At 36.8% G+C, this 69,454-nt stretch overlaps 3 protein-coding genes across 5 annotated transcripts; 1 reads left to right on the forward strand and 2 right to left on the reverse strand.

Moving 5' to 3' along the window:
* Window positions 1-55: 55 nt before the first annotated feature.
* Window positions 56-640, reverse strand: LOC128985165 (apolipoprotein A-IV-like). The gene has a single exon (XM_054404546.1). The coding sequence runs from the start codon at window positions 638-640 to the stop codon at window positions 56-58; it is 585 nt and encodes a 194-aa protein (XP_054260521.1).
* An 18,664-nt stretch (window positions 641-19,304) lies between these two features.
* Window positions 19,305-51,323, forward strand: LOC128985166 (uncharacterized). Its single transcript, XM_054404547.1, has 17 exons — window positions 19,305-19,377; window positions 26,391-26,578; window positions 30,746-30,883; window positions 31,674-31,733; window positions 32,059-32,126; window positions 33,346-33,510; window positions 33,966-34,128; window positions 38,851-38,975; window positions 39,635-39,764; window positions 39,916-40,429; window positions 41,382-41,571; window positions 42,251-42,396; window positions 47,923-48,062; window positions 48,283-48,465; window positions 48,694-48,798; window positions 49,409-49,615; window positions 50,262-51,323. Exons 1-17 carry the CDS (start codon window positions 19,305-19,307, stop codon window positions 50,427-50,429), a joined length of 2,763 nt encoding a protein of 920 aa, XP_054260522.1. The 3' UTR covers window positions 50,430-51,323.
* LOC128986189 (MD-2-related lipid-recognition protein-like) lies at window positions 51,315-58,549 on the reverse strand. Of its 3 annotated transcripts, XR_008490105.1 has the most exons (5): window positions 58,398-58,549; window positions 56,600-56,725; window positions 54,469-54,638; window positions 52,917-53,057; window positions 51,315-51,475 (listed from the first exon to the last, which is right to left on the reverse strand). XR_008490105.1 is itself a non-coding variant. In XM_054406389.1 (4 exons), the coding sequence occupies exons 1-4, from the start codon at window positions 58,483-58,485 to the stop codon at window positions 51,386-51,388; spliced, it is 474 nt and encodes a 157-aa protein (XP_054262364.1). In that variant the 5' UTR covers window positions 58,486-58,549; the 3' UTR covers window positions 51,315-51,385. The 3 variants fall into 3 exon arrangements, 2 of the variants coding, with proteins under 2 accessions (XP_054262364.1, XP_054262363.1); XM_054406389.1 differs by lacking the exon at window positions 52,917-53,057; XM_054406388.1 differs by lacking the exon at window positions 51,315-51,475 and having other exon boundaries at window positions 52,825-53,057.
* Window positions 58,550-69,454: the final 10,905 nt, after the last annotated feature.

The raw sequence follows: 69,454 nt of genomic DNA on the forward strand, positions 1-69,454 counted from the left end.
TTCGTCGAAGTTGATGAACATTTTCACTCAGCATTTGTCGAAGTTGTTGAACACTTTAATTCAGCATTCGTCTAAGTTGTTGAACATTTTCATTCAGCATTCGTCTAAGTTGATGGACATTTTCATTCAGCATTCGTCGAAGTTGATGAACATTTTCATTCAGCATTCGTCTAAGTTGTTGAACATTTTCATTCAGCATTCGTCTAAGTTGATGAACCTTTTCATTCAGCATTCGTCTAAGTTGATGGACATTTTCATTCAGCATTCGTCTAAGTTGATGGACATTTTCATTCAGCATTCGTCTAAGTTGATGGACATTTTCATTCAGCATTCGTCGAAGTTGATGAAGATTTTCATTCAGCATTCGTCTAAGTTGATGGACATTTTCATTCAGCATTCGTCGAAGTTTATGAACATTTTCATTCAGCATTCGTCTAAGTTGTTGAACATTTTCATTCAGCATTCGTCTAAGTTGATGGACATTTTCATTCAGCATTCGTCGAAGTTGATGAACATTTTCATTCAGCATTCGCCTCTTGACGGAATGCAGTGTTGAAGGCGTGAAAGGTCTATAGCTGTATTGTATTGCACCGTCCTTGGACACAAATGGTTGTGCTAGAGCTACAGTTCGTTTCGTCATATTTTAAACTCATTTACATACTAAGGTATAATTACGGGTTGAATTAAGTACTGTAAACGGGTTTTGCGTCGCATTCACTTAGGCGGAGTGCATTTCGAGTGCTGCATTATACATTGCCCTCGTGTAAAACTTGTTATAAATCTTTTAAAATGTTCAACTTACCTGTGATAGTGGTGCAAACTTTCGACCATTTGATATTGTTCCCAGAACATAGTGACCGTACACCGCCTACTTTTAGATGAAGACGGTTTTTATAAAGTAGCTCGAAGATTAATTAATTAAATTAATAGTTAACGTAGCGCAGCGGATCTTCACAGAATGGAGATTTTAATTAATTATTGGCTTCGTTATAAGTAAAGACGCTCCACTTTATGTATCGGTTTTGAAGAGCTAAGAGGAAATGTATTACAAATATGTGTAGGCCTACCGGTAATGTTATTGTGACTATTTTTTGTAAAGGCCAAGGTATTGAAGTTAAATATTCTAGTACACTCACGACTTCCAACCTTTTGTAAATCTGTGTAGTTACCAATTTCATGTTAGTAACGTTTATGTTTGCTGTTGACTATGTTTCTTCATTATTTTATGGTAGATTATTGCTTCTTACACCCTCACAGACTAATATCGTAGCATTTTTGTAAGTATATAAACTGTAGGGCGTGGTCCTATATTTTCTTACATATTTCTTAAAACAATACTCCCCAGTCCTTATCATGATTTCTAATATTACACGATACGTTTCTGTTATCTCGCTAATTGTTTGGTTATGGATTAGGCAATGTAAAATGTAGCTTAATGTTGTTGAATCACATGTGTAGAAGTATCTGAAAGTGTGAAAAGTATCTGTATATTTTACACGATATGAAACCAAAGATAAAACATGTTAGTACAAAGATGTGTTGTGTTGGAGTCTATGATGAAACTACCGAACGTGCTTAAGAAATAGTGTTGTCTAGATAACAGAAAAGTACTTAGGCCAATCATATTATTCGTTGTGCTTAATTTAGGACTTAGGATTTAGGATTTGTGCTTGAATGTAATTTTGTCGGAGATGTAAACGAACTCTGATCTCGATCTGTAAAAAAAGACACTCGATCCAGCGAAAGCGGATCAACGATCAAACCGGTATTTTACTACTGTTACTGTTACTGTTACTGTTGTTGTTACACTATCTAGCTACATTACCCGCGGGGAGGATAGCGGTGGTCGTTTGTAAAGAATCGCCTACTTTTGGCGACCCACTTTGTATAGGTACACTCTGCTCTAAAACCTCTCTTTTTACCTCTCACCGACCTGCAACTCGGCGGATCTTCTATAGAGATTACGTTGTTGGATACATTTGAATTTTGTTCAGCGATATTTTGAAGAATTTTTACGATCAAATAGTAATTGTAAAGTGAGGTAGGCTTAGTAAAAACTATTGTGAGTCTGTTGGACATTGGGTTTTCTTGTCGATGTAATTTTACAAATTTTGAAACCGAAGTGACAATTTATCGTACAATATTCGTACTAATAGGACGGTAAACGTACAATATTCGGGCTTAATATGACGTAAATGCAGAAGTACCGAATATGTAGGTTACTGTGAATTAAAATTATTGAAGGCTAAAAATATTTTCGATTTAGCTAATGTCAAGGTGTGCTGCTTTTGAATGCCGGTTTCAACCTTTTTGTGGAAGGACGATTACTTTGTAATCCAGAGCGTCTCTTGTGCTTCATAAACTACCGCAGAGTAAAAAACTTTAGGTAACAATAATTTAAATTGTAGCAGACTCAAAGACAAGCTCACCAGCTCACCCAAAAATGAATTATCAGGGTAGGTACTAAACTGACTAAGAGATCGTTACTGTAATATTCAATGACAAGGATTTCAGTTTTAACACAAATCCATTGTAGTTGTTAGCCTCCGGATTGCCAAATAATATTAGAAAAGGTTTAAATACCTGCTATAAAGCAATCCAATTTTGTTGTTAGCACAACTAGTTTCGGTGTCTGTGTGACACCATCATCAGGCTGCACAAGGACAGTTTTCTTTCTTCATACGAAGAGCGTCATATTTACACGAAAATATGAAGTCTGGACTCATATTTTCGTGTAAATATGACGCTCTTCGTATGAAGAAAGAAAACTGTCCTTATGCAGCCTGATGATGGTGTCACACAGACACCGAAACTAGTTGTGCTAACAACAAAATTGGATTGCTTTATAGCGGGTATTTAAACCTTTTCTAATAACACAAATCGTTTATTTATTATTATGAATCACCAAAACAGATTAACTCTAGCGATGTAATGTTTGATATGTTGAACCAACATCTCCAATACATCCATATTACAGAAGGTACAGCACCTCCCACGACAGCCGATCTTCACTTTCGCTGGTGAAAGTTTCGTGACCCGCCCTTTCTTTTGCCTTTTACTTTGCGCATTCCATAAAACCCCTTCCTCTTAAAAATGTACCAATTAGTTGAAATTGTGTAGTCTCGTTGAGTCGTGCTTGCATGAAAATTGGTTCTCGTATATCCTTGAGTTCTTACACGAGCAGCGCTGTTGATAATATTGTCTTTGTCATAAACTCAAAAGAACTACAATATTGATGTAATGAAGTAACAATCCATTTTGGACGGGCATTAATTGCGCCAACTGACCTGAGTAGGTAGTCGGGTATTCCTGAATTGCGCCAACTACTCCAGGGGAGCCACCCGATAGGTCCATTCACTGTGCCTAATGGTGACCCTCTTTGACTGTATAATTTAGTAGGTTGGAAATGTTATGTTAGGTTAAGATGACACGTACAAGGATATTCCTTCTGCCGGTAATTAACCCCTACCTGGTTTGGGCTTGGCGCAACTAAGAAACATTTTTTGGGACCCTTTGAGGGCTTGACGCAATTAAGAAACTCTTTGGCGCAATAAATGTACGACCTTCATTTCACGACACATCCTAGATTAATTGAAACATTTCTTACCCCGTAGTTAGTTTCAAAACTTTTTCTTTTACGCATTTTGTATGCTTCTTATACCATGGAGTATTTATTGTCCATTCCCTCTGCTAGTATAACAATACTACCTCTCGGGCAATTGGACAAAACTCTAAAATGTATTAACAGAACTCCGATATGATTATATCGCCTACCTATATACCTCATCGGAAATATGAGCTTAGTTAGTCCAGTTGTTTTGTGTGATGGAATTGTGGAAATACAGAAAAACAGACAAGAAATTATCAATTGATAAGTTAACGGTAAAAGTATACATATAAATTTCTCTAGGAAGTCAAAACAATTCAAAGCCTAGTTACTTGCATTACCTACTTAGACACACGTTGTTGCACTGTTATCCGTCGTCTTCCTACCATATAATTGCGTCATCATCATTACTAAGTTTCCCTTCCGACCACAGAAATATCGCGAATGCGGTCTTCTCCTCTCGTACACACTGTGAGACTCCTTTCTTTTGTCCGAATTTCTCTTTCGTTTGTGTAATTAATGTGTTTTTCTTTATAGGTAGCAACGCAATGCGGTATTTTTGGTTAGTTCTGTTTTGCACACTGGCGTAGACACCCATCCAATATCTGTAAGTAAGGGTGATGTAGAGAAATTTTCTTTGTCTAAAAGAACATACTAGTTGAATTGGCTTCTTATTATTTGCTACTATTGCAGCTATATTTACTCCAAACGCAAAATTAACGATCTAGAACCCGCAGAACGTCGTGTGAACGTTATGAATCTACAGCACTGCAACGCGATCGCAAGGAGATGCAGTTCCACCTTGGGTCGTCTTTTTGCCGCGAAACTAGTTGTTCTAATTGTGACTGACGCACGGTAACGGTCGTCAGGTGGCTTGCAATCTGCGTTCCATCGTTCATCGTCTGCCATGATGCCCCAGCCAGCTTCCAACTCTTCTCGTCTAGGAATTATCAGATCTTAGAGCTCTCGAGGGTCAATGCCTTGCCATGTGTACTAAAGAGAGTGTAAGGAAAGGTAATATGAAGATGCAGTTTGAAGATAGTCGTTTCGATTTTCCATTATCGTGGACTTTTATTGGGTTGTACTGAATTTGGTCCCCTCTTCAACCTTCACTTTTCGTTTTTGCTGTAATAACCTCATTCCGTTTTTCAAGGAATTTCACTCTTCCAGATATTGACATCAAGGAGCTTATAATGATCATAAGAAAGAGGAACCGAGGTAAACTGCGTCAATAGACTACAATATACATTGGACATCTCGCTAGTAGAATTAGTAACCATATGTCATGACATACGTGAATCAATGTGAATGCAGAAAGGAAACGTGTAGTAGGTTGGTTGGAGGTTGGGGTGAGATGACCCGTGTAGATTTGTTACCTTCTAATTTCTGATATTTCAGCTGTTGTCCTAAAGATGAAGAACAGCTGTACTGGTGTTTATCGATGTGACATTCAGTTTGAATTGAATTATTTTGTACAGTCTGTTATATATTACTCAGTTGAAAACATCCTCATCAGGACCATCGAGAACTGATTGAGTCCTGGCCAAATTAATTAGACAGTACAGTAGAATTGGTAGAATACACACGAGACTTGATTTAATTATTTTACAGTAGGGCTAACTTGTATTTAAAATTATCATCATAGCTGTAAAGCGGATTATCAGCAACATAAACATTAAACATCTCGATTTGTAAAGAATTTGGGTGTAACTGGGTGCTGCTGGAAGACCTGAAGGGCGTCATGGCTCCGTGTGACAGTCAGCAGACGCCACAATGGTAGCTTGACAGCTAAAACAATTGTACAACATTCACACAATAACCATTGTAGACGCGGACGTCCGCTTTAGCTCTTGTGATTCTATAGAGGTGCTAGGTGCTGAGAATTGTTGGCTCAACTCCACTGACTTTGATCTCAGGATTACACTGACCGACTCGAAATCGCCAAGATGCTACTGTAATATCTTATGTGTTGCAGTTTTTGTTCGTGTTAATACTTTCAGAACCCTAACAGGGCTTTATGATTTCCTGGGTCGTTCAGTAAAATATGTCAACCACGACGTAAAAATAAATACTACGGAAACAACCGGATCTCCACGGACAGAGGCTGTTTTATTTTTTTCTTGACGTTCATCTGTGGTTTTTGATGGCGCCAAAAATTTACGATTGGATTACGATCTACTGTACTAGCTTTCTCTTGCAACTTCTAGACGGACCGCGGCGACGGTAACCAAAACCGTTGCTGAAGCACCTGTTGCAGTTTCCGGTGGCTGATTTCCGGCGGAAGTCAGCTGAGGGGTGAGTTGCCGTCAAAAGCCACTTGTTTCCGAACAAGGTCATGTGCCCTCCAAGCTTTGAACCAGAAAGAAAGACAGTCTGTTTCTCTTTTCCTCCCAAGTCCATCTGTGCAGGAGAGAGCTTTTAGTTTTTCCCTCCGAACATTTCTTGTGTACTATGAATAACAGTACGTACTGCATTGTGTGTTCTTCTCCCTTCTCCGACAGTTATTGTAGACTGTAAAATTCTTCAGGAGAGCAAAAAAACGGCCGAAATACACCAAGTTAAACATCGTTGACAATTTTCTTCGTGTATAGTTCTGCACTATTTATCCTAAGGTGTACCTAATTGGCGCTAACAATCCGGAAAAAGCATGAACAGTATTTATACCTCCAAACGTTTGAAAATAAATGCTATATTTACTGTGTTCATGATTAGTAACTTTTGTTTGAGTTTCCTAATTCCATAAATGAAATCACGCCTTCATTTATAAGGACGTTTAGAGTCCATGTTTACTCTTATTCCTAGACAATCAAAATTTGGTTGATTTTCAGGAAAACGTCACCTCTGAGCGTCTAACACAAAATAAATGTTAATTGTTCGAAAAATTAAGAAAATATACACAATTGACGTAAATAATTCTGTACAAAGACTTCTTGTTCGTTTCTTGAGCAATGAATAACGAGTAGACGCTACTCAATCTACTATTTTCCAATTCTTAAAGATTCCGTGCCTTGAGTAACCCTCCTCAGAGTGTTTCATAGTAACTTTCGGCATTTTTCCTATCATCCTTAATAGGACAAATATTGAAACGTAAGCAGACCAAGAGGCGGCTGGAGAGCAGAGGATGACAGAAGGTAACGGTCTACGGGTGACAACAGTGTCTTGTGTATCAGCATGCCTCATCAGTCATGCCTCATGCCGTCATGCCGTCATGCTGTCATGATGGATGCAGCCTAACACTGAGCCCTGTTTGTCATTGTAAGTGACTCTATTACCAAGGTTGTGGTTGGTGATACTTGAGCAAATAATTGTTTACTTAGTTGATATTCATTCGATGTTTCTATGTAACCGAATTCAATAATTTTATCAAGTAGTTACTGCTAGAATGTGACAAAATTGAACATTTATTATTTAATGATAAATTAGTATGATACATTCAATTCTACATATAATCACACCTAATTTTCATCTGCGTAGACATAATTGATTTGCGTATTTAATTTTTTGTATTTCTCCTCGGTGTCGAAGGACTCGTCTCTGGTCTCTTATATCAGAGTTGAACCGAGTTGAACCTATAGTTAACAATAAATCCGAAATTTAATGTTCTCTGTTCATATAACATAGAATATGACACACGATTTTAGTTCAAATACTTATTTCCCATTGGCTGTATGGGCTATATTAATTAACAGTCCTGTCTAAAGAACATGTCGGCCTTAGTAACAAGATTACTAGATAACTACTCGTCCTACACCTACCTCCATTCATACTTGGCTTGAAATACGTATTTCGTATGGTCGTAGTTGAAAGTATTAAAGTATTAAAGAATGCAATGCGCCTACAGTACATATTTTATCGTTTTTGGTGGCTATCAAAGTTAATGTAGTTTTCTACCTAACGACATGCATTGGATTTGTAGCAAACCTGCTAGAAAGAAGATTCGTCAGAAGTCATTTCATAGAGAAAAGTTAGTAGTGTTTTGATATCTGGAAACTGGATCCAGATGTTGGCCATTAACCCTTTCCTGTTGTTTGGCAATAACAATTTATTCTTGAATTGAACCCTGATATAATATTTCTGCGATATGATAGAGCTATCATTGAATCTTCGGATACTTCACATCAGCCTGTAACAGTCAGCTCCAGAATGATTATATAATTTAGAACAATTCAGCAACATCAAAATGAAAGGAATAAACTATCTTTTGGCGATACAGCCCTTATCATCAGACACATCGGACTGTAACACTGTCAAACAGCCATTATTCAGAGTGAGTTCTAGTTCAATCTTCTTGACTTGACCACGGTCGACTGCTCGCTGACTCGCTGCTCATCTCCAGTCCGGAGGCCTCAAACTCGTTCCTCGATGACATCATCAACCGATAATCACCGAGAGGCGGCCAAGCGTTCAATCCACTCTGGTCTACTTGCTCGTAGGCTCTTGCTCGTGACGTATGGTGGAGGTAATAATAGTACTGGAAACTGGACTGAACTGGTCGTTTAGAAGGTTTAGTTAGAATCTCGGTTGATAGGTTGAGAGCGATGGACTTTCAATGGTAATGTATCTGGGGAAATTTTAAGGTTTTAACAGGATGTATAGGGTCCTAAACATTTTAAAAGGATCCTTATCCTTATCCTTATCCTATACTCTAATACGAGCAATGTTTGCTTGTATGTATGTATGTATGTATGTATGCTTGCTTGCACAAAGATCTCAAAAACGGTTCCGACGATTTTCTTCAAATGTTGTAAATAGTTTAATTATGGCCTAAAAACGAGTTTACTGCAGTTAGAACTGCCAACAAAAATCTAATTACGTAGAAAAATGAAACTGAAAATCACATTTTTTTAACATTAGTCTTATGGGTTGCTAGGTAACCTTGTTGGCTGAATTAAATAACAAGGAAAAAGTAAACAAAAAACTTGAAGTTGTAGCATGTGTTCATAATAAGCCAACTACCCACAGTATACTAGCAAATTACAACCTACAGTACAAAAGGAAAAACATCATTTAGCAAAGATTATACTGAAGATTACTCGATACATTGTAGTCAAGGGTAGCAGTGAGAAGTCTGGGATCTGTTTATGACGATTAGATAAGGGTATGGGCAATCCTAAAATGCTATGGGAAGGGAGGGAAACAGGTCCGTGACGTAGGAAGTGGTGAAGGAAGTAGTCAAGGCGAGCTGTCCGGAGTGTGGGAACTGTTTATGACGATTAGATAAGGGTATGGGAAATCCTAAAATGCTATGGGAAGGGAGGGAAACAGGTCCGTGACGTAGGAAGTGGTGAAGGAAGTAGTCAAGGCGAGCTGTCCGGAGTGTGGGAACTGTTTATGACGATTAGATTAAGGTTTCTACAATCCTAAAATGCTATGGAAGGGAGGAAAACAGGTCCGCGATGTAGGAAGTGGTGAAGGAAGTAGTCAAGGCGAGTAGTCCGGAGCGTGGGAACTGTTTATGACGATTAGATAAGGGTATGGGCAATCCTAAAATGCTATGGGAAGGGAGGGAAACAGGTCCGTGACGAAGGAAGTGGTGAAGGAAGTAGTCAAGGTGAGCTGTCTGGAGCGTGGGAACTGTTTATGATGATTGGATTAAGGTATTTGCAATCCAAAAATGCTATGGAAAGGGAGGAAAACAGGTCCGCGACGTAGGAAGTGGTGAAGGAAGTAGTCAAGGCGAGTAGTCCGGAGTGTGGGAACTGTTTATGACGATTAGATTAAGGTTTCTACAATCCTAAAATGCTATGGGAAGGGAGGAAAACAGGTCCGCGACGTAGGAAGTGGTGAAGGATGTTAGTCAAAGGCGAGCTGTCCGGAGTGTGGGAACTGTTTAGGACGATTAGATTAAGGTATCTATAATCCTAAAATGCTATGGGAAGGGAGGAAAACAGGTCCGCGACGTAGGAAGTGGCGAAGGAAGTAGTCAAGGCGAGCTGTCCATAGTGTGGGAACTGTTTATGACGATTAGATTAAGGTATCTGCAATTCTGAAATGCTATGGGAAGGGAGGGAAACAGGTCAATGACGTAGGAAATGGTGTAGGACGTAGTAAAGACGAGCTGTCCGGAGTGTGGGAACTGTTAATAACGATTAGATTAAGGTATCTACAATCCTTAAGTGCTATGGAAATGGAGGGAAACAGGTACATGACGTAGGAAATGGTGTAGGACGTAGTAAAGGCGAGCCGTGTGGAGTTTGGGAATGGATCTATGTGTCTCCAATACAGTACTTAGACTGCTTTCAGAGTGGACTAATGATTTTCCCCGAGCAAAGCTCGGTCCCCAGGTACTATATATAATACGTGAAGGCGATTTATACGAAACACTACTCCCCCATTAATAATGGACAGATTGTTACAAACGATGTGTCAAAATAAAGTATTTTTTGTGTAGACGCCCCCTTTCACAAATTCTTGTAATAAAAGATGGCTTTGCCCCACAGGCCATCGAAATCCCAATATATATGTCTCATGAAGAAAAGATTTTGTTTACTTAAACAGACGAATAATTTGTATTAATTGCAGCTGTTTATAGTAAACACATGATACACACAGAGCGTTCGTTTTCAGAGTGAGTTAGTTTTCAGTTTCGATAACTGGAGTGGAGTGATTTATTACATGATCTTTGAGTTGACTCTTTTACATAGGAAATTATGACTGTTAGGGTTATTCGTTTTGAAATAACACCTATAATACTTTGCAATTGCTCGAATTCGAGCAACAGGTGCACTAGTATTAGAATATTAGTTGACTGGGTGAATCCCCTGTATCATTAAATTTTATACAAGCATGGGGAAGAATAATGTTTTCGATCTCAAGGATCCGTTTTATTTATCATAATAAGTCCAAACAGAAATTATGGAAGCTTGTCAGAACCCCGCAAGCTAAATGGAGCCCTTACATGTTTATGGCGTTGTTTCAATGAACAAATCATTAAATCAACGGCAGTGCCGTTACGAAACTTAGGTAACAACTTGAAATGTAAACACTGTTTCTTTTTACTTGTATACAAGAACTCAGCAACGCTATTGTTTACAGCAGACACCGAAACAAAAACCAATGACTCTGACCACTTCATGATTGGTCCCGGCGTAGTTGTCTCTTGTAGAAAATCGCGGCATAGAATAGGAACACCGCATCCAAACCCTGCATTTACAACGAATTTTAGACAGTCATCTTCCCAAACGTACATAACATTCTAGGAAATGGCATGAGTTTTTAAAGTAAATTACAGCAAATTCCTCTAATACGGGTTCGTGAGGAGGCTTCAGGCGGTCTGCGTGTCATTCTTGATCAGATATCTTATTTGTACGTTCTTGTAAGAAAAACGCCATGGAAATTCCAAATATTTTCCTACGTTAACATTTGTCCCCACTTTATTACTTCTCGGCTCTTCAAATGCAATCCCATAATCAATGTTTGCTGAATATGGTGACGTTGAGTTGTAACATTCTCAGCAGACATTTATGATTTCTTAGGATTTTCAGTCAATAAATCAGAGTTTACACTAGAACGTTTCATCTTGGGCGTTTGAAGCCAATACACATTTGCTGGATGTGTGTGGAATTACTGACAAGAACATGCAAAGTGAGTTGCTCTCGTCAAAATGGATTTTAAAATTTTTCGAGAAAATATTTAAATGTTTGTTGTAACTAACAATATATACGCTTGATGATAGAGAATTTACTGATTTGGCTCAAAAATAGGACCAGAATAACGTTTTAAAATGACTACAATTACAGTATATTGACGGATCTGCCAGCCTAGACAACACATTGCATTGTTGAATATAAACTGTCCTCTTTTCACCTCACATACCCTTAACTCATGATAACTCCACAGCGAGATACTCCCACATTATATAACGCCTACATCGCGTGATACAAGGTCTCCGGACAGAAGGTAGGAATGTGGTTGGTAGTTGCAGTTGCGTGTTGAAGGAGTGCGTGTATTGCGCCTGGTCCAGGCCGTCCAGCATGGCGCTACTCCAGTACTCCAGGTACAGTAGTGTAACAGGCCTTTGTGTTAGTAAAAACAGAAAATACAGCACTGAAATTAGTTGCGGAAGTGTATAATTACGTAAGTAAAAGACGAAAGGCCAAAGCGTATGACGTTCTGGATTTTTTTTAAGTTATAAGGATTTGAAGGCTGCAAGTCCAGTTCGGTAACAGTTAAATATATTAAAGGTAAATTTATACCGGTATCGAGCGGTTATTTTCATTCATCAATGTTAGTGGAGCTCTATGGATTTGTGAACAATTAAATACGTAATTAATTGTACGAGTATCCGAGTGTACTGTAAACAATTATAGTTTTTTTTTTTTTTACTATAATCATATCGTGGTGTCAAATATACTAGAACGTAACTAGACTGATGGCTATCGTTTTCAAATCATACGGATTTATCCGAAAACGGATCCTAAATCTAGTTTTAAACAAAGTTAGGCAACTATTTGAGCGGTTTTCAGTTCATACACGAATCATCGTCGTCGTAAAAACCTAATCTAATCTGTAGTCAAAAGCTGGAGTCGTAAATAGCAAAACAAGTTTAATAAAACAGAAAGATTCGCCCAGTGTCAAGTCAGTGGCAGCTCTAATCTATTCTGGAACCTTGCCACAGCCACTAGGACAGCAGTGCTGTGTGTAAGGTGCCGCTAAGGTCAACGACCGTCCTTGTGTGTCATGTTATCAGCCACTGGGACAGCAGTGCTGTGTGTAAGGTGCCGCTAAGGTCAACAACCGTCATTGTGTATCATGTTATCAGCCACTGGGACAGCAGTGCTGTGTGTAAGGTGCCGCTAAGGTCAACGACCGTCCTTGTGTGTCATGTTATCAGCCACTGGTATAGCAGTGTTGTGTTAGGTACCGCTAAGGTCAACAACCGTCATTGTGTATCATGTTATCAGCCACTGGGACAGCATTTTGTGTGTAAGGTGCCGCTAAGGTCAACGACCGTCCTTGTGTGTCATGTTATCAGCCACTGGTATAGCAGTGTTGTGTTAGGTGCCGCTAAGGTCAACAACCGTCATTGTGTATCATGTTATCAGCCACTGGGACAGCAGTGTTGTGTGTGAGGTGCCGCTAAGGTCAACAACCGTCATTGTGTATCATGTTATCAGCCACTGGGACAGCAGTGCTGTGTGTAAGGTGCCGCTAAGGTCAACAACCGTCATTGTGTATCATGTTATCAGCCACTGGGACAGCAGTGTTGTGTGTGAGGTGCCGCTAAGGTCACCAACCGTCATTGTGTATCATGTTATCAGCCACTGGGACAGCATTGTTGTGTGTAAGGTGCCGCTAAGGTCAACAACCGTCATTGTGTATCATGTTATCAGCCACTGGGACAGCAGTGTTGTGTGTGAGGTGCCGCTAAGGTCAACAACCGTCATTGTGTATCATGTTATCAGCCACTGGGACAGCATTGTTGTGTGTAAGGTGCCGCTAAGGTCAACGACCGTCCTTGTGTATCATGTTATCAGCCACTGGTATAGCAGTGTTGTGTGTGAGGTGCCGCTAAGGTCAACAACCGTCCTTGTGTATCATGTTATCAGCCACTGGGACAGCAGTGTTGTGTGTGAGGTGCCGCTAAGGTCAACGACCGTCCTTGTGTATCATGTTATCAGCCACTGGTACAGCAGTGTTGTGTGTAAGGTGCCGCTAAGGTCAACGACCGTCCTTGTGTATCATGTTATCAGCCACTGGTACAGCAGTGTTGTGTGTGAGGTGCCGCTAAGGTCAACAACCGTCCTTGTGTATCATGTTATCAGCCACTGGTATAGCAGTGTTGTGTGTGAGGTGCCGCTAAGGTCAACAACCGTCCTTGTGTATCATGTTATCAGCCACTGGGACAGCAGTGTTGTGTGTGAGGTGCCGCTAAGGTCAACGACCGTCCTTGTGTATCATGTTATCAGCCACTGGTACAGCAGTGTTGTGTGTAAGGTGCCGTTAAGGTCAACGACCGTCCTTGTGTATCATGTTATGAGTTACGACTTAAAATAATCTTCATTATGTTCTTCTGCTCTTCCATAATCCTCTAAGTTAACATTGCTAATGCATTTTACTGGAAACATGCAGAAATCGACGTAGTTCAGTGGTTCTCCGCCTAGCAGTGCTGCTAGTGTGTGGCGGCGCCACTGATTGCAGCGCTCCACTGATCGTAGCGGCCGTTAGCGCAATTAACTGCAATAAAACAACAATAATTGGATTCTATTAGAGCGGAAAGGGGGCGTGGACGTTTAATGGATTCATGTTATTAAAACTTAATTGTGTATCAACCAATTTTGATAGTAGTCTCTCAAATCCATGATCAACTGTTTTAGAGAATATGCTGATAATTTTGTATTATTTCTTCTTGGCGTCGAATTATATGTGTGTAAAAAATGTGTGATTGTATGTGTGGGTAAATTGGGTGTTACTTAAGTTCATGGGTTTCTATGTCTGGTTATCTGAGAATGCTACAGGTTGGCCAACAATTTCTCAGCGTCCTGTGTGATGATCAGGCATTTAGGTATGTTTTAGTTTCTTCTTGTGTACTCATCTTGGCGTATTTAGTGTTTTGGGCCTTTTGGCGAGTGTTTCTTCGCTTCCCTGTGTGATTACACAAGATAAAACACAGACAATCTGTGAGATAAAACCTATATAATCAGGTTTTTGGGCAATATTTTCAAGAGTTGCTTTTGTCTGTACTTGTTAGTGCGTCTGTTTTCTAAGTTGAGTGTCTTCCTGTATATTTAGGTGAGGTTTATTCCTGCGTAGCTGTCTGGGCTCGAGTATTTAGATTTAGTTATCTGTATTCAGATGTCAGAATCGGGGTTGTTTTTTTGTTCATGTGTGTAAAACTACACGTTCAGTTTTTATATGATTATGAGTCTACTTATCTAAGTACATGGGTGTTTCCGGGTGTTCCTGGGTGCGTGTGTAGGTGTTTCTGGGTGTCTCACAGAAGTAGTTCTGTTTCCAGGCCTCTCGTTCACCGCCACTCACTAGTCACTTCTCATAATCACTCTGTATTCTCCCACCATTGTTCATTCTGCGCTCTTCCCTCCCTTATCTGTCCAACATCTTGTTAGTTTTTCCCAACCTGTCATCGACTCGGACTACTTATTAACACGTGATCAAGGCTTTCTCTATTGTAATTTCTCTATTGGCATTTTTTGCCCAAATTTTTAGTTAAAGTCATTGTAAAACATAAATAATTACCTAATCAATTAAAATTGTAAAAAAAATTAACTGATTCCGTCTGTGATCCAAATGTTGTTGTTGTGTTCAGCTACCGGTTTCGAGGTTATAACCTCTTCTTCAGGCTCTTGATGTCACTCTTGCGAGATCGTCGAGTTTTATAAACACCATGGACACTAACATTTAAATAAATAAACACGACACATACTGACGGACGGTCAACATTAATTCGTGAACTACTGTAGTTCCACACACGACGCGGCATGGCAGACGTTTTATCATTACAGACGGAATCAGGTAATTTATATCATTTTTATATTCAAGAAGTGATCCTGGGCCAATGAATATCAATATAAACCTAATCAATCACAGAGACACTATTAAACATATACTTTATTTATACAAACTTTAACACTAAAAAACAACTTAGAACTCCAAATATACAGAAAATAGCATTGTAAGCATATTTGTACAAGTACAAAACAATCGTTTAAAAAATTTAACATGCACTTGACCCACTTGACCTATCTCGACGTTCCATATTCGGAAGGCCTCGCCAAGTGGAGGGTGGCGGGTAACGGGCCCAGCGGCGGCGAAGCGGCGATGTGGCTGTAGTCAATACATCATAGTCAGTATACACAATAAACATGTCCAACTGTCCAACGGCCACTCTAATTATCCAACTCGTGATCTATGGATCCTCTCCTCCATCTTCCGTAGTCTATCCGGCGAAACAGAACTGCCAGCACCCTCATCCTGGCTGGAAACAGCTGATCGTAGTCAGTTACAAAGCTACACAAGGTATCTCAACATTCTACACTCACACTGAAATATTATTCTGTTAGAATTGGTCCTCTCTAAATGTTGGGGTTCTGTCTAAAAAATTAATAATGAGAATGATTTGGGAGCAAATTTCATGTGGGTACGCGAGCATGGGACTTTATTAGACTTAGCTTGGGGGGGGGGGGGGGCTGTATAATCATGTAGGGTAGTAAAAGTGACAGATTTTTGGTTGAAGATATGTAGAAACCTAACATAGCAAAATAAATCTGACCTAGGATAATCTAGCCTAACTTAGCCTAGCCTAACCCATAGAACTACAACAATGGCCTAACCTCAATCAATAGAATTTTTTGACTATACCATACAGTAACATCAAACGATAAGCAATAATTTAATATACTTGTGTTTCCTTAAAATAGTTTGTGAGTGGATGGAATGACAGTAAATAAATTCTGAACAGCAAAACGCACTCAAAAGGCGAGGTAGAAAAACCAAACCAAAAACCACCTAGGTTTCCAATGGCCACAGGAGTAAAGAGTAAAGTAAAAAAACGCACTCAAAATAAACATCGGGCAAAAACATTCTTTTAAATTGCCTTGAGGTAGTGTTTATAATGTTATATGGCATGTTTAATCTAGATGGTTGTAGCCGTAGACTATTCAGTTTTTTAACATATTCATCAACAACATGGCATCTAAGAAATTTGTTTAAGTAATCACGACATGAAAACGACAATGCTATAACAATAAAAAAAGCTAAATTAGTGGAACATTTTACTTTATATAGGGGACGTTTTCACGAAACGTTCTGTGTAGACTAACCATAGTGTTTGAAAGTAGCCAAGAAACAGTAATTTACTGTTACTCTCGCCAGTAAAACGATTATATCAACAATTTCTTTTTCCAATTGTACATTTTGACCACAATTGTGTCCTGTGGGCAAAGTAGTGGTTTAATGCAATAACAGAAAATTAACTGGTTTGCGTAGGAGATTGTTTTCAAAGATTTTGGGTTTCACCGTATTATTTTGGAGTTTTATTTAACCAAACTATGATTCCTATGGGTATTTATAGATTTTCACAGTGCATGTAGAGAGGGTATGATCACATTTAGTGTCGAAATTGAATACCATTTATAACCGCATAAAATGGATGCGAGAACCACATAAGACATTTGAATCAACGTTTGAACTGGTTTGAACCCATTAAACTGATTGGTTTCGAGAGGGATTGGAATGAGGAAATTGGATTGGAAAAGGTGATTAGAATCCCAAAACATTTGGGAGAAGATGTTTTGATCCTAACACTACATTTCGCAACAAAATATAATAAGTTTTCCCAATTATTTTACTTTTGTTTTATCTGTCCATTTAAACAGCTTTTTTAACACATGTTTGCCCAACAACCCTTTTTTTATGAGTGGTTTGTATGTAACTGTGTTATTTATCAATAGTATCCTAGCAGAAGATTGTCATTATTTGAGGCTAATTTGACAATTTTATCTATTTGTTTGATATCATTCTTAGTTTATTGTATACTCGAGAGCTTATTCAACTACTGTTGCCACGATTAACTGAATAAAGACCGTGTCATATTGTTATTGTTATACATACCTTTGACTATGGATACAACTACTAGACCTTAAATTCCCATGTAAATATTAGTAAAAGTTTTTTTTTTATAAAAATGAACTCATTTGATTGAGTGGGGCAGAGTGAGACCTGATGATTACCGTACTTCTGTATGCGATAACTTTTATCGATGTAGCATTTTTTATGTTACTCCAACCATTAAAGTAAAAAACCAAGTGTGAAAACAAGCTTTTTTAGTTTGGCTCTCCAAACTACTCGTTCAGTATATTATGTTTGAATAGATTCAGCTGGTCCATACAAATAGGATGTCTACTTCAGTACTGAAAAGTCCATACAAATAGTAAAATGGTAATAATACCGAAAAGCTGAACATTAAATAAACTTTCCGCTCTATTAATTTGTTTAATAAACATTGATTGACACGCTGCTACTCATCAGAACCTGATGAATTATTAACACCAGCTCACTTCATTGTCACAATTATTTGGCGCACGTGCATCAGCACTCCGTAGGCGACTCGTGGATCAGCATTCCTCAGAACGAAGGAATGGAGGAATCCCAGTTGGGAATGGACCAATGGACTTACAGATGTTGCTAAACATGGCATAATGACTGGCTGTGAAAATCTAGACTGAACATTAGAGCCATGTGTGCTCGTAGAATCTGGTACGCGGCATTCAGGTGAGAGTGTCTTTCCACTGAAGATTGGGTTGCTTGAGGCTGAAGAGGAAGTCTTACAGCTTCAGTAGCTCTCCTATTAAGTCACACCTTATAAATTCGTTCACATTGGCGTTTATTTAGGTCGTGCATTAATAGCGCCAAGCCCTCAACGGGTCCCAAAAACGTTCCTTAGTTGCGCCAAATCCAAGAAAGGTAGGGGTGAGTTACAGACAAAAGGAATGTAATTGTTTATGTGTCATCCTAACCTAACCTAACATAACTTCCTAACTAAACCTAACTTAACCTAACTCAATCTAACCTAACTTAGCCTAACCTACTCAATTATACAGTCAAAGAGAGTCGCTACGTGAACGTATCGGGTGGCTCCCTGGAGTAGTTGGCGCAATTCAGGAATATCCGACTACCTGACTCAGGTCATTTGGCGCAATTAATGCCCACCCTATTTACTACGTGTATTCAATGGACTAAAGAACGGGTTGGTGTTGGACTACCTCTGACTTCTGATAACTAGAGTTGATGTTTCCATCAACAAAGTACAAAAACGCCAACACCCAGCACGGGTAGACCTGCAGGTGAATTGATCGGTTCCGTTCAGTCCGTGAAATCGACTACACAGAAAAGAAACAAAGCCTCAGGTGCAGTGACGTCAGAGTTACCACCTGCGGGGTTGGAATACTGAAACGGGATATTTAGCTGATGGAACGGGACAAAATTGTTCTTAGGTTTAGGAAACTATTTAATTATCTCCGTGTTTTACCAAGACAGGTAGGTAGCATGAAGAAAAGATGCAGCCAAGTGAGGTAGTTTCCTCATCCAAAGGAGGTTAAAATTTCTCTGGCACGTGTTAGGGTATAGGCGAGGTTAGACAAATTTAGCTTCCCGTTTCAATTGAGAAAAGTATAAATCAGATGGAGATAGAATTTAAAATATGTTCAAAACATTAAGAAAAAAGCTTGATTGTCACTAAGAATATAAAAAAAACGTTAAAAAATTAAATATTTCCAGGGTTTTTCAATAAGATTGGCTATTTAGTCGACCACCTTCCTCCACTTTGAGAGCTTTACGTCAGATATCATTTAAAACCACAATGCAACACAACTCGTGGTTTATTTTTTTATACTTGTATAAGAATGAAACACCAACTTTTACATAAAATAATTTGGAAGCTATGCCATGTCGGAGTTATGAAACGTCGCGTGCGCGCTGCAGGGAGGGGGCTGGAGTATTGCTGGAGCGTGTAGTGTAGAACTGGAGGCACTTCAGCATCGCGTCGCGCGCGTGCTAACAAGTGAACAAGTGCCAGTCATCCACGCGCTGTCTTCGGTGCTTTACTGTGCTACACGTTGTTCTAAGTTTTCAAAAAACATGTTCGAAGTGATGTGGTGTTTTTCTGAGTGCTCAGCGTGTCTTGGTGCAGTGTGAAATCTTCGAGTCTTGGCTTCTTGTACCTTTGAGGATGTTGTTGACTATGGCGACTACAGTGAGGCAAGTCAAGAGGCACAGCAAATCTGTGAAGAACTCCAACCAGTTTGTGACAACAGGTGAAATCAATTTCCTTTATCACAGTATTTACACAATATTTGATGAAAATTGTAACTCACCACGTGGCATTGTGTAACTTTTGACTGAATTCAGCCTCAGCATTTCACAGTAAAATAATATTACGTGTCAGCTAATTTGTTAGTAATGTTTCTGTGGGGATGCAGTATAGAAACAACAATCAACCTTCAAAGGTCGCGTGTTTTCGTGATCTTTTATTGGACGCGAGTTTATAATCGTGATCCCATCACGTTTTACAATTAATTCTAACTTCAAATTATATTGTGTTCGTCTTGATTATAACGTGTTTCATCACATTAAGTGTCACAGTTGATTTTCGTAGTTTTTAAATAATTCTGTGTTTATCTGTGTAGTATCGATTGTATTAATATTTTTCGTATTTTACTACTACCGTTTTCCACCCGTTAAAGTCTTTTGCATTTCTGGATCTAATCCATTTTCATCTTACTACTTTGTCGTTATTTCTTTTTGTTTTATCAAATCGATATTTGTGAATATCGTATCTTATTCTTTGTTCTATGTTGACTGCAATAAATTACTGCAATTTATATAATTTGGTAACATCCATGTTTTTGCGATTTTTTTATGAGATGTCTTTTTATTTGAAGTGACTCTTGTTATTTGGAGAGCTGTCTTATTTAAAGGGATGTCTTTTTATATGAAGTCATGCCTTGTTATTTGGAGGAATGTCTTGTTATTCGGTGGGATGTCTTGTTATTTAGAGGGATGTCTTGATATTTGGAGGGATGTCTTGTTATTTAGAGGGAAGTCTTGTTATTTAGAGGGATGTCTTGTTATTTAGAGGGGTGATGTTATTTGGAGGGATGTCTTGTTATTTAAAGGGATGTATTTTTATTTGGAGGGATGTCTTGTTATTTAGAGGGATGACGTTATTTAGATGTCAACGTTATTTAGTATTTCGATCTAGTTTTAATTTGTGATATGCTGTTTATAGATCTTGTACGAAGGTTTTACTTATTTTCTAACATTTCCTCTGGATTCTTCTTTCGTGGTTATATAGGCTATCTATTTATTTTTTTCTATCCAATACCGAGCAGTCTATTGTGTGTCTATTTCCGTGTTCGATTTTATCTTTACCCATTGTTCTTGCGTTCAATTATATCTTTGCAGCCCTATTAGCATATGTGATCGTTGTAGCATGTCCGCCGTTCGATCGAGGCCTCATATCTACCGTTCATATATTCGACCGTAACCGCATTATCCCCGTTTTGATGTTTGATCGTAACTGAATTTTCACCGTTTTGATGTTTTTATCGTAACTGAATTTTCACCGTTTTGATGTTTGATCGTAACCGCATTTTCACCATTTTGATGCTTTATCGTAACCGCATTTTCACCATTTTGATGTTTCATCTTAACCGCATTTTCACCATTTTGATGTTTGATCGTAACCGCATTTTCACCATTTTGATGTTTGATCGTAACCGCATTTTCACCATTTTGATGTTTGATCGTAACTGAATTTTCACCGTTTTGATGTTTGATCGTTTTGATGTTTGTTCGTAGGCTATCATCCTTATTTTCATCGTTTTATCGGTCGATCGTGGCCACGTAGCCCTATCCCCTAGTTCGGTCGTAGTCGCCTTTTCATAGTTTTGACGATTTAATATAATCACTTTTCATGTTCGATTTTAGCCCCCACATATTCAGTCTTAACTTATATGTGTGACCATAGTCCCATTTTCACCATTTTATGTTTTATAAGTCCAGTGTTTTAATTCTAGCCTACATTTAAATTTCATTCCCAGCATCCATATTTTGTTAGCGGAATTTTCACAATTTTAACTTTTTATCACCTTTGTATATCTACTGTTTTAAGTGGCCGATCGCTTTACCATATCCATCCTTCTTATCACATCACACGAATATACTATACTTAGGCCTCTCGTAGTCCAATGGCAGCTCTTTTTCACAATTCCCCTATTGCAACAGGACAACGGGACGGGAAAGCTAAGTGACGTACCATTTCCCAGGACCGTGAGAAACACTGCACAATTAGCGATACAATGGACTAGAGACTAGAAACTTGTTACAACTTGCTTACAGCTCAAATGGGCCGAGAAATGGCGTCTAGAGGCGAAATGGCAATCAATTCTATTGGCTATAAATATACAGTTTGTCTTCGTCTGACCGGTAGCTACCTTTGTGAACATGACGATTGTGAGAGTGGTATAGTAACGATTTATTGATACTTCCACGATTCTAAATACTATACAGCCGCATATGTATCTTAGCTAGAGACTTGAAATTTTCGGCGTTTTGTAGGTCTAGTGCCCAAACCCCCGGGAAAAATCCGAAAAGTCGCATTTTCAAATGTTAACCCCCCCGAAATTTCGAATTTCCCCCCCCCCATGTTATTCTTATGGGAAATAACATTGAAAAATACCGAATTTGGTACTCTCATATGAACCGCTTAGAAACGTGCTAGAGACTTCTAATTTGCGTAGTATTGTAGTATGAGATCTTATACTACCGGTGGAATTTGCAAAAGTCCCATTTTCAAATTTTAACCCCCTCAAAAATCCAAAATGGCGGACCTCTGAAAACGACAAAAACACTTTTTTTTCAACCGGATGTAGCTCGAAAACGGTAAGAGCTAGAAAAGATTTGAAAGTATATTCAGGAACAGGAATTAAATTTTCTACAAAACCCTCTTAGGCGTTTTCCGAAAATCGCACTCCTTCAGCTTCAAAAAACGCCCTACTTTCAAAATTTGGTAAATTTTTATTACAATTTTACCGGTTTTCGCCATGTTTTCATACTTAAATAATTTTTTTTTTCAAAACTAGTATTGCTTTGTATTCTCCTTACTTTACTTTAAATTTTACTCATCACATGTTTTTTCGTAACTTTACTCCTTGACCCCCAAAACTTAATTTTAATCTCAAAATTTGAAGGTTTTTTGCCACTTTTACGAGCCCCGTGTTATTCTTATGGAGAATAAGATTGAAATACAATGACTTTGGTATGGTCATATGAATCGTTTAGAAATGTGCTAGAGACTTGTAATTTGGTAGTATTGTAGTAAGGGATCATAAGCTAATGGTGAAATTTTCAAAAGTCCCATTTTCAAATTTTAACCCCCCCAAAAATCCAAAATGGCGGACCTCTGAAAACGATAAAACACGTTTTTTTCAAACGGATTTAGCTCGAAAACAGTAAGAGCTAGAAAAGATTTGAAAGTATATCCAGGAACAGGAATTAAATTTTCTACAAAACCCTTTGAGATGTTTTCCGAAAATCACACTCTTTCGGGTTCAAAAAACTCCCTACTTTCAAAATTTGGTAAATTTCTTTCAACTTTTTACCGGTTTTCGCTATTTTTTCATACTTAAATCATTCCTTTTTGCAAATATTATTATTGCTTTGTATTCTCCTTACTTTAGTTTAAATTTTACACAGTACGTCTTTTTTCGTAACTTTACTCCTTAACCCCCAAAACTTAGGTTTAATGTCAACATTTGAAGGTTTTTTACCACTTTTACGAGCCCCATGTTATTCTTATGGAGAATAACATTGAAAAATGCCGACTTTAGTATGCTCATCTGAACCAATTAGAAACGTGCTAGAGACTTGAAACTTGGTAGTACTGTAGTATGGGATCTTACATTACCGGTGAAATTCCCAAAAGTCCCATTTTATATTTTTAACCCCCCCATACATCCAAAATGGCGGACCTCTGAAAACGAAAAAACAAGTTTTTTTAATCGGATGTAGCTCGAAAACAGTAAGAGATAGAAAGGATTTGAAAGAATCTTAGCGAAAGGAAATTAAATTTTCTACAAAACCCTATCCTGCGTTTTCCAAAAATCGCACTCCTTCAGCTTCAAAAAACGCCATACTTTTAAAATTTGATAAATTTCTTTCAAATTTTTACCGGTTTTCGCTATTTTTTCATACTTAAATAATTACTTTTCGCGAATATTATTATTGCTTTGTATTCTCCTTGGTTCTTGTATTCTCCTTACTTTAAATTCTACTCCTTTAATAATTTTTCGTATCTTTACTCCTTAACCCCCAAAACTTAGGTTTAATTTCAAAATTTGAAGGTTTTTTTACCACTTTTACGAGCCCCATGTTATTCTTATGGAGAATAAGATTAAAATATAATGACTTTGGTATGGTCATATGAATCGTTTAGAAACGTGCTAGAGACTAGGAATTTGGTACTATTGTAGTAAGGGATCATAAGTTTATGGCAAATTTTGCAAAAGTCCCATTTTTAAATTTTCCCCACCTTAAAAATCCAAACTGGCGGACCTCTAAAAACGACAAAACACATTTTTTTTCAATCGCCTATAGCTCGAAAACAGTAAGAGATAGAAAATATTTGAAAGGATTTTCATGAACGGGAATCAAATTTTCTACAAACCGTTATTAGGTGTTTCCCGAAAATCGCACTCCTTAACCTTCAAAAAACGCCCTACTTTCAAAATTTGGTAAATTTCTTTAAATTTTTACCGGTTTTCGCCATTTTTCATACTTAAATAATTTGTTTTTGCAAAAATTAATATTGCTTTGTATTCTCCTTACTTAACTTTAAATTTTAAACACTACGTGTTTTTTCGTAACTTTACTCCTTGACCCCCAAAACTTAGGTTTAATGTCAAAATTTGGGGCCCCCCAATATTATTCCTACAGGTGCATCGGTCTAAATCAATTTTAACCAATTCTAGATTAGCTAAAGATGTGAAATTTGGCTCAATTGTAGGTCTTGCGCCATGGCCCATTTGTATTTACCCCCAACCAAAAAAGGGGACCTGGGGGCGTCGTATTTTCAACCCCCCACCCAAATATTGAATCCTCCCCCCCCCCTAATGTTATTCTTACAGGTGCATAAGTCTAAATCACGTTTACCCATTTCTAGATTAACTGGATATCTGAAATTTGGCATGATTGTTGATCTTGCGCCCTTTTCAAAATTGACATTTTACAAATATAACTCCCCCCCCCCCACGAAAATTAGAATCCCCCCAATGTTATTCCTACAGGTGCATCGGTCTAAATCAATTTTACCCACTTCTAGATTAGCTAAAGATCTGAAATTTGGCTCAATTGCAGGTCTTGCGCCATGGCCCATTTCTTTTTATCCCCAACCAAAAAAGGGGGCCTGGGGCGGAGCCCCCAGCGAGCCAAAGGCGAGTATTAACAATACAATCGCTGATGTTGTTTTATAGTAATCGTAAATGTGTTGACAATAATATTATGAGTATCAAGTGACTCCACGCCAAGATTATAATGTTGATGGACAAGAAAAATACGCATACTTTTTAAAAAGAACTTAACAAGTTTATTTCAGTAGATTTTTAAAACATATTGAAATATCTATAAGTGAACATGTTATTTAAAATAGATAATACTAGGCTCAGGCTTCAACTCTGTATTCGAGATCGTAGTGAGTTGGTAGTGAACAAATTGATTTTAGCCCAGAATATAAGTTATTTTATCTACTTATATTATTAGCTTGATTCGCTTTTTTATCTTTTTAAAATTTTTTTGTTTGACGTATTAATTAAGCTAAAGTTATTCAACAGAAAAAGATAATTACCTTCATATACTATGGATGAACTTGAAAACCAATAGGGAAAAGTAGTAACAGTGGATATTTTCCAACCACTTCTCACGCCTTTGGAAAATATTTTTTGACACATTTGCTTAGGTATGCTTGGGTATTTACTGCAATTTATTTACAAACTGTTAACCAATCTATTCATTGTATAACTTTTTTTAACTGGGACAAACAACTTATTCAGTTTTTTTGTGTGAAATTTATGACTCTATTTTTTACTTAATGATCTTTCCTATCCATTGTGCTACAACTCTGTTCAGTCTTTTCATATTCCATGAGTGACATATTGCGTGTTTATAATTTCACTACTAATTGGCATTATTCTTACATCCTGTCCGTGACCTTTCTTTTCATCCGTTTTCTTGCTTAGATAATTGGAAAGAAGCAAATTAAAGTAGAGCGCAGATGTGTTAGTTGACTTTTTTCTTCTGAAAATGTTTATGAATGTTGTTGATACCCTGATGTATAATTAAGTTCAGGAAATAAATAAACCACATAAATAGAAGTAGTTATTCCACTTTCCTTCTTTGACCGCTAAATAGTTGTACAAAATTACTAAATAACTTCTTGATCAGCATTGTACGTGTTATAAAATTTACAGAAAGTAAATAAAAGAAACGTCTTATAACACTTAAAACATATATTTACGCTTATACTGTTACTCACAAGACGGGAAATATACAAAAAATATTCGCCTATTGGGTCTGATGATGATTGGAGTGTCCAATCGAAATTGATCACCACCTACCATCTTGTTTGTATATTTGCCGTCTTGTGAGTAAGAGTATAAGCGTAAATATATGTTTTAGATGTTATAAGAAGTTTCTTTTATTTACTTTCTGTAAACTTACTAAGGTATCAAAAGAAACTAAATGCAGATTGGTACTGATTTGTTCTGAAATGGAAGTGCACTACTATTTACATTACCGTTACCTATCTTAATGTGTGTCTAACTAATTAATTATTTAAGTTTATAATATAATACTTATTTTGAGACCAAATTACCTTATTATTGAATTAAATTTTACTAAAACATAATTAAGATGACATATATATACCACCGATTATCAAAATTAAATATTATTTAAATAGGGAATAAATCTGATATAGGGAATAAAAAATGTTTTTCTTAAATTTGCTATTCTTCTAGAAAAACATTCCTAGTACATTGGATGAAGATATAATTGAATAAAAAAAATCTTTTTACGAATGATTAATGATGTTTTAGACAACCAACTATAACAATAACTGTTGTAATAATCGGCGGATATATCCACCTACCGTCCGTGGAGCCCAAAATGTTAGCGGATATATCCGCCTATAGTCCCGGAAGGGTTAATAACTCATTTTATGGTAAGTTTCAAGTTTTTTTTATTTATAGACTAATTTTGTTGTTTGTTACAGCCGAGGTGGAGGGCTATGGACCATACAAGCCAGTGCCCCCACCCAAGCCACTGACTGCTGGCCCCGCTGCATCTCCCCCGCCATATAGGATGCCCCCGTATCCCCTGTATAGCGAGCCGTCCATCCCTGGGTCTGCTGGTGGTGATCCTACTCACTCCAACCTACACACACACTCCAGCAAGTTTCCGGTACATAACAAATACAACTTTTCAATGTACGATATTTAGTATTGAATAAGTTTGTTTATAGGCAAATGTGTACAAGCACTTTGTACGGATTTTAATGCTGCCTTTTTTATGATGGAAATAATAGTCTTACTACTTTCAGTTCCTTAAAGTCAGGAATAGGCAGGATTTATATTTTGGTGTTATATGACATTGATATTTTTCACTTTTGTAAGGAATCCTTTTGTTAGATAGCATTTTTAATTGACACCCCAATGATAAACGGCATCAGGGTCTGGTAAAAATCTTGTTTGGATTGAATTAAACCACCTCCCTTTTGATTTAATGGCAAACACAAAAACCACTCGGCTACCCATATACAACCTAGCCTTTAGACCTACAACTAACTAAAGTTAGTGTTTTAACCACCTCATCAAATAATGATTATGCCTTGAGTATACTGTAGTTGCGTCAGGTAAAAACAAAACCTCTCATCTGAGGTTTAATTCTGTCCATTACTTCCAAAGGTATTTATTTTAAAACACAAGAGGCTTCTATGGAAGTTAAACCATGCAAACTGATGCTTGGATTACCTCTTCTGGTCTGATGCATTTTTTCATAACCTTTAGACATTTTCATGCCCTTGGCTTCTTTCACCTCCACTGCTTCTTCGGATATTCAGGGGCCCCCTTTTAGAGAATCTTAAGAAATTCGCCTAGTCAGCAGGTTTGCTATCATTGACTGGGACGGGTGGCGTCGTCCTGTAATCCAGCTACTAGGAGGACACGAATTGTGGATATTTATAGGCATGCACTGTGGATGCGATACTCTCTGGTGTGGATTAACGTCTGCACGAGTGAGTACTACGACTATCCGCAGTGCTATCCTATCCTGTTAATTAGACTAATTCGTATATACCAAGGCGGCAATGTGGTTCGGATTACACTATAAACTGTAGGTCCCCTTGATTAACAGCTGTGTCTAAGGAATATGTCGGCCTTAGTCACTAACAAGACTACAAGATCGGGCCACTCATCCTACACTCATCTCAATTCATACTTGGCTTAAAATACCTACTTTGCATGGTCGCCATTTCATCAACAAGTAAAGTACAGTAAAGTAAAGTATTTTACTTCATCTTCCCTTATCTTTAATGTCCTCTTCATATGTGTGGTTTCGGTAACGGATAAAGGAAGTAGACTTGGTGTGTGACTTCAATTTTTGCTCTGATTTTTAGGAAAATGAATACTGGAAGCTCTGATGTTTTAAAACTGGACCCTGCTTGATCATTGAACTTCAACTGGTCTTAGTCAGTGACAAAACTACTCAGTTCATCTTTCCATTTTATATTCTTCCTGTACATGTTGTTTACCTAACACTCAATCAAGAATTACAGTACACAATTACATCCCGAACTGTGTCATGCCCTCTTTTCTCGATTCTCTCCCCAACTCTTAAGTTTGATGAAATCTGAGGACCCCAGGACCCTGTATCAGCTTTGGGTCGTAGTAGAATCACTACTTCCCCCCTTCCTTTTCCTTCTCATTTAGGCACATTTATATCACAAGAATTCAATCTCTCATTGAACAAGTCATAGATTCACATTTCTTTAATGTAAATCACAGAGTTGAATTATCTGCTCAGTTGGTACCGGTATCACAAGAGATGCTAGGTTGGTAGCCATGCAGTACACAGGATGTGAGGACTCGGGAGTTGTGTAGCGTGAAGCTTGTGTCTGTATGGTTCATGGCCCAGCGAGGCCTTCAAACTCCACTGCTTGTGTTAATTTGAATATCTTAAACCCCTCCACTGGTGCCTTTTGAGGTCTACGAACTAATGTTCGGATGTGAATATAACTAGACAATTTGTGATAGCTTTTACCATGTTGTTTTAGACTGAGATGATATCTTAAACAATGAACAACTTGAATGTTTGGCGAAATTCTTGTGGATAATGTCTTTTATATTGTTTTAGGTGCATAATTTTGGTTCAATATACTTAGGCCATGCTTCAGTGGTAATCTGTGGCTAGGAGGGTTAATTTATTTACTATGATTAGTGTGGTTGTTCTGTTTGTATAGAACTAGAACTGGAACTAAACACTCTCATTTAAAAATTGAAACTAGTTTTAGAATACGAATGAGTCTTGATTGTACCACAGACAAATTGCGCTGATTTAAATTATAACTGTTTTCTATCAACTACGCCAAATTTTCAAGCAAGTTAAACTCATATACATCTTATTTTAAATTGATATTAGCATCTTTCATTTAAAAAATCTAATTAGCGAGAAAATAGAATTGTGGACCTTCTGTGATTGGCTCATTCGACGTTATTTTTGAAAATAAAGTTACAGCTTGTCCATAAAAGATTTGTCTACTTTACTATCCAAGAGTGAATGGAGAGCTTAGCTAACTTTGGTAGTTTTGCTGATCTAAAATAATAACCAACTCATGGTAAATTAAACATAAAATTTAAGTTTGAAAGTTAAAATGACATAGATACAGTTTACTGTATGGTTTTAAAAATAAATACTGTAGTTTATACAACAGAATGGACTAGATAAAATACGCCTCTTTAAGAAATAGTGTTATAAATAAATAAAACATTTTGATAACATTTTGGCTGAGAACAAAACAAATTGTATATTAAATCATTATACTGTATCTACAAAAAACTAGTTTACACTAAAAAAGGCTGTCGAGCAAAGAAGTTAAACCTGATATTATAATTTCCTACTCATGTCTCCAACTCATTATGACTCATAACCCAGCAGACATCCACTTAATAACAGCAATGATGCGAGACGAACATGGACCATGGTCTAGGACAAGCTAGTTAATTAACTATAATGACAATGGAGTTGTCGGGTAGGTTTGGTGATGCCTCGGTGTTTGATTAAAGCAAGGATGACGCTCCTAGTTAGTCGCTACCAATTACTTTTTGTTTCTGGTAATTGTGGGAACTTTTTGTCCGTGAGAACGTTCACAAGTGTCCGAGACTTGACACCAAACGCTTCTTCGGCTCTTGCGGACGTATAATTTAGTTCCATATTGTAATCGGTTCTGTGAAACGGTGAAGTTAAATGGAACTGCAGTTTGTGTCATTTTAGTTGTAGTGGAAAAGTGTTGGTAGTGTTGGGATGTTTTCAGCCTTCTTCAGATATTTATCTAGTGAAAGAAGTGGAAGTTATTCAGTATAACTCTTTTAGAATGAGATTTAAGAGACATATGTTATTACTCAGGTATTTTGTTGTTATTTATCATTTAGTTGTGGCTGTTTGATATTTCATTACATCAAAAAGAATTTTAAATCATGTAAGCTACAGATAAGTTTAACTTAAGTTAAAAAAATACTACTTGATGATGTATTTATTTTTCAATAAATAAGGCAGCACGTGGAAGAACAATTATTAACAGGACATAACTTTTGTTTTAGAGAACATAACAACCAACAGCATAACTTACATGTCAATATGAACATAATTATGATTACAATTAATTAAAGGAAGTCATATAAAATACAGACAAAGAGGAAAATTTAAATAATTGTATGTTACATATAATTTTTGCTGATGTATAATCTCATCTTTTTAAAATACATTAGCCTGTACTGAAAAACCTTGTAAGATATTACAAAAGTACATTGTAGAGTTCTATAATGTTGTAAAATTGCATTGAGAAATAAAGATTTGTTTAAAAGTTTATTTTTGGTTTTCCATAATCTTGCTAAGTATTGGAGGAAATAGCAAAATTGTTTCAAATACCTACAGTTTACATAATGAATGCTTTGAAAATAAATTGATGAATTTTAAATTAGGTAGAAAAGAAATTGTATACAGGCCCCCATGAACTCTTGCTGATGGCCTCGTTAAGAAAATGTGGACATAACCTTCTGAAAACTCCTTTAGCCATTTGTGCTCATTTTTATGCCCAAACTTTTTTTGGCATGCACATCCATCAATGGATTTCACGTTCAACGGATTTCAATAGGGTTTGACCTCTTAGAAATCTGAAAACAAAACATAACATGATTCATAATAGGCGAGGCTATCAATACTTTTCTTAAATTGTTATCGGCTGAATTTGTTATCAAGGAAACAAATTTGTTGACTCTAACAGAAACTTCAAGGGACCTTGAAGGACAACAGTCTCGTACCTTTTTTCCTAATAAACATTCTTATCACTTGTAGATTGAGCGAGAGGTTATTCTCAGCAGCACAGACAAGAACTCCAAGATCCCTATACTGAACGAGTACCGCAAGAGGCCCAAGGGAGCAATTGCACCTGACGCTCCTCATATACAACTTGCCTGGACGGAGGACCGCAGGGTACGTAAATACAATTATACATTATATCTTAGAATAAGGTAAAACAATCAAATCTTTTACTTTTAGATCCCAAGATGAACCTCCCATCTATGTACTGGCTGTGCAGCTATTTTTGTATTGTAATATATACTGTACTATAAAACCACAGAATAAGCCACTTACAGAGAATGTTCTATTTTCAACTTCAACAATTTTCTCCTTTAGTTAACTGATAAACACATTCTCTCACAAGCCACAACTCGGAACCCAAAAGCTCTGGGCCTAGGCCAATACCAATATGAAAATAGCCCATTATGATTCCTTTGTAATGATTTCTTTGTGCCAAATATCAGAAAATTGAGTCTTGTGACTTCTGTCTAGAAGGATTTAATATTGCATTTTAGACTGAGTAGTAACTGGGATACACAATCTGGGAAGAGAATGCGATCAGAGGCCATGAAAGTAATCATAAAAAATAAAACATAAGTTTCTTATTTTTATTAATCGAGATTTGGAAACTTAGAGAGCACAATTTAGAGGGAGCATAATTATTTTGTGAGAAAAGAAATGAAGTTTTAAATTCTGACATTGATGTTTTAATATAATAATTTAAAAAATAACAATAACTTCATCATAATCCCTTATTCTCAATGTATGTTTATTCTCTCCTCTCTTCCACAAAATCTTCTATAAAAATACATTATGAACAATTCAGATTGAACTTGAAAAATTTAATTTATAAGTGAAAAAGTGTTAGGTTGAAAATGTTTATTACTAGTCAAAATGATGTATCATTTTGATAATATTTTAGGACATGGACCAGATTCACTCTCACCCTCAAGATAATGTCGGAGCTCATCAACTTTACAAGGTAAAACTACATTTTTACTTCTTTCTAGAGTTCATATGCAGTATCACAGACGATGTATTTGATAGGATGAATTGTTGTTTTTAGTAGTGAAATCAACAAACCTGTTTCTTTTAAATTAAGTTATTTATTTATGAATATGTTATAATATATCTTTACCTAACCTTACAAACATCTATTTATGTCTTAATGTCATAAATCAACTGATTTAAAGGTTTTATGAAGTAATTAATGGAATTCATTTTAAATTAGTAACAATGTGCGAATATTTTTTTATCTTTGAATAAATATTTGTTAAATAACAAACTCATATTTCAATCTGTTACAGGCCCAACCCATGACGTTACTTGACTCTAGTCGTGTTTCAGAACCTTCTCCTATAAATGGCTTCCACAGGTTAGACAGCAACTTACAATACTTTGTTACTGGTACTAATACTTGCACAATTTGTGTTAGCAATGTTTGTTATATTGTTGAAGCTTATAAACTGAAAACTGTCCTTGATAATTGGGCTATAACTATACAAGGCATCTCATTCCATGCTTTACACATGCTGTATTCATAGTTCAGTTAAAATACATATTCTTTGGCCCTGTCTTGGACCTCAATAACTCGAACCTTGATACTTTGAATTTGTTTATAATCCCCATAAATCACAATGTTAAAAGTACCTTAGCTATAAGTCAAACTTTTAATGTGTTTAACCCCAATAAGTTGAATTAAACAATTTTTGATCAGTAATACTCAACCTCTATAACTCAAATTTTCCTGTTATCGAGCTTTAATAACCAAATTTTACCTCTATGTTGAAGTTCACTATAAGTCCACCAAGTCTGAAGTCTATAAGTTTGATGTGTCTTGATAACTCAAAGATTTTCCATACAGTGCAATGGCTAGTGCTGTGGAAGTTTAAAACGTAGACGCACAACGAAAAAAGAAGAGTGATTAAGGTAGTTGACTATGGATTAAAGAAAAAATGTCAAATCACCAGGGAATTTGGAATTCTCCCTAACACTATCGATAATTAAAAAAAAACTGGGTTAAGTATGAAACTGAAGAGAGATCAATGATCAATCAATAAGAAAAAATGTAGGAACAATCAGTTTAAAGACTTGGATGACTGTATTTAAATGTGTTTAAAACAGTGTCAAGAAAAAAACATTCCTATATCAGGATCAATTTTATGGACCATTCGAACGCATGATAATTTTTTTTGCTTCCATAGTTACCTTTCAGTACGTATGCCAATGAGCTTGATTTATAAAGGTTTTCCACGTAAAAGTCGAGTTATAATGTTCGTGCCATAACATTATTGTCAGAATCCAACACCTCAGTATCTTGAATTTTTGGTACACAGCACCTTCATTACGTAAACCTCGCTTATTCAAAAAACTCGATAACTCAAATTTTGATCATACCCCCATCAGTTTCGAGATATCAAGGTCCTACTATAAAAATACTGGAGATAAAATAAATTTGCTTAGGATTGTTTGAACTAAAAACGTATCAAAACATTAAAAATATAGAACAAAAAAAGTTCAAAATATATTTAATTTGAGCTAACTTAAAAATAATGCTTCAAGGTTTTCCAACCTAACACAACTGCTCTTTACAGTGGCCAAGGTAGTTCTACAGGGGCAGTGCCTCGCACCCCTGCAGCACACTCCACGCCCGAGGGGGAGGGTAACTCTAAGCCCTTCCCCTCCCGAACATACCATACCATCAAGGACATCATCAGCAGCAAATTCAATAAACGCAATGATAAAGTTGAGGAACTCAGGTACGTTATGCTAAAATGTTAAAATTTTTTAATTTTACATAAGATAATTAATTGATTTTCTGGTTTACATTTAAGATTTGGCTCTGCAGAAGGAAGTCTTTATTTATTTTGGTGTTATTTAAATTCATAGTGAAGGTGACCTCAATTCAATTATCAAAGTACAATTAATGCTCTTTATTCAACACACAATTAAAACAAAGTAAACATTACAACCAGATGATTTATGATTGTAAAATAAACAGGCAATAACTATAAACATTAGGGATGTAACATATTTACTTGTTAAACTCTACGTGAACACCTTGTTTGCAAAGGGTAAAGCCATAAGTACTAAATAATTTTCACCCAATATTTCCACATTAACTTATGGACCACGTAAGTTATCATCCTGTACAACGATGTTTTTCTTTTTACACCCAAAGTTGCATGTCAAATAACATAGTTGTCTGTTGCAGCCCTCAGAGTCAGTTAAGACAACACGGGGTGTATCTGGGCACCCCTAGTAACTCTGGTCCCACTCAACCTCCTCCTAGCAGTGCTGAGATCATGCGACGAAACCAGGAGATACAAAGACAAATCAAAGAAATGAAGGAGGCACAGGATGATGGTGGCTTTCAGGTAGGGAAACTTGTGAAAAGTATGAGGACCGTCTGTATATTCAGGTCATGGAGCACGTTGCAGCCAAACAAGCTGGTACAAAACTGAGACCAATGTTGTGTTCTCTACTTTATCCGCTACTGTTCTTGCCAAATCCCACAACCAAGGAAGAAGTAGTTTTGTGATAATATTCAAAAACGTTGTTAAAGAAAATTGATTCTCCCGCCAACTACAAATCACGTTCTTTGATTAGATTTCCGTAGTCTCAGTCATCAACCTTTATTGAAGTCTTTCACCAGTTGACAGGTGCCTAATAGTGCAGTAGAAATAGTGTTGGAGGTGGAACTAATTGCAACATAAATTATTTCAGTTATAAATGATAGGTAATACACTTATAAAAAACATACTAAAAATATACATTTGTACTGTTACGCAAAATACGGTTTTTTGGTCGCCATTTAAAAAAAGTGTTTAATTTTAAATTATTGTTAAAAAATCTGGTTTGGTATCAAATTATAGAAAATATCATGCTGGAAAAGAATATAATGGTTGAATTTAAGATATACTGTTAACAGTGATGCACTATGGGTGAAAAAAGTTGCGTTTAAAAACGTGCCATTTAAACGGTTTTTTATTTATAAGTTAATTTATACTTTAATTTTTTTTTCATTTTTGACCCTTAAAACATAAAATTTCCCAATTTCTCTCTAGACCTTTTTAAGAGCTTAAAAAACCAATAGTTAAGTTTATCAAAGTGTTTTTGTACGGTTATTGGTAACGGAGAAAATTCAAAAAATTGGAAATTTTAAATCCCCATGTTATTCTTATGGAGAATATTGTAAAATGTTGTAGTTTGCTTCTTTATGGATATATTTTGATAAAACTTTGCAGATTTATTTATTTTATACTAAACAAAAATATTTTACTAAAACACACTTAATTAGTTCCATTGTAGCAGCAAACCTAGGTACTCGTTTCGTTAAACCTAATGTTATTTATTTAATAGACTAGCAACAGAGCCCATTGTGGGTTAAATACAACAGTCTCTAGTAAAATAATGGGGTTGAAATCCGTACACCACTTTACTCACTAATATTTTGGTACAGATTAAGCTCATAACATTAGAATCACACACTTAACATAAGGAACACACTTTAAACACAAATGCAAATTGTTAACAACAATATTTAATCAAAGAAAAATCTAATAAATAACAATATAACGATAAGCTGTTAAATTATTAACTCATTTTTCGTATGATTAGATTATACATACTGGTAAATCAATTATTGCCATCTATAAAAACAATTGGTTTTTCTTTTCCAAGTCGGGTTAGCTCTTCTAGACCGGTTTTCATAATTTTGGCCTTAAGCCGGGTTTACACTACTGTATGTAGCTAAACCTGCTATATAGCAGATTTGTGTAACATCTAGCAATGTTGTATAAAATTTGCAAGAAGAAAAAGTAACTTTTCAAAAGTGCTATATAACACTGCTATATGTAGCTAAAATTGTGCTATCCATCGGGAGTCGGTAAATAGCAAAAGAAATACGTGCTACATCTAACATTGCCATATTTAGCAATGATAAACATATTTTTTTTTGCCTAGCATCTGCTATCATTTAGTGCCAACAGTTCACAGTTGTAGCCTCCTGGGTGCGGACGGTTTTGCTCAGCGATCTTTGTTTACAATGGACGGACTGGAAACGGAAAGTGACGGAAAGTGCGCAGGATCGGGATGCAATTATAAACTTAATTGAACTGTTCTGTGGACAACCGGTGTTGTGGTTATACGTAAAACGTTTTTGAAGTCGTATTTCCCGTTTTAATCATGGACTGTCAGCGTATTCGTCATCATTTAGGTCCCGTAATAAATCTGCTATACTGTACTTATTTCTCGAAGCAAGAAGCAGTCGAACCTAAAACTTGCTAGAATCTTCGCTTCAGCCTCTCTATCTGACTTCCAAGATCCCCGCGATAGCTGCCACGAACCATGTCTCTTCAACGCACATTTCGATACGGAATGCGAAAGAGGTTGTGCTACATATAGCATATAGCACGAGCACCATAGAATCACAAAAATTGTCCGTAAATTGTTCATACAGCAAAAGTTATATAGCAATAGTATATAGCAAAAGTTATATAGCAGGTTTTGCTACATAGTGTAAATCCGGCTTTAAACTAAACCTATGGACGCACCATAGATTTGCTATCAAGCATCAGCACTCATTTTGACGTATATTTCGAGTCATGCACAAACTGCCTCCCTGTACATTACTTACGGGAGATATTTTTTTTTTTAGTTCGTTTGGCTCTTCTACCCGATCGATTTTCATAATTTTGGTCTCAAAGCTATGCAAGGACATATTTGTCATCAAGCATCATCATTAATCCATCAAATGTATTACTCTACGAAAAAAATTAACTTGGAATTTTTCATTTTTTACTTCAATTAAAAATGTATTCCAGCAGTTAAAATATCCTATATGTTTTGTTTTATCTTAAAACCTTCAGTGAAATACCAGCTTCCATTAGAATTATTGATTATTAAGATTGGATCTACCTAAAGCACACTGCTAAATCACAAACAACCTGTATTGTTTAAAAATGGAGTTATTTATCATCGATTTATAGTCAAAAGATCATGCTTGCAACCTCAACAAATCTTGGTTTCACCTAGCAAATCTTTAAAAAAATTAAACTTTCATAATTATTTGAAAATCTACACAAATTAAGCTTTCCAACGACCCATTAGGCAATACAATCGGTCTAGTAGAAGTCTAGATTTAGTTGTATTAAGATTTTTAAAACTGAATTACTAGATTTATTTGAAAATCAATTAAGACAAATGGTAATTCGTTTAGTCTGCAGCTTTGCTGCGGCAGGGGTATTTTTTACTACGATTGCTAAATAGTGCTTATAACCACTATTATAACATTTTTCAGCATTAAATTTCCTATAATTTGATACCCAAAAAGTTATTTTTACGAATATTAAAATTTTGACATTTTTTTCAAGATGGCGGCCAAAAAAACGTATTTTGCGCCACAGTACGGATGTATACTTTTAGTATGTTGATTAGAAGCATACTACCTACCATTCACAGCAAGAATCATTTCTGTTGCAATTAGTTCCACCTTAAGCTATATTTTCAGTTATTTCTACTGCACTATAAAGGATATGGGGTTTTAGAGGTAAAATGAAACAGTTTTCCATGGTGAGGGCAGACTACTGTTGTTCACCAGTCTCTGTTGTGTATGCCTAAGAAGGCTTTTTAAAGCAATAAAGTGGACTGTATTTGAGAGGGATATTGAATTTAATTTTGGTTAAAAATATAATGGACTTTTGTTTAGTTTTGACACTTTGACTAGTCCCGGTGAGAACTTATTTTCAATGTCCAAATGTTCACGCAATTTAGTACACACGATTTACAATCAAATTAAAAGGGTTAAATGGGCGCACAAAAGAAAGAGTAATAAAACAAGAAAATAGGAGGAGAAAAGATAGAATGAACGATGCTACACAAATAACATTATTACGAGGAAGCATTGCACTTGGAAATACAAATGTTTACAATTAAATTTGTAATGCTGCATTGTTGGCCATATGAGGATTAATGCAATTGACTCTCTCCTCTGTCACACTGATCAGCAGTGAAGGGAATTTCGCATGCGAATCTATTATGACTGAACGTTTAGAGGAAATTGCTGAATTGATACGTGACTTTATAAGACCATCAAAGAAAATTATACTAATGCCTAAAAGTCTTAAACTCACTGATCAGCGAGCAAAATTTCCTTAAATTCAATCTTTGTCTTCTGGAAGATGATGAACGCCCAATGCCGGCCTTGTGCAAATGTGTAAGGCTTTCAGTGCACTTCCCTAACCTAGCACTTGCACCTTTTCTATGTCAAATCCCTTTTCTTCATACATATCTGTTGATTGGCAACAGTAAGTAAAAGGGATTGCTTACCGAAACCTAATCACACAGAACAAGATTCATGCTTGGCGCGAACGTCACATTTCCTTCATATAGTTTTTGGCTATTATGAGGAGATTAATTATCTCTTAGAGGTGGGAACCAGCTGAAATAGTGGATGAAGGACAAATAAAATTCACAAATTTTATTTTACAGACAGACCTTATAAATTTAGTGTTTTATTTGTAAACAAAAGCTTTAGAGTATACAGTTGCAGATTAAAGGAAACACATTACAAGGTGATTTACTGAATTGGGTAGTTGTTGAATGAATGTACATTTAGCAGGATACATCTATACTCAATTCCACGTTTACCATGCAATACAGTTCTTGTGGATATCTACATTACGGGAAACATTATGCTTTTTGTAGTGCAGGTTACAGTTGCGTTAACTACCCTTGTGAAGGCATTGAAATATATTTGACTTATTTCTATAATATCACAGTGTTTTTGTGAATAATTTAGATTTTGACAATGGTATAGCCAAAATAAGTAGGTACTTAAAATCCTCAGGAAAAAGTAAAGGAGTGTTTTGCAAGTTATGATGTTTTTAGACAGCTTAAAATGCAATGCTTATAGAACCTCCGTATTGGATGGTGAACATGGAATGGAGTAAGTGCTACTACCTAAGACACTCAGGCATTTTTACATTGCAAGACATTTCACTACCAGAATAATAAAACAAAAATATGTTATGAATGCATACAATAACTTTGACAAATTAGATTAAACATGTTTCAAATGTGATTTATCTTGTCGCCAGGAGGTGATGGGACGTAACTACAACACGGCAGGCAGCAGTGGAGGCCCTCGCCACTCCATGATCGAGATGGAGACTCCTCGCAGACCACCCCAGTCTCATACTGAGCCCAGTCCTCATCATCAGAGGTTAGTTTTGTTTTGATAATGATATTATTTCTGGTGGTTTGGAAGATGTCCATCTATGGAGTTACATTTCACATTTGTTTGGAATTAAATTATATTTCATTTGTGTTTATCCACACCAAATTTTTTAATTTTTTTAAAAGGAACTGCATAAATCATGGTCTTGTTACTACCGGTACTTAATGTTGACTTTTTGTTGGATAGCATCATTAATTAACATTCCAATTTTGCATCTGGGTTCAGAATCAATCTTACTTGGAATCAAAAGAGTAATCTTCAGTTTTGAAGGCGAGTGCAATAACTACTCCTATACTTATACATATACCAAGATATTGGTAACTTCTATTATCAAGGATTGTACAATAATTTTACGTGCTGTCGTTCTTGGAAGTAACTTAAATGATTTAGTTGAGTCTCATTTTTCTTTTCCTCAACGTAACTCTAAGCTAAAGATTTTCCCTCCAAAGAAACAAATCTACTAATATTTACTTAAGTTTCCTTTCATACACAAGTCCGTATTTTGACTCGTCAATATATTTTCTCCAGTAGGCTTGAACCCTAGCATCCTCATTGAGCTCCAACCTCATATATTTCTCCTTCATAAAAAAATTGATAGTAATGTTGAAGAACATTTTTCATAGTCCTGTGGTATGTCTGAGCAGGTCGGCTGCCAGTGGGAGTGGCAGTGTGATGAGGCCAGGAGACGTGTATGGACGACATTACCCTGACACCGGAGGATATGGTGTTCCTGGCACCCGACGCAGCGTCTCTGAAGCAGAGAGCGCGAGGAAGGTTAGTTTATGAAGCTCGTTCACACATATTACTGATTACAAAATATGGGTAATTATTGTTTTTATTTGTCTATAAATCCCATAGAACATAAATATTTATTCCAAAGCAATAATTTTATCATAATACTCAACAACTTCCTGTATTATTTCAGGTAGAGGCCGCAAGGAGAGAAGAAAGGTACTACTTCCAGCAACAAAACCAACCAAGGCACACAGATCCTAGAGCTAGCAAAGAAATGGAGAGCATGGGGGTTTACGTGTCTCGGAACCCAGGAGACCGTACATCCAAAACACCAGAGTCAAGGACTCCAGACTTCAGCCGGAAAACTGAACGGGATTCTAGGACACCGGATTTCCACAGGAAGAGCGAACTACTTTCAAGGACGCCTGATCTGGAGAGACGGATAGAAAGTGAAAACCGAGTGTTGCGTTCTCAGTCTGTGGAAAGGTTGGACAGTCGTGATGTGAACGGAGATTGTCGGATAGAGATGGACAGGGAGAAGGAGAGAGACAGGGAGAAAGAGGAGGAAGATGATGAAGAGGGGGGATTTAAGGGAGGGGCAGGGGGACAATCAGACTCTGGGAGGGGAAGTACAGTGTACAGCAGCGGAAAAGCAAAGACGGAGAGAAACATTGATACCAGCCCGGAGCCAAACACAGTCACAGGTGAGGAATGTGTAGAAATAGATCTTAAGAACACCCACCAATGAATCATAGTGTGGGTATTGTTAGGTCGACTCACACTTTTCTAAATGCTATGATTAATATGTGAACCGATAAGTGACACAAAGAAACACAGGTTAGAAGCAACAGCCATTGTAAATGACTTTTTCATCACTCTTACAGAAAGTAGCTATTTTCAATAACAGCTGATATAAAATTAAGTAATTGTTTCCCAAGCTCTAATTCAGAGTAGCGAGAAAAAGATGAGCTGATGCTCTCAATCCGGTTCTTCATTTGCCCACTACGCAGAGCTGGCCTTAGGCACGTTCGAAAAATGCAGCCACACAGGGCGCCCTGAGGTGCAACTCAGGGGTCTCAGGGGGCCCCAAGCTTGGTGCAAAATCAAAAAAATTTTATTTTACGTTAATTATGAAAAATTTACAAGGGAAGAGTATAAATACTAATATTAGGCCTATACATTGGATTTAGTATTATTAGAATAAATGGAAGGGGCCCGAAATTTTGGGGAAAAAACATTCCCAATCATCGGGACGGAATTACATTAGGTTCAGGATTTTCTCAGGACAGGTTTTGATCATCTATTTTATTGGCATGGTTAATATTTCTACACATTTATATTTTTTCTATACAATTATATGGATCAGGCCTATGTTAAATAACCTACTGAGTTGGTTATTGGCAACAAAGTAAACTTGAAAAGCACTTTTAAATATCAGTAGGATTTTATGCCCATCCTTTTCTTTTGTGGTAAAAAAAAAAAAAAAATAGACCTTGATGGATAGAATTTGATATTATTACTTCGATAAGGATGGGATCACAAAAATAGATTCCTGAAAAATTATCCAGAGTTGGTAAAGACAGGGGATAGTGTACTTGGTATATTTTTATATTTTAGTATTAGTCTTTCTAAATCACAACTATGATGTACGGCCAGGCCCCGGAGACGCAGGTTGGGTAGACATGGTGGAGTCTGAACTCCGTCACATCCTGGACCCCAAGCTGCATCTCAACATTGCCAACTCTACAATGAGTGAGAGCATCTCCTCTATGACTCCTCCTCTACCTCCGCTCTCACCTGGGGGCTCGTCGTCGCCATCACCCTCCCCGGACTACAAACATAAGAGGTAAGTACTACTTTGACTTACACGGGGAAAATGTGAGTGGTTGTCAGTGATGTATACAGTCGCTTTATAAAGTTACTTGAAATTCATATGTTGATCATGGTTTGTTCCAATCCATTCAGAGATACTTAGCTTACTAACTCAGGCTATGCTCCTACATTGGAAGCAGAATTTCTTCAGACTTGTCGGTTTAAACGGGCTTGTCCGAATCTGACAAATACAAACATGTTTGGCGTTGCTTCCCCTCCGATACTCTTGTGACAAGAATCAAACTAGTTTCCAGTCCCAGTCGCAGGTTGAAAATCTTAGATCTTTCCTTGTCGACAGCTGACACTGAGCTGAATCCTGTGACTTATATTAGCTGCAGTGTAGAAGTGCTGGATCTGTTCTGGTCGGGTTGACTGACTAGAACAATCCAATGGCTTTCAATGTGAGAGTAGTCTTAGACTTCACTATGATGATCAATGATCATAAACCATCACTTCTATATTATTTATTGCACCTGAATAGTTACTGTGATTATAGCCCAATTTGTAGTTTAAATCAACTGTGTTTTTCATTGTTCTTCGACCGTAAGTGGTTTTAATTGTTTTAAAAATATGTGGTATTGCATATGTACTGCAAGAGAATTAGCACCTCAAGGTATAATGAATTCATAACCTAATATCTGATATTTCCACAGCCTGCCGTACAACAGCAAGCCAGAGTTCAGTGTGAAGCCTAGAGGTGGCCAGAACAGTCGGGCTGTGTGGAGTGCCAGGGTAGGAGCTAAAGACAAGTCTTCACATCACCGTCTGCCTCCCAAAACATCATCCAAGCTGCCGTCAGGTAAAACTATAAGTATTGTTGATGTTTTTTTTTTTTTTTTTTTTAATAGAGGGCCAGGCTTCAAGTAACCATGGGATTGCATCGCAGCTAGAACAGCTTATTGTGCACCCTCATTCACAGGTCCTCATTCTTTGTCAAATCCCAGGTCCTTTGTGAACCGTGAGATCCTTTTGACAATGGTGACCCGTTCTTCTCTTTGATCTCCAGTCGATAGGCCAAGGGATCTCATGCGCAGACCTTGCAGGGCTGGGCACATAAATATCACGTGGAATGCTGTCTCCTCCTCCTCTCCACATTTCCTACATAAGAGGCTTTCAACTTGAATTCCCATCTTGTGTAAATGTCCACGGAATACCCAATGGCCGCTAATAAAGCCAACCACCTTCCGCAGGGTCTTCCTACTCAGCCCAAGGGCTTCTGCCGCTATCGCACCTGTAGGTGCCTTCAGCATTCTCTTTGACTGTACATTTCCTTCTGTTCTTTCCCAGTTCCTTTGATGTTCTATGAACATCCACTGGCGAACAGCTCTCCGTGCTGTGTTGTAAGCAATACCACACGTCGGCTCTGGACCCATGAGCGGGCTTTCAGCTCCTTTGTTTGCCCACTTGTCATTTCCCTCATTGCCAGCAATACCTTTGTGCCCTGGAACCCAACTAAGGATGATCCTGTTGGTCTTTCCCAGGGCTTTCATGGCTTGATGACAGTCCCATACAGCCTTGGAGGTAAAGTCGAAACTGTCAAGTGCCATTAGTGCTGCTTTGCTGTCTGAGTTCATGTATATAGTGTGGCCTATAAGACCGCGCTTCAAACACACTCTCGCACACTCAGACAGGGCCACCACTTCTGCCTGGAATACAGTGGCCATTTTTCCCAAACTTACGCAGAACTGCACCTTGGGTCTGACTCCATATATTCCAGCCCCCGTGCCCGTTGGCTTTTTCGAGCCATCCGTATACCAGGTGATCCCCCTTTTCATGAATTCAGGTTCACCCTTATTCCAGGCATCCCTGTCAACAATGTTGACATTGTATGGTTTTTCTAGATCTGTGATCTTCACCATCCTGTCTGGTAGCATTTCCAAGGAGTTCTTTTGCACCTTGTCTACAATTCTTGTGTGCTCACTGGAGGCATTATACTTCCAGTTGCCACTACAAGCCATTCTGTAGGCTGCCATCCTTGCCTCTCCTTTCACAATGATGTCGAGAGGTGGCAGGTTTAGCACTACTTCCAGGGCTGCAGTTGGAGTGCCTCTCATGGCTCCTGTGATGCTAAGGCATGCGACTCGCTGGATCTTTTGTAGTCTCTTTACAGCGGTAGTTTGCATTACCTTGGTCCACCAGACCACCGAGCCATCCACCATCATCGGTCTTGCAACCCTAGTGTATAGCCAGTTAGTCATTTGTGGACTTAGACCCCAGGTCTTCCCAACAGCCCGCCTCATCATCATAAGTGTGGTCTGAGAACGTTGCGTTATATGTGCCAAATGGCTGTTCCAGGTGAGCTTGTCGTCCAGCCTTATTCCTAGGTACTTGAACTCCCTCTTAACCTGGATCTGATTACCGAAGAGAGTTGGTACTCTAGCGATATCAACATTTCTCTTCCTTGTAAATGGTACCATTACAGTCTTCATTGGATTGACCCTCAGACCTTCCTGGTTACACCACCTCTCCACTATGGACAATGCCCTCTGCATGAGTTCCAGGCAAGTGTTCATAAATTTTCCTCTTATTAGTACAACAATATCGTCAGCATATCCTTGAGCGTACATGCCCTGTGCATTGAGCTCGGACAGGAGATCGTCAACCACCAGATTCCACAGATTTGGTGACAAGACGCCACCCTGTGGACACCCTCTTTGGGCCTTGACCTCTCTCACCGTCCCACACAGAGAAGCTTGCGCTCTCCTACTTTCGAGCATGTTGCCTATCCACCTCACTACAGTGCTTTCCACATTTCTTGACACCAGCTTTGATACAATAGAGCGAGTACTGGTGTTGTCAAAAGCTCCTTCTATATCAAAAATGCAGCCACCGCTATTTCCTTGTTCGAGATAGCACTTTCAATCTTACTAACCAGCGCATGCAGGGCTGTTTCGCATGACTTTCCCTTCTGGTAGGCATGTTGGTTCGGATGCAAAGGATGGCTTACCAAGACCCTATCCTTTATTCGTCTATCCACTAATTTCTCCATGGTCTTCAGGAGAAACGATGTACAAGACAACGATGGCCAAGGTTATGTCCAAAACCTCTTCCCTTAGTACCACCCCTCTCCTCTGTCTAAAGGTTGGTTTGGATCCCTTATTAAGTATAACTAAATTAGATTCAGCTACAAAACTTAACAAGCTCTCACCTCTCTCATTGATATTGCTGCTGCCCCAGGCCACATGATGGGCATTGGCGTCGCAGCCCAACAGCAGGTGTTTTTTTTCCCTGGCTCCATATTCGACAACCATCCTCATTTCTCTGGTCGGTGGTGGTTCCTGGGAGTCATATGGCAGGTATACTGAGGCAAGCAGGATTTTGACGTTACCGTCACCCATCTGCCCGTATACCTCGGTCACGGCACAATCCCTAGAACAGAGATTAGTGACTTTCAGTGTCTTAATATTTCTACTGACAAAAATGCAAGCTCTAGGTTTGTCACTGTCAGTATCATATATCAACTCACCTTTTGCGGTGCTCATCCCCATGATTCTGCCTCCTGCGGTCCATGGCTCCTGGATCAGAGCCACGCCTATGCGGCCGGCAAGAATTTTCTGGCAAAGCGTAGCCGTAGCCGCCTTGCTGTGTTGGAGATTTATCTGGAGCACCGCAACCATCCTCTACTTGTGGGGATCCTTGCTCCCATGCAACCTGAAGGTTACCCTCTCGCAGCCCAAGAATGGGCGCATCGCAAGAGACTTCAGCTTCTGCAGGGAGTTTTCGTCAATTATTATGACCAGGAATTGTCCGCTAGGGTTTGAGTTCCCCCCAACGACCGCCCAGTGGTCTGTGTCAAGGTCATTCTGCAGCTTTATGCCCTGCATCACGTCCTTCTTGGTTGTTGCCCCCGTTGTGGTGGGAACAAACACTGATACTTTCACAGCCTTTACAAGTTCTTTGGCTGGGGCAAGCTTTAGCGAGCTGCCCTCAAAGGGGCTCAGCTCCTGAACCTGTTTGACTACTAGGCATCCACCTTCAAGATGGCAGCTGCTTATCCTGACGTCTTTGCCACGAATGGCCCGTCTGGACAGCTCCCCCTTGATTTTGTTGGCTTCAACCTCTGTCAATTTCCTGTCCGGGTGTTCAGTTCTGGCTATTGCCATCTTCTCTACGGACAATGTCTCTGAATATGTGGGTGCCGATGTCCTCTTTGAAACACCGGACCCCTCTCCTTCCTTCCTCCTTGACTTCTTTTTATCACCCCCAGCATCCTCAGGTGTCAGGTGCTCTCGCCCCCTCTTTCCACCCGTCCTTCTAGAGGCTTCAACAGAGTCGGCTTTGGGAGTGCCGCCCTCACCCTGCTTTTTCCCAGCATCCTGGTTCCCAGAGGAACCGGCTTCGCCGGGAGCAGAGTTCGGGTGCTTGGCAGCCCACGCCAGCCTTCTCTCACTTCTAGATAGCACCTTCTCGCCTTTGGCTAGAGCTTCCGCTATCCTTTGTCTTCGTAGCTCTCCCCTGGAAAGTCGTTTGTTTTTTCGTTCCTTTCCAGTTTCCGGGAGCTTGTCATCTTCATCAGATTTTAGTAGGCCTTCCTCCTCCATTAGGGTCGGATCTTCTACATTTACACTAGCAATAGAAGTGCTTTCGACCTGTTGGTCACACTTTTCTTGCTCATCAGTTATGTTTTTGTCAGTTTGCTTACTAACTTTTGTTTGGACATCCATTTTGTTCCCACGAGTACCGGGTATATAAGGTCCACCTCCCCAGTGACCCGATTAGAGAGGTAAGGGGTTCATACGACTGGGTTCCCCCTGGTTCCCAGAAGGCTCCGTTTCTGACACTGAGTATTAGGCCCCCAGTGCCGCAAGGCTCTCAGCACGGGTCGCATTACACCTTAGCCCAGGGCCCGCAATGCTCAGACATAGCTATTGCTATGACTGAACGTCTGGGTGGGCTCCCTGCTCTAAGAGAGGCAAGCCTCATCTTAGACCAGCACGAAACACCCAGTTCTGATGGTGCTGCTGCCCCCCACCAGAGAGTCATTCAGGACTCTAGCCTAGATCCGCCGAGATCAGCGTGACAGGGGCCACGACGTGAACGGTGCAGTCATTGGACTACACAGGCCTGTACTTCATTTTTGTACTGGCCTTCTCGGACGGTCTTGAGCACCATAGATGCCCCTGGGGGAGAAATAGTCCTCGGTTTCAGATATCATTGCAGCCTTAGCTGTCCGAGGGACTACCGCACCCCCTTAACCCCCTATTTTTTCTTATTTTTTTTTTTCTTATTTTGGTCAGAAGCACAATCATTGTTGATTGACATATTGTTGATGTGACGTGATAGTTAAGTTCAGTTAAGGTGGGGTATGAGCCCACTGGGACTTTTCTAACATTTTGTCCTCTTTAGCCTGCAATCTTTTGTTGGGATGCAGACCTATCTGATTGGTATAGAGTCCATTGTGGCTCAGGAAACTCAAAAGCATTCCAAAACGTCAAACAAAACAAGCATATTTTTCTTTTACGGATAATGTTCTTCTTTTATAATACAGGGTGTTTTTAAAAGAATGCTGGGATTTTAAACGGTAATTGCTTGGATACTATTCAAGGTAACTAAACGTTTAATACTCCAAATTGAAGCTAAAATAACTAAGTTTTGTAACCCGTGTGGCAAGGGCCGTGTGGCAACTCTGACTTTGGCATGCGAAAACAGGTGTGGGATGATAGGCCGCTATTGTGACTCATACGCCTGACGCCAGTCGCCAGTAAGACGTTTAAGGCGCAACAGAAGGCAATCATTGTAATCTGTAGTTTGCAGAGTTTATATACATTTCTAAATTAAACTAAATTTAAATCTACTTGATGATAAAGAAACTTGAAGCTGGTTTAATGAGTTGCGTGGCACCGAAGTGTTTTGAAAAGACATTCACCTGGCCGGCTAAAAACAAGCGATGACATAGACGAAGAAATCCAACAATTCTGCATCAGAAGCCCAAAAAAATCTTTTGCTCGATGAAGTCTTCAGTTTAACATACCTAAATTGGACACTTTATGATGTTATCTATAAAAGATAGAGCCTTTGTGCCGAAAAAGATTCAGTTAAGACATCAGACAAACCCGCCGATCGCCCTAACCGTAAAGACTTAGCCAGTTTTACGCTCATATCAGATTGATGAAAATCTGAATTTTATTAAATCATTCCCAATTGTATGAATCAATGAGAAAAAAACTTTATTCTTTTCCCCTCAATTTGACGTTTAAATTGTTTAATTATCTTGAATAGTCACCGAGAAACGACCGTTTGAAAACCCGGCATTCTTTTAAAAACACCCTGTACTTCTTTGAACATGTGTTGTAAATTACTGCTTCACATTCTGTTGTGTTTGCAGCCCTGCTGTGTAGCAGCCTTGAGCTGGACTCTATGTTGGATGAAGAGAACAACTCTAGTGATGAAGACACAACCATAGACACTACAGACACAAGGGCCATCAGGAAACAACTGGAGGGACTGGAGAACATGTACTCTGAGGTAAGTGGCGAGATGCTAGTGGTTCATATAGTGATACTGTTTGATTATTTATTGAACTGAGTAATGTGTCACTGTTGTATGTCACTTTTTTAGACTTTATACATAAACTGATCAGATGTTGGCTGTTGTTTCAAAATTTGGATGAGGTGGAGGGGATGGGATCGCTTCCCCTCAAACCGCCTAAATTTTGAAAACGGAGTTTAACTAGTCATGTTGGCAGGTTTTGAAGCTACTAGGAGTCAAAAAGCAGGCTGGAGGGAGGGGCTACCAACCCTCTGACCCTCGGGTACACAAGCGACGACTGTACGGCAGTCTCAGCTCTCTACCATCGTCTGTCAGCTCTCGGCCAATCAGGGACAAGCGCCGCCACGACCAAGAGCGCAAGAAGGTCAAGGATATCAAGGTATGTTGATTGCTATACGCTTTATGATTCTTTACATTAAGTAACAAGGAATGAACAATCATCATTCACAATCTTGCCTATGAAAAGAGTTCAAGTTCTTAAGTATTTTGATGATATTTTTATTTTTAGTTTACAAAAAAGTTAGTGAACTTTATCTCATGATTACACTGGATAGGCTGTAATGCTATTTGAATATTAGTTTTAATTTGAGCTCTCTGTTCATGGCAGGGTATCAACAAGAGGTTCCAAAGGCTGGAGTCTCATGTGGTGACGTTGGCTCGTAGTGTGGCTCATCTCTCATCCGAGATGAGAACACAACATCTCATGATACAGGTATTTATTATGACAAACTAGTTCTCATAACTAGAGTAGACTTGATGAGAATTGTACAGTTTTCAATTCAATATTGAAACATTTTTGAAAAATAAATCAGTTACAGTTTTTTTGTCATACTGCAGCAAAGACAGCCGTTTTAAATACATGCGTTGCGCATATAAAGTAGCATTTTTACTCTCTAGGGAGTAAAAGTATTTTTAGCCCCTACTGAATAATAAAAAGTGTGAAAAAGTTTTGTGAATTGTATTGTTTTTATCTAAGATTTAAAATTAGGGTAGCTGCCCATTTGTGTGATTGGATTCAATTCAGACTTGTAACCTATTCCATTGTTCCTGGAAAATAAGGGTATTTGCCCAATTCCTGGTACCTAATATTTAATTATTTTATTAAAACCAATGAATTTCCTCTTATTCCTGGTCCTATAGTGCTATTAAAAGTGTCCTACAATCGGCTCTACTTCGGTATCAAAGCTGAACTTCTTGCTTAAGTGAACTTAAGCCTATATAGAGTTGTTGGAAATATGCCTCGTTTGTGTTGGCAATATACATTTTTGGACTAAACTTTTTATAAGTGGTTTACGTTATTTAAAATATTTTTGTTAAAACAGGAGATGGAGGTGATTCGAGGTGAGTTGGCTGCACTGAGGACACAGAGCAACATGGCCACCGCACGGTCGCACTCAATGCCTCGTGCTCTCAACCGCATCAGCGTAGAACAGTCTAACAGCAACCCCGAGCGAGTCAAGAAACTCACAAAGTTTTTTGGTGATGAACCTCCGCTTCTGCGACTCTTCCTCAAGAAGTTAGGGTATGAGGTACGATTGTCGCACTTTACTATGTTGATCGCACTTTGTAGTGTAGGGTTGTTTGATTAGTTTAAATCATGGTAAATTAGTGGATTCTCTATAGGGAAGTAAGATATTGTCGTAGTTGTCATTGGGGAACTAGTTGTGAGGTTTTGAGGTTCCTATTTTGACTAATGATTATATTACAATTGTTTTCTAGGAATAAAACTTTTCTAATATACATGAATATTGTGTTGCGGTAGTTGACTTACCTGAATGAGAAAGCGTAAGGCCCACTTGTGCCAGGATAGCTCTTTACTATTCAGTTAAGCCCGCTGTTCCAACTACAATTATTCTTGATAGTTGCCCTTGCACTATTTTATATCATTAACCTCATTTCTAACATCATATTACAGCTGTTTAAACAATTGCAAAACTGTTTATTGATTATATTTTATCCGAAACATTAAAAACAGGTTAAACATCACAATGTTTTTAACAAAAACTATCTTCCCCTAGATTGTTTTGAATTACCTAGTTGAAAATACGTTTTGAAAACACCAACGTAAACGTGGCTTAGGATATTGATGTTCAAATGAAGAACCACACCTCATAATGACTGCCTGAAAAAATATAATTTGTATTTCTACATTCTAATAAAATATCCCTCTTATAGAAGTACGCCGCGGTGTTTGAAAACGAAAGAATCGGACTAGTGGAGCTGCCGTACCTGACTGAAGAAAGACTTCACAAGCTGGGTATTCCGCTGGGACCAAGGCTGAGAATCATGCAAGAAGCACAACTGGGCTTCCCTGTTCCTGACAATACTTTGTGTATCGTGTAGTACCTGAGAGTAAAACAGTATTTTTGTTGACACTATTCGGCAAGGACAAACAGTATATAACATAATTCCAAGGTGTACCAACCAACCAATCACAAGAACATTTTTATACATTATTCTAAATATGATTGCAGCGTGCGAGTAGAGTTATATGACCCATGTAGCTTTATTGCTGACGGATCAGCTGATTTTTGGCCAGCTGATTTTTGTTAGACTTTGTAATCATGCTAGCTCAACTACGGCTGTAATGTGTACATCAGTCCTGTCAAAATTGAATCAGCTCTCCTCTCGTAATATGGAGTTCTAAGCACAAGTCCAAGTGTTTGTAGCCAAATATTAAGTGTGAGTGTAAGCATTATATTTTTTTGGAGTAGTTTTCTCTATATGCCAAATTCCATAAATTAAGTCTTACTTTCTGTTATTCAATGAAAACATTATCATTTGTTCTTTTAGATAAGTTTTCTTTCTTCTAAAATTCGATTGATTAAATTAATGATTGAAAAAAATCAAGTTAAAAAATAAAAAATCATAATAGGCTATTTATGTTAATATTATCTAAATTTATTTGTACATTTCTATTGTTTATTAATACCATGGGACCAAAGATTTCATGTATTACACAGTTTTGCATTAAGTGTAGTTCTAAATGTAAATAGTTCAGTGTAAATAGATAATTCAGTGGCATTCAATAAGAAGTGTTTATAAACTAATATATGTCAAGTCTTCTAAGCTGTAAATATTCTACTATGGTCGGTCATGTAAATAGAGATATATTAGAAATAGTTTGTTAAATAGTTGTACGTATATTGAAAACTGATTATTTAAGTGCCAATAAAATCAATGTGCTGGCCAAATAACTTTTTTTGTATGAAACTCACAAGAAATATATTTTGTGCAATCTATAATATGTTTATTTATTTTACTTTACATTTCGCTCTGGTAACATTGGATTTTCTTTATTATTTGATGAGAGTTAGAGGGTATTTGAAGCAGCATTGTCGATGGAAATCTTCCTCGTCCCATAACTTCCATCTGATTTGATGAGTTGTCTGGAACAAAAAAGCAAAAATTTTTATACACAAATATTTGTGTTTAACAAACAAGTTTGGGGGTTATTTAATTGGTGTTAATGCCTTTTTAATATACTAAATTATTAGGTTTTTAAGCATTACGAAATTGATTCTAAACAAATTACAATATTTTGTTTTTTGAGGGTAAAAATAACACCATAAAACCCTGTTCCTAAGATACAATCATGCCGTTTCAAGAACTAATTTGAATAAAAACAGGTTTAAACTTTGTACCAAATTTGACCAAAATTGAATGATAAATCGAGTTATGCCTGCGGATACATGTAATAGCGTTTTTGGTCTCAGAGGACATCAAAATAAAAATGCAAATCGGTCAAGGGTCTAGGTCTTGTTATAAAACCTACAGCAAGAGCTTCTTCCCTGGGGAAATTCACTATAAGTACAGTGATCCAAAACATAATTCTTACCTTGATAATTTTACAGGTGCTTATATATAATTCGGTCACCAGTTGTGTAATCAAATATAAAACATTTTGTTTATTTTTATAAAATGATTTTTTTGCTGAATAAATTTTTCCCTTCCTGTGATTTCTAGTTAGGCTGACGGGGTCAAGAGTACAAGATAACCTCAAAGTTGTTTGCCACTGATAGCCATGAATAAATTATATAACATTGAAATTAATCGAGTAAAATTATCAAACAGCAGTAATACCACTATCTACTCTTTATTTGTAAATCTTCATCTTTGTTAGTAATATTCAAAAAGGTATCTGAAGACCTTTAATATTGGGTGTAAAAATACTAACTAGTTCATCTATGCCTGAACTATATTTTTCACACCTTTAGAATCCAATACACTTCTAATGTTTTTCCTATTCTTATGAAAATTAAAATAAAGTCATCAACATTCCCAGGTTTTACGTATGCCACATCAACAACTTCTATTTTAATGTCCAGTATCTGTAATTCATTAACAATATTAGCCAACCAGTTGTCTTATCTGTTGATTTTGCTGTATCTTTGAGGTCAGATAAGTATTATAAAGATGAAAGATCAAGTTAGTTTTGACCTCAAACAAGACAGGCTATTACATTTCCAACCCAATTTTATGAACCGATTGTCTTATTGTAGCTTAAACAACTTCTTGCAACCATGATAATATTTTTATTATATATATGCATTTATTCCTAACCATAAATTTACTTGTTGAATACGTATCAACATCACATAATCCTTTCTTCTTTCGTAAATTATTTTATAGAAAATTGCAATTATCTTTTGACTTGGTAAAATAATGTCAATTAATTCATATTCAAAAGCATGATATTTCGCCTCTTTGTTCATAACAAAAAAGAAAATACAATAAAAATGTTTCAATATGTATGTATTTTATTAACAATACATATATCAATGTCTTATTTTTACTTGCAAATAATAAATATTTGTCAAATGTAAGTACATTGTGATTAGGAAAATTTACAATATCTTGAATCCAATATAAAGTGTAAAATTAATTAACAAGTTTGATGGGAATCTTAAAACAGCATTGTTGGTGGAAGTCATCTTCATTCCATAACTTAAACTTGGTAGGATGCGTGCCCTGAAACAGTAAGAAATTGTAAGATTAAACAGGCTATAAGTCTGGACGTATTAAAAATTAAGTACTAAACATACTCATAAAAAAATAGATGTCGTTGCAATTACAGCAAATTTCAATAATTGACAGACGTAGGTTAAGTTTGTCTAAGGTGCCTAATGTCTGTTTTTGAATTTCACTATAATGAAACACCCAGTAACCCCTGATTTTTGTTCATTTGACATGTTTGTGGTTCCATACATTTTTCGGAGAAGGAGTCCTGGTAGCACAGTGGTTTTAGTGTTCGCCTTGTAATCAAAATGTCGCCTGTTTGATCCTGAGAAAAGTGTGTAGCTTTGTTCAAAACTGGACCCAGCTGTTCTTGTTTTGTATATTGGGCTTTTAGTTTCAATAAATGGTCCTGACTAAGGATCAGCTGGTCGTAGTCAGTAACAAAGCTACACAAGACATCACACTCCAATCTAAAATCATATATAACTTATTTTGGGTTAAAACACGCACATAGGTGGCATCCCCATTCCAAATTATAATGACAGTCTAGTTTACTTAATGAAAAAAATTGTGTTTTATAAATCGGTTTGACATGTATTTTATATTTTTCAATGTTCCAATATAGTTAGTTGGCCTTGTATAGGATAGGATATATAAAAGATTATATAACAAGAAACCACCCTTTACAAGTTAGTTCTGCCCCTAATAGCACGTGCAACGAGCAAAAGAAATAATAAAGACAAAGTTAACACTGTACTACACTGGTTTTTCTAACAATTAGTTGCATACTTACCACAAACAGTCCACAACACAACTCAACACAAACATCACAAAACAAGTCCAGAAACAGAAACCCACATGCTTTTCACCACAGCACCATAAACACTATCATTTTTGAATGTTGATGTCAGTATTTTGGGATAAATAACAACCCATAACTGATTATAACAAACACCCACAACACATCAAATCGTTGATGTTCCTGAAAATAAAATGCACCACTTTTCTTCTCTTCTTGTTGACACTACACATTTGTAAATTTAAACATTAAACTCTATTAGCAGACAATTTTTTTAGAAGCCAATAAACTGTAATTAAATCAGTGAAATCATTAATGCCTAATTATTTTTAAATGCCAATTAGTTATCATTCAACTAACAAATATCCACAAAACATGTCCACTGCCATACAATTGACTTCTAATAAATATTTGTTATGCAAAATTAGAGAGAAAATATTATTTACGAGTAATGTATTTATTTAACACTTGTTGAGCTCCAGTAACCCAGATTTATAAACATTGAACTGACTAAATTATTCCCTTTGTAATAATGGTTAGGATTGTTCAAGAGATTATGATTATGATTATGATTATAGTATATTTCATGGCTATACTATAATTTGAAAGTAGTAATTTTCTTACCACAGGGAATTGTTTTTCAACTTGCAGAGCGAAAGTGTAAGTTTGACGCTTGTTTTCTTCAATAGGACAAGTTGTGTACTTGCATCCGTTGGTGTCCATGTTCTCAAAACCTATGTCGACCAAAGTTCCTACTTTGAAAGCTTGACTTCCAGCTTTTGACGTACCCCAATCTGGAAATGTTTGAAGTATTTATATTTACTGCGATATAATTGTAGATAATAACTAATTAGCTTTACTTCTGCGTTGCAATGGAGTTTAAAACTATTAAGCTAATCACTTTTAGAAATGATCCCTTTATGCTGCAAAAACCATATATTGCTTATTGGTTATAGAATTTCATACGTTTTCTATAATCAATGGTATTATTATTAACATAACCGCATATTTAACAAATTAATCTACTTATGAGTTTTGTCATCATCTGATTTTCAGTGTGTAAATAATTGTGTAAATAATTTGTGTAAATAACTGAGAGAATTGGCAACATCGTTTTGGCGAGACCAAGTACGGTACCAGCTTAGGTACAAGTGGCCACGGCAGTAAGCAGTAAGTATATTAATAAGTAATATTTGACATTATTCAAATGCTGTATTATGTACACTTCAACGAATAGATACTTTAGGCCCCGGCCACACGAGGCGAATTTAAGCCGCGCGGCTTATCTTCGCGCGAAGTTAAGCCGCGCGAAGTGCCTGGCCACACGGGGCGGATGAACCGCTTCCTGTTGGGGTTTCCCAGTATCAGTACTCTATTAAAACATAGTTCAGTTCACTCTTTTTAGTCATGGGGAAACACTTATGTTAGTTTGTGCATTAAAAGCGTGTGGTGATCTGGAACGTTAACATAAATCATTGGGTCCATCCCTTCATAACGGAAAAACAATTTTTTGTGTTCCAAACCTTTTACGAGCACATTCGAAACCATAGTTCGGAGTTCATATGTATCAAACATTGTTTGAACACCACGCAACCGGTAGAAAATACACAAAACAAACTCAAAAACCACTGGAAATGTCCGAAGAATATCTCCAATAAGCGCGGCTGCCGCGCGGTCGAACCGTATCGTATGGCCACTCTCATAAGACTAATGTGTCATCCCCTCCAACGCGGCTTAACTTCGCGCGGTCGGGGGACGACATGTTGCGGCTCAACCGCACATGCGGCTAAACTTCGCCTCGTGTGGCCACTCTCATTTGATTCAATGTGTTGTCGAAGCCCTTAACTTCGCGCGGTTAAACCGCCTCGTGTGGCCGGGGCCTTAGAATTAAATTAGAGAAACTTTCTAACCAAGGCAACTTGATACAATTACTTGCCTAGTGTAACCTACAGTAATAAGAGATACTAGGTATGCCACATTAACTATCTCAATAGGTAACAGAAACGAAGGGTGAAAATTGAATTTTAGGCAGTTATTCAACAGAATAACAGTTATTATCTTCAGTACTTAGGCTTATTCAACTATGGTATTTTATATATAGGATCCAAAGCCAGCTTTCCATCATTCGAGCAGTTTCGCTTAGGCTACGGGGAACTAGACGAATAATTCGAAGCATTCAATTTGAAGATGGTGCCGCAATTCCCCCATTGTTCTATTGTTAACATAATTAATTATGTAATGGCCATTAGTTATGTCTGTAAAATGTTATGTTTACATTTTTTTACTATGGTATTTTTAACAAAACTATTGATTACAGCTGAGCTAAATAAATTAAAGGTCCATAAATGGGATGTCTGCGTCAGCATCCAAAGTCAATGATGCCATTGACTATTGGATGCTGACGTACACATCCCATCTATATGGACCAGCTGTCGCCAATGTTTTATAAAAAATGAACGTAGTCGTGTGAGCCAGTCAGAATGTGTTAGTGTCTAAAATTCTATTTTCTGCCTAATTTTTTGTTGCTGATACAGTTCATGGGTCAAAGTAGTTGCTATAGCTCGCAATAAGTTTTCTATCAGTGTGAATTATTTAAAAAAATAGTGTATTCGACAGAAATAAGTAATTTAGATCAGCCCAAATTTGTTGGTGGTGGATCACATCAACTACAACAATTTTTATTTAAAAAACTGGCGACAACTTTACCATGTGGATGTATAGTTGTATCAATAGTCAAAGGTAGCACTGTACTCACTTGGAGTGTACTCGAAGGAGAGAGTTGCATTTGTTCCCAACTTGATTTTACATGGTTTGTCTTCAGCAGCCTCGGGACAAGGGTCGATCTTCACCTCATGCACGATACAGTTGGGGGATTGGCCTCCTGCAAATATTTGAAAATATAACAATCTTGTAGAAATGCCTCAGCTCTGGGTACTTAGGGGTTGTACTTGTTTTCCTTTTTTAGCGAATTTCCCATATAGGGAATAAGCTATTACCGTAGGTCTCAAGGTTAGACCTGGACCCGGGACCGATACATTTTTCATTTTCATTTCCCCAGAGGCCAGAAACACCATTCGTTTAAATTTTTGTGTACCAGTAAGATCGGATCATGGGAACGGGGTTTTATGGGGTAAAAATTGGTTACCTCATTTTTAACCCTCAAAACAAAAAATCTCCCAATTTCTCACAAGAACTTTATGTTTGTGTAACATAATTCATATGTTACACAAGACCATTTTGAAGAGCTTAAAAAACAAAAAATAATTTAAATAATTTAAAATAAAAATGGAAATTTGCTTAGTCTGTAGATTTGCTGCAGCGGGGGTATTTTGAGGAATCTACTGTGTTCTTATTTTCCAGGTATGTTCTTGGTCTGTAACAAAGTTATCAATCACACTATTCTTCAACATAACATTTATCTTTGTTTTAAAATATGCACCCAGTGTGATATGTTTAGTGGAACCTCAAATTTATAGTAACTTCCTTGATTGTGAAAATCTTAACTTAGAACCTATTAAGATTTTATGGCCGATTGGGGTCCATGTTGGCTATCCTGCTAACTCGCCTGTTATATTTTTTGTTTCTGCTGACTTTAAAATTCAAGGTCAGAAGATAAAATCATTTTATTAACCAAAAAAGTTCGAGTTCGGTTGTAATGGGAAACTTATGATTTTTTATCAAATGTATATAATGAAATTGATATATCCTTATTTATTAATCTCATACAAAATATATATATTATTTTTGTGAGTCATATTAAAATACACTATACTATACTATATTATAGTATCGTATTTGGTGAGTCCGTAGTGCCATGAACTCTGGGCCCAAGGCAGCGATGTCGTGGGTTCAGATCCTGGTCACTGTCACAACTTTTTATCAGTAAAGCTCATACCCTTGTACTGTACCCTCACCCCTTACTTTGGTGGATATGTTTCACGCACAGGCATCCGTGCTTACGGGGCAAATACAAGGGAAAAGAGGCCGTCAACTTAAAAGTATGATTTTTTTTGTACAATTTATAAATAAAGAGGCTGTAAGCTGTCGTTAAGTTTTTTCACTATACAAATCAAATACAATACTACTCTCTATTTTCCCCTGAAACAAATTATATACAGCAAGTTACAATATAGTAGGTATAACTTTCAAATAATATTTTTTTATTAATTTATCTATTTATAAAATTTACATTCATACTGCAGCAAATTTGCTGGCATTAGCGAAGCAGCAGCTCCAGAGTTAAATTTTCCTAAATAGTAGGCCTATAGGAGGCGTAAATAATATTTTATTTTATTTGATCATGAAAACTCTTTTTTGGACATTTTGCCATTTCAATACTATTTTGTCAATACAGTACTGGAGTATTGACTATTCTAGAAAACTGGGATTCATGAAAATCCTTATTCAGTAAAAAACTAGACTCACTACTAAGAAAATGTTCTTTTTTACATCCCAATTCTAGATTTGAAACAAAAGCATTTTTTACCAACTAGAAAAATTATATAATAATAATGCGAGCTGGCTACCTATCCTAATTGCAATGTTTTACTTACCGGGAATGTAACATTTCTGAGTTTTGATTACTTCACTGTAAGCTAAGCCACAGATGGCCAACAGCAACAAAGGTTTGAAACACTCCATGGTCACTGAGCTATCAGATAGTACTGAATTGAGCAGAGCAGCCTTTGGTCAGCTGATGTCAGATGTCAGTCTGTCAATACAGCTAACAGCTGCACTTTGCCCCAATGAGGATGTCATAGATTAAAAGCTGCCTTGGCTACTACATGTCTCAATAGTCAAGGTTTTGCTTTTTACCTTGTCTCAGGAACATGTTGATAAAGTGTTCTTGAATGAGTTGTTTGTTAAATGTTTAATTAATTTTAGTCTTAGTTTTTAGTAGGTACCCTACAAATATGGGGTGAAACATATTATTTTGTTAATGGTAAAAGGTATTCATGGCCCCGAATATAAATTTGTTAAATCTATCAAATCGATTATAAAACCATTTGCTTTATGTAAAATATATTTAGCCATTTTTTAGACCTTTTAGCCTTCCTCACCACTGGACTGTGAGGTTTTTATCCTTAACTTAATTGAACCATTATATTTTCTCAAAATAGATTAGTTTACTTCATTTAATTTAGAGTTATGTATTCAGAAAAATATATAAACAACAACCACTTGTAGAACTTTCTGAACTTATAAAAACGAGCTAGTGTCAATGTTTTCATTTAAGTTCATTTTTGTACAACTAATATGCTTTTAGCGAATTTCCTATATAGGTAGTGCTATTACCGTAGGTCTCATGGTAAGATCTACACCCGGGACTGATTTACTTTTTGTTTTGAGGTCTCCAGAGGTCAAAAATACCATCTATCCAGATTCAAAAATGTATTTGGCCAGGTGATCAGATAAACCCGCGGATCGCCCTAAGAGTACAGACTTTAGCTAGTTTTTCCCTCATATAATATATTGATGTAAATCTGAATTTTATTAAATTACTCCGAATTGTATCAAAGTATAAGAAAAACTTTGTTCTTTTCCCTTCAATTTGACGTTTAAATAATTTAATTATCTTGCATAAATAGAGCTATTACACCCCCTAATGTGTTGGGAGTTGATCGTAAAATTGCATAATTATGTAAAAAGGAAATACCATTCTGGTTGAATGTGTACTGGGGTAACTATAGGATTAGCGGGGGTAAAGTTATGAATAGTTCCCGACTGTTAGGGGGTTGTGGGGTAAAAATTGGGTTTTCCCATTTCTTACCCAGAAAACATACAATTTCACAACTTCTCTTCAAAGCGTTTTGTAGAGCTTAAAAAAATAAATAATTTAGTATGTTGAAGCATTGTTGTATAGTTATTGATTACAGATAAAATTCAAATAATTGTAAATTTCCCATGTTATTTTTATTGAGAAAAAATAAATTGTTGTATAGTTTCCTTGTTTATGGATATATTTTGATCAAACTTCTTGTCAAACCTATTTATTTTATAGGTACTAAGCTTAATCAATAATTATACATTATACATGTGTAAATATGTGTGTTATTATATTTATACATGTCTATATTGCTACGCTAATAATGACAGGATGATAAAAAAATATATAAATAAAAAAATCTTATGTTATTCATATGGAGAATAAATTAACTGTTTGTTTGCTTGCTTATGGATGTATTTTTGTTTAATGAAAATTTGATTTTTTTATTTCACGCAAAACTATCAAAATTGCAATAAAAACACATCTCATTACCTTCCCTGTAACAGCAAACCTAAGTACCATTAAAATTAACGATTTTTAATCCTACTAATATTATAAATGAGAAAGTTTGGATGGATGGATGTATGGATGTATGTTTGTGACAAGTGAACGCGAAAAATACTGGTCGGATTGGGCTGAAATTTGGCATGATGATAGCTCACATTCCCGATTAACATATAGGCATATTCTTATTTCAAAAATCCTTTCGGGCTCCGCCCCAGTGGCTCTGGAGTTTCCCATGTTAACCTTATGAGAAATGAAATTATTGAATCTTAACAGCTGTTTCAATTAAACAAGTTGGTTCTGTTCTGTGATGTTCAATAGCATTAAAGTCACAAAAATTACCAACAGGGTGCAGCACTATTATTTCTTTTACATTTATGACAACAGCTAATTTGCAACCAAAAGGTGAGTGAGCGTAGTGAACGAACTTCAACCTGGAGGCGAGTTAGCGTAGCGAACGAGCTATCCTGAAGGCAAGTGAGCGCAGCGAACGAGCTCCAACCTAAAGGTGAGTGAGCGTAGCGAACGAGCTCCAACCTAAAGGTGAGTGAGCGTAGCGAACGAGCTCCAACCTAAAGGTGAGTGAGCGTAGCGAACAAACTTCAACCAGGACGTGATTGAGCCATGCGAACAAGATAATCTTGAAAATTAAGAAGTTAAACGGGGCAAAGCCCGCGGGTTACAGCTAGTTATATAATAAATCTGACAACTTTAAGGAAATAATTTAGTGGAATTGAAACCTGGTAAATGGAAATCCGCTTAGTCTGCAGGTTTGCTGCAGCGGGGTTAGGGGTTGGTTTTGCTTCCAATCTCTATTCCTGCTAAACAGAAACACACACCTTAAATTAGTGTATACCCATGGTGTATACCTACATCAAAAATGTGTCTTTACAAATTTACAATAAGATGTGCCGCATGTATAATGCGGTCATGGAACCGGTAAAACTTCATGGGTGAAATGGTGAATTTTTTTTTCTTAAAAAAAAGGGCAAGTCTAGGCATGTCCTACTGTATGTTGGATCAAACCAAAGAAACAATAAAAACAAGGAAACAATACATAACTTCCGGTTCCTGGTACAGCTATCAACAATGAATCACAGTCACTGGCACTAAAACGTATCTACATCGAATTCCTGGAATTGATATCAAACTAAACCGAAATACAACGAATAAAAAGGATGATAAACTGACGAAGGGAAACTGCGTTTTCCCATGAATACAAAGAAAGCTGCGGATGCGATACAGTATCGCACATTGTGTGTTCGCTATCGCATAGATAAGCGCACACCTGCTCACCAGATAAAACCTACTCCCTTAGTAAATTTCCCATGCTTATTGAACAGCTGAAGCCAGTTTTATTGGTAGTTCTGTCCGGTGCACTGTTTGTAGAGGTTGTGTTTTATTTACAATTTCTTTCCTGTTGTTTTAGTACGCCTTTCAAACCAAATAAATTGATTGAATCATAAACGATAACTCGTCGTCTAGTTACTAACAGTAAAACACAAATCATTAAATTAACTCTAAAAAAATAGGAACAAAATGTCGTCGATACTTATAGCAATCTGTGTCAACATTGCAAAACTAACTGTTGCTGAAGTTATCAGCTGTTATTTTTCGTGAATTTTTGTCTGACTGACTCTGAACCTCAATCTCTGTTGACCAACAACCAAGTCGAGTTTTGGTGGGATTTTACTTTATCAGTTTACATCGTGATTATAAGTTGTAAAATTCTAAATGTTTAGTTTAGATGATATTTATTATGCGTTGAATGAAATGTGACATTACTTTCACAATAACCTTGAGACGATAGTTTAGCCGGTTTTTGCTAACCGGACTGTTTACCAACTATGCGAATACCGCGGGTGTGACTGTGACTTTATCATATCTTTGAACCATGTCTCATGTCATATTAATCACAGTAGTTGTTTGAAAATTTGTACATATTTAGTTTGCAAACTGTTCTTGTGCATAGAAAGACTAACTAAATTTGAGGTTTGGGACATTAAATTTAGCACTGTTTTGAAACATTTCGTCATAGTGACGAATATTTGAAGGGTTTTATATGGTTTTATTCGCTACTAGCAGAGTACCCGTCCTCCGTACGGGGTTGGCATATAAGTATAAAATGCTTATTGCAGTTATACTCAAGCTTTGCGTTTGCAATGGGAGAGGACACAGTTTCATAAAATTTGCTTCTTTAAATTCACGGTATATTTATAGTATTACACATCTACCATAGGCATAATGTTCTACCACTTCACCTAAACAAAAGAGAAAAATAAGTTATTAAAATTTTTTAGAATATCACAAATTATTCATGAAGTCAAAAACATTAAGATAACTGTAAACAATCCTACTTTGACAGTTCTCAATGTGTATCACAGTTTTTTGTTACTGCTTAGTTCAAATTAGCTGTTTTCATAAATGCAAAAAATAATAGTGATGCACCCTATTGGTAAATCTTATAACTTTAATGCTTTTGCATATGATAGAACCAACATTTTTAGTTGAAACAGCTGGCTAAATTCTTTAATTCCCTTTAAATATGAATACTCATAAGGTTAACATGGGGAACTAAAGAGCCACTGGGGCGGAGCCCGAAAGGATTTTTGAGATAAAAATATGTCTCTATGTTAATCGTGAATGTGAGCTATCATCATGCCAAATTTCAGCCAAATCCGTCCAGTAGTTAATGCGTGATTGAACTTCAAACAAACAAACAAACAAACAAACAAACACACAAACTTTCACATTTATAATATTAGTAAGATATTAGCCTATCGTGGTCAGTGAACAAACGATTTGATCGCCACATTAAAAAGGCACAGCAGCTTTTTATATAAAACATTAAACATTTATTTATAGGTGAATAAATTCACTTTAATGCTATATAGTTGGTATTTGGGGTTTTTGTATTTGAAAAATAATATAAATCAAAATGTTTGAATAACTAAATGTTTTTTGTATAAAATATAACCATTCAATGATGATTATGATTATGATGATTGATGATGATGATGGGGTTAATGATCTTTTTTTATCAACAACTCATACTTCTTAGATCTCCAATGTTTTTGCCTTTACAAAAATGTGTACTTTTACTACATTTCTTCATTCTTGAGAACACATTTCGGTTTTCGTTTGAAATTTGTAGCGGAAATCATTAAATTTGTCATATTTTTTCTTTTAGGTCATAACTTTTAAAACAAGATGGTAGTCGATTTTTTTTTTACATTTCCATGTCGGGAAATAAATACCAAACATTTTGTATAGCCTATCTGGAATTTCATATTAAGAATATTTCTTTCAAAATTAAAAAGTAAATTAGGCCTTGTCATACTGTCTAAATTTATTATGTTACCATTTTAAAATTTGTAATTCAATTGCGAAAATTCCAGTACAGTATACGGGTTTGGTTCCATTCCACTCCACTGTGACGCGACGAAACGACAACGACGGAGCCAATGGAAATAGAACTAAAGCAGCCATGATGGTTATTAGCCCGGAGTGAAGTGAAGTGACTCGACTCGGACTCGGACCGAGTGGGGAATGGACTGAGACTAACTGCCGCTGCCGGTCGCCGGAAGTTGCAGAGGCAGACGACGGCAGACACAACACAACAACACAGGCGGCGGCGGCGCGGCGACAACACGTGCTCAAGAGTGAAGTTGAAGACTCTTCTAGTCTAACTGTCTACTCTCTACTCTAGTCACACTGTCTGTCTGTCATCTGCATCTCGTCGCATATCGCCCATCCGATCAACTCATCACTACAGCACTAGCACAGAATACTGAAGACGACGACAGACAGCAGTCGCAGGTAGTTAGTTGGCAGTGCGTTTTGTGGTAGGCCTGGCCTAGGTTTGTGCTGTCAACTCTTTTAAAGGGTAGGTGCACTATGATTTTTGTTAAACAAAGTTGTCAGTTCTATTAATGTGTTGGTTAACTTATCTTCGGTTGTTTGTGTGCCCGTAGTGATATTTAAATATTTTGAAAATATGAATAGGAAGAGGAAAACTAAAAGGTGAGTACTATTTTATGTTAAATATGTTATTTGAATCTTTTGTTGTTTCTAACATTGGTGGAAGGAGGTTTGTTTTATATAGCTCAGTTTTTATGTAAGTGTTTGTGGTTTTTGTCTGCAAGAAGCATTGTCTGATTTCAACACCAAAAGATTTAAACAGTCTAGTGTTGAATATTGTCTCGTTGAGGGAATAAATTACATAAAACCGTTATTAATAATGAAACCATCTTCAAATATATTACAACAGTAACACGATCATTTGGTCAAATATCCACAAATTTACATTCTTTCTCCCATTAGCTTGTCAACAAGCCTTATCATGGGTGGTGGGAGTAAACTTCGGCCTAACTATGATATTTTATGGGGAAATTATAAAATTTGCAATTACCGTACTTTCAAACTACTGTATAATCTTTACAGCAAAGGGAGGTTGTATCAGTTTGTTTGTTGAAAGGGGAGAATTACCGTATAATTAGTGTAGGCCTACCTACCTAACTTGCTTAACAGCCGGGACCGATTCAAGCTTTTTATTTTAATTGGCCTATGATGTTTCCGTTATTTTATGGGAAATCATATAAGCTGCAATTAGTTAGGTTTTGAACCATAATTTTTATAGAAATGGGGATTGTACCGTTTTGTTTAGAGTTTAAAGGGCTACCGCCACCAAAATTTAAAAAAATAATTCCTGACCATAAATTAGTAGGCCCTACTCACATACCAAATTTCAATAAAAGTACCAGAGCTCCGAGCAATGTGGCTCGGTATTTATAAGTAGTTTATTTTGATTGTAAAAGAAACATAAAGGAAACTTATGTTTTAGGCTATTATTACAACTAATTTTTGCTTTTATTATTTAAAGTTCCATTGTAATTTCAAATAAATGTCTTATGCTGCTAATAAAAAAAAAACGTAAAAAAAATACAATAGTAAGTCTTTTTCTCCTTCCGTAGGAATTAATATACATTTACAGTTTAATAAAGTAGCAGTAATACAGCTATGTAAGAGGTGTGATTTATTTCATGGTACTAAAATAAATCTTTCTATAAGTAAAAGTAAAACATATCATTCCCTCTTAAATAATCTTGTATGATGGATTATCTGAAGACAGATAAGTCAGATTTAAGCTTATAGACCATGAGCCACCAATATGAAACCCTCCCCCCCCCCCCGTGGGAATTTATGACTTATACTTTTTTTTGTTGGTATTACCTACCAGATTAAGAATTCAGTTGTTTGCCTCTTTTAAATTACAGCGTATTCCGGAAAATAAAGAAAAACTGTTAAATTTTAAAACTGTTTTATTAAAATTACATAAGGGTAGCCTATGTTAATTACTGGTGAAATATTTGTTTATGGACTTCTTCAGTGTGTATTCAAAGGCTTCAAATGAAAATAAAAAAAGTTAATAAAATACCCCCGCTGCAGCAAACCTGCAGGCAATGCGGATTTCAAATTGGCCTGAATTGATTTTCAATTAAATATATCCAAATAACATTAGATTTAACGAGTACCTCTAGGAAAGAGATTTTAAGAGATTCTATTTAAATTAAATAAATTGTATTGATAAATTTTTGACGTAAATTTTACTGGAATGTAAGGTTCCAGTAAAATTAACGTCTAAAACTTTATTTTCCTCGTATCAAAATCGGATTTGCGACACTAACTTTATTTTTAAATTTCTTTAAAATAATGTGCCGATTGATATGGGTTGCCTTAAAAAAAAAAGTTTCTCTTATCAACCCTGTTTGTAGGTGGGGGGTGAGTTTCAAAATATCACCAAAAAGAACCTTACATTACCCTAGAAACGTGTATTGAAGCTTGTTTGAATTTATGCATATTTGTGCTGAGACCATTCATTATTTAGCAGGTTAACCCGTTGTTTCTTATTTTTACCATTAGCAGATTTTTTTCTAATCCCATGGGATCTTTATTTTGGACCTCTCATTAAAAACGTTTCTCCAAATCCCCTTCTCCCTTTCAATGTTTTTTAATAGATACATCTAAATAGGTATCCGTAATAAAGTATATCCTGCTGAATTTCGGAAAACGGCTGAAGGCAATTTGTGCTAGTTCACCAGAGGTTTCTGGAATATTAGAAAGAACCTAAAACAACCAGGTTTCGATGCTGAGTTGCACCATGATCACGTAAGTCAGCAGGATAACTTCTTGCTCACATGTCGGTCAAATTGACGTCGTTAAAAAGTTTATAAACACAATACAGGACGTAAAAAACACATACATTGTTTTTGTTGTGTAAACTGATAATGTATGTGTTTTTTACGTCCTGTATTGTGTTTATAAACTTTTTAACGACGTCAATTTGACCGACATGTGAGCAAGAAGTTATCCTGCTGACTTACGTGATCATAGTGCAACTCAGCATCGAAACCTGGTTGTAGAGTTTTAACGACCATTTGAGCTACTGACAAAGGTAACTTAAAACCATTTATTAAAATACTTTGCTCACTTCGTTTCATTTCATTTGCTTGCATGTCACTGTGAGAACAATCTGATGACTTCACCATACCTGCATTTTCAAATTCTAACTAGCTGTGGGCCTGTCCTACGCACAGGAATCAAAAAATCAAATCAAATCAAACAAACAATCTATACTAAAGGACCCATGCTGCACTGCAGCGTTAAAATAAATATCATAATAAAATTTATGATTTTTGATTGTGTAATACAGTATCTTAAACTTAAATGATTCAAACGATCAATAGCTCAAAATTAAAACCTTTAATTGACTGATTATTTTGAGTCTAAAACATATAAAAAACGTCAACAATACTGGAGCTATTGATATTCAATCATAGAAAAACCTTATAATTTTTTTATGTCGGATGTTCACCTTGCGTTTGCTTGAAACCCGTCCGATTTGAATAACTAATATCTTAATGCAAGCCGGTATTTCACTGAAGGTTCTTAGACCAAAATATATAGGGTACAATTATAAATGGTAAAATACCGTACAATTTAAATTGAAATACAAATTAAAAAATATATCAAATCTAGGTATGTTTTTTGGTCGAGTAATAAAGTAGATAAATATACGATGATGCTTGATGTGAAATATATGTGTGCATACTACCAATTTAAGACCTCAATCATGAAGATCGGACGTGTAGAAGAGCCAAAGAAACTCGGAAAATAAAAATAAACAAATTTAACTCCCTTTAGAAATACATGGGGGCAAATGTCATTTACGTATAAGCCGAGTGGGACTGTCGATAAATATATACTGATGCTTGATGTGAAATCTGTGCGTGCATACAGGTACCTTCAATTTGAGACCTCAATAATGAAAATCGGGTGGGTAGAAGCGCCAAACGAACTCGGAAAAGAAAAACCAAATTTAACTACCATAAGAAATACATGGGGAGAAAATGTCGTTTACGTATAAGCCGAGTGGGACTGTAGACAAATATATGCTGATGCTTGATGTGCAATCTGTACATTAATACCTTCAATTTGAGACCTCAATCATGAAAATCGGTCGGGTAAAAGAGCCAAACGAAATCGGAAAAGAAAAACAAATTTTTTATATGTATATATATTCTAACTATCATAATATTTTCGTGTTTTCTGGAACATGCTGTAATTCACAAGTGGCAAACACCTAAAATCTTAAAGCACGTGTCAATACGAGCACAAAAATGTATATTTCAAAAATTCCCACCAAGGGGGGAGGGGGGGTATAGACCAGCAGGCTCTAATAGTATTGTTTAAGAAACTATAAATATTACCAGTACATACATATTGTAATACAAGTTTATTAATTTTTATACTACCTAATTAATTATTCAACTGAACACAGTATAATGTTAAATATAAAAAGAGTGCATACAATTTTTAAAATCTACCCTTTTACAACTTTTTCGGGTTCAGGGGGACCTAAAATATGGATAGGGGACCTACCTATACCGGGTATCCACCCAAAACTCAAACTCGACAATTTTGACACAAACAATACTTTTTTCCACAGTCATATGTATGGGGAGGAAGTAAAAACTAGCTGATGCTAGTCAGTAACAAAGCTACACATTTTGTAGGTACCGGTATTTAAAATTTCAATCATTCAAGAGTCACCCCTCACCCATCTTTGCCTTAAACCAGCTTCATTTCATAAATCCTTATTAGGCCTATACTAATATTATAAATGTTTTTGTGTTTGAAGTTCAATCACACATTAACTACTGGCCGATTGGGTTTAAATTTGGTATGATGATAGCTCACATTCCCGATTAACATATAAGACATATTATCTCAAAAATCATTTCGGGCTCCGCCCCAGTAGATCCCATGTTTCCCATGTCAACCTTATGAGTAGGCCTACTGGTAGGCCTAATCATAGTTAAAAGGAATTAAAGAATTTGCCAGCTGTTTCAACTATACAAGCTGGTTCTACGATATTAAATAACATTAAAAACTTATAAGGTTTACAAACAGGGTGCAGCACTATTAATTTTTTTCATTTATGACAACTTCTAATTTGAACCAACTAGCAACAAAAACCTTTGAAAATGAGAATTTCACTTTTTTATTGTTAAGGGCAGTGGTAGAACCAAAAGCACACCATAAATTAAAAGAACCAAACATTCTTAAACCGTGTCCTCTCCCTTTGCAAACGCAAAGCACGAGTATAACTCCAATAATCATTTTATACTTATACGCCAACCCCGTACAAAGGACTTACACTCTGCTAGTATATAATAAGTGAAGGCGATTTCTACGAAACACTACTCCTCCGTTAATAATGGACAGATTTTTACAAAGGATGTGTCAAAATTAAGTTGGTTTTTCTTTTAATAAAAGTCCTCGGGCTTTGCCCCACAGGTCATCAAGATCCCAACGTATTTCTTATAAAAAAATTACCGACCCAGATGTTTAATAACTCTTAGTCTTACTTCAGTACGGTATATACTGGATTTTGTCAAGATAAGGCTACAGACAAGTTAATGTTCAGATATTTTGCGTCATGTGCACATGTTGTTGGTTGAATATAAACAAACAACACAGTTCAGTTCATAGCTAGGGTTTCCTTTGACTATCAATACAACATCAATACCGTACTTCAAAGTATACAATAGTCAATGATACTACCATCAGGATATTTCCTTTCCTGCATTTTCACATGGACATTTTTTTGTGGCTGCAAGTCAGAGAAATTCCTTTGGAAGCTTAACCTATTTTTTTTAAACACTATACCGTATAATGAACGAGGTAAGCTCCTGAAAAGTTATAAAATACTTATAATAGCATAAATAGGTACAGTAGAGTCCCGCAAACTCGGCGTAATGTGGACTGGAAGGGTGC

This window comes from Macrosteles quadrilineatus, unplaced genomic scaffold (assembly GCF_028750875.1).
Source record: "Macrosteles quadrilineatus isolate MER2022 unplaced genomic scaffold, UCM_ALF_1.0 Scaffold_2__2_contigs__length_208266976, whole genome shotgun sequence".
NCBI classification, from domain to species: Eukaryota; Metazoa; Arthropoda; class Insecta; order Hemiptera; family Cicadellidae; genus Macrosteles; species Macrosteles quadrilineatus.

Bases quoted from the DNA above. Each gene is read 5' to 3' on its own strand.
- LOC128985165 (XM_054404546.1), bottom strand. From the start codon at position 640: ATGACGAAACGAACTGTAGCTCTAGCACAACCATTTGTGTCCAAGGAC.
- LOC128985166 (XM_054404547.1), top strand. From the start codon at position 19,305: ATGGCGACTACAGTGAGGCAAGTCAAGAGGCACAGCAAATCTGTGAAG. The intron at 31,734-32,058 runs GTAAAACTACAT...AATCTGTTACAG, and splicing joins GAGCTCATCAACTTTACAAG to GCCCAACCCATGACGTTACT. The intron at 32,127-33,345 runs GTTAGACAGCAA...TGCTCTTTACAG, and splicing joins CCTATAAATGGCTTCCACAG to TGGCCAAGGTAGTTCTACAG.
- LOC128986189 (XM_054406389.1), bottom strand. From the start codon at position 58,485: ATGGAGTGTTTCAAACCTTTGTTGCTGTTGGCCATCTGTGGCTTAGCT. The intron at 54,639-56,599 runs GTGAGTACAGTG...AAACATTTCCAG, and splicing joins CTCCTTCGAGTACACTCCAA to ATTGGGGTACGTCAAAAGCT. The intron at 51,476-54,468 runs GTAAGAAAATTA...TTTTTGTTCCAG, and splicing joins TTGAAAAACAATTCCCTGTG to ACAACTCATCAAATCAGATG.